Genomic DNA, 72,089 nt, shown 5'->3' with positions numbered 1-72,089 from the left:
TAAAATACGTTGATTTCAAATATTCTTGACATGTGCTTATTTTAAAACTAAAACACACCGGCCGCATATTTTATCCTCGACGGTCATTGGGGGGCAGGTTGTGACCTTCTGCTCTATAGTCTATTCGATTACACTATTTTATCTCTATTTTGGGGGCTGTGTTTTTTTCATTGTCTTCGTCCCTTCCAGGTAGTTGGTTTGCTTTAAAATGTTGCAAGCGGATATTTTTTCATATATTCTTTACATTGCTGCTATATTGGTCTCGGTGTATACAAACTGCACTGTAGTGTTACTCTTGATAAACAAATCACATTTAATTAACTGTAAATTAACGCAGCCATCGTAATTGGGATGAGGTGATATTCTCTTCTTGTGGCTCCCAGAGAGCCGCCCCTTGCCCCCTGAAGGACCCGAGGACACGATTTGGGAAACCTTGGTTTAGGGCAGTGGTCCGCAACCTTTTTCAAGTGACGGACCGGTAAAGCCCGACTAGAAGTTTGCCGGACCACCTTTATACAAACGGACTAAGCCCATGCAATAAACTATATGCATTAGGAAATCGATGTTGACAATATACTAAACGAGAATATCGGTCAAAGACCGAAGACTTATCGATCGAAAGTTAGGGGATCCCTTAAAACAGCGCTCTTACTCCATAGTGACACCTTGTATCCATCACTAATTAATTAATTAATAACTCGATAATTATACGACATAATTCATCCAAAACCAATAGGCTTCTGGTAGGACATATATATAAAGAATGCACATGCGAAATCTTGAGCAGATTCAATCTCGCTTTCGTGAGATATCGCGTGCATCTAACAGACAATCAGACAAACAGACAAATACCTATCAACATACTTTCCGAATAAAATCGATAAGTAAAAACAAAAGTTATGCTATTTAATGCGATATCTGTATTTGTTTGCCGACTATTAACTGTTCCCATATTGGAGATTGACACACGTAACGTGTTTCTTACATCAAGACTACTTGGATATTTTGTTACTTATCGATTTTAATCGGTAAGTATGTTGATAGGTATTTGTCTGCCTGTATGTCTGTTAGATGCACGCAATATCTCACGAAAGCGAGATTGAATCTGCTCCAGATTTTGCACGTGTATTCATCATATCTCGGACCAGAAGCCTATTGATTTTGGGCCAATTTTGTCGTATAATTAGCGAGTTATTAATTAATTAGTGATGGGACAGGCGTCACTATGGAGTAAGAGCGCGGTTTTGGGGATCCCCTAACTTTCGATCGATAAGTCTTCGGTCTCTGACCGATATTCTCGTTTTTATAGTTATCAATATTAAAAACCAGGCCTCACAATAATAAGATTTCGGGAAAGGTAACAATGCCTGACTCTGGTCTGGGTATTGATTGGTGTTTGTTTTGCCAAAAAATATTTTTTACCCGAGGTGCTAACTTTATAATTAACCGGATTCTGAAGTATAGAATTAGCACTGACTAGGCATTACCGGTTAGCTACGAGGCAATAGTGGAGTAGTCACGTTCTTAGCGAGAATTATTTTGTTGGAGATATCTTATACGGACTGATGAGAAACATTCTTATACGGGCGTAGTGGAAACAATTGACCCAGCATTATTGCGACATACTGACATGGCAATTGTTTGTGAAGTCAGACATGCTGCTCAAATGCGTTGTGTTTGTCTAGTTTGCTGTTGGGTACTGCTTTTCAGTTGTAGGGTTTGTGGTTAGATTGTATAGGTTTTATTACGGCCTTGTCCGTTTTTGTGTCACCTTTCTGCGGACCGGCAATAATCTTTCCGCGGACCGGCGATGGGCTGCGGCCCGGTGGTTGCCGACCACTGGTTTAGAGCATCATTTTTTAAAATTATTCACCAAGATTAAATTCCAAAACTAACTCCTAAATACCAATACCGCCAACTAGCGGTCCCGTCATGTTTTTAGGGAATCTCTGAAGAAAAAAAAAACGCTGTAAAAAATTAAAAGTGCACCAACAAATTTTTTTTGTGCTGTATTGTTACTGACACCCAACTATCTTTGCTTTTAATCTTGGAGACACAAACTACTGAGACTCAAAAACTCGAGTTTTGTTGCAGGAGGCCAGAACAAGTAGTTAACTTTAGAGATCTCGAATATGCACAAGTACAAAGAAACTGCTCTCTACTTCCATTGAACCCCACATCGCTACATGAGAATGATATTCATAAAACATTTCTTCATCATGTAGAAATCGAAGGCAATGTGAGGTGGAAATCTTAACGAATCTATACATATATATGGTTGACAATATTTAAACTTTCTATCAAACACACATTGGTTCAAATCCTCGCCATCTTGATTTTGTTACCAACTATTAAAACTGGTTGACATTAATATTATTCAATTTACAATCAGATAAAATCAATCGCTGGAATTCTTTTGTTAGATTTCGCAAACACTTTACTACGATTGAATCTCGACCTTCAAACTAAAGTCTCACACACACTGGTACTTTGGTGTGGACGTGGATGTTATTCCGTACCACTATTGCCCGTACCAATTGTGCCCAAATGGTCCATGTGTCGTTTTCCAGAATAAATTAATTTTATTAGCAATATTTGATCCTTATCGAATGAAATTTGGATTCCATTAGCATGAAAGATTAAATTTTCCCCCAAAATGATTTTGTATTTCATACAAAACAGCTTAATATGTTCTTCTCACTGAGCTCATCTAATTTGGCGACGTAAAACAAATATAAAATAGACCTAACTTAAAAGTGTGGAACCGTCAATACGATTTTAAAAATGTCAGATATCTGCAGATAAGTTCTAACCAGTTTTACAACCTCGCCTCGCCAACTCGCAATACTAAACTAAAACCTGGCGGAAACAGTAGAACCAAACGAAAGATTCAGAAGACCACCGACCTCGTTAAAAAAATTGTAATTTTCAACCTGAGGATTTGATAAAATGGAAACTAATGTAATTAACTAAGCGTGGTATTTCGTTTGTTCATATTGGTGTACATTTACTACAATTTGAAATGGTATTTCTTGAGTTGGATGTTGTTTTTATAAAACTTTTATGTCATGATGTGCTGATATGTTTGTAACGGGTTTGATACAGAAAATGTTTATTTTTTATAGTTCAGGTATCCAAATGTTAGATGTTCAAATGGAATTGTCATGAATAATAGATTAATCCCGGAAAAAAAATGACACATATTGTGTGTTGACAAAATACCTATATTTATTTTTGCTTATATTATACAATAAAAGCATTTAGCATTAGTAAATGATCAATCCATCTTCCTATAAGTTGCGTTAAACACGTATATTGAAATTAATATTTATAATTTTCTTACAGTGGGATTTCATAAGGAGTGCGTATACATCGACCACAATGCCTGAATACTTATACTGATAACTAATAATGGCTACTTTTCGGATTTTTTTTTATTCGATTCAGCATCCCTTGTCAAATTCATTTGTGGTCTATCATAGCAGTTGCAATTGAAATGCAAGACAAAATATCACTCGTCGCTTGGTCTTTTTGCAATAGCCTTTTCTGTTCTTTGTTGCGTAAAATAGTTTAGAGTCAAACTATTGCTTTAGAAATCATGTAAAGCACTAATGTAATGGTTTGGATCGTGATGGAGATAATTCTTATATAAATATTTTTGAAAATATATACAAGGTTTTTCGTTAAATAGTCAAAATGTATCAGAAATACTTTTCAACATGCTAGGATGTGGGAATCATTTTGATTAAACAAACTAAAAATATAGCTAACATTCACATATAAGAAATGATTTTTTATTATTTTGGAACAAAAATTTGAATATAAAATGCTGACAGGCAAAAATTAAACCAGGTGACGTTGAACGTAAGTTAAACTATCCATAAATAATTCAGAAAATTGAAAAATCGCAACATTTATGTTGGAAACTTATTTTAATTTTGTAATAGAACTTAAATTTGAAATAATGACAATTAATATTGTAAACTGTGTGTATTTGTCGTTGAACGCAATTTATCAATTGTCATTATAAAACATCTATTTTAAATTTATTTCCCCATTGCTCCAACGTTTGTCCACTTTTGCAATAAGCAAAATACGGACACGGTCCCAATTCTAATTGACTTAAATGTTCAAATTACGTTTCAAAATTGCTGAAATTCTATTTTGTTCGCGGTTGGAGGGGAAAATTGTGTTAGACCGTTTAAATTAAACTACAGCGTAAAAAAACGTTAAGAATAGAATTGTGTCTGTCAATGTATTGAAATTTTGAAATGTTCGAATTTGTACCTGAATCATGGAGCTGATGTGTGTGTTCAATCAGATTTTGTAAAACCGTGGAACATTTAGTAGTTGAAATATTTATTTCAATTTCGTAGTTGGTAAACGGATATATACACTTTTCTTACAGCATTTTTATTGTTAATAGATTGTAGGTTATTTTATATCGATTATAGAATATACTCAATTTCACTTGAGAAAACTGTCCATATTTATTCATTTCATGGCATAGCAGATTATAGATGTTGATTCTCAATAATAGTTATTTTAGAAAATCCAGTAAATTATGAGTAGTTATCCGAATTTGGAGATGAGACGGATCAAGCTTTCAGCGATTTTCAGTCGCTTATACGAACAGAACGAAGTGTTTTTACTAGGCTTGTGTTAGAAATTAGAACTGGTGTGAAGCGGAAAATATAAATTTTGCCAGTAATTCAAATATATATATAGATATATGCATATACATATGTGATTGTGTCACTCTGAGTATATATTTATAATATTAGCAGTGCGATGAAGATCAAAACGTAGTCAACACAGATACTAAATGAATACTAAGGAATAATTAGGTTTGATTAACTAACAAGACCTCTCGCTCCAACTGAATATTATAGAATATTTAATATATTCTTATACATATACATTATACATATTCTCAATTTGAAAAACAATATGCATCCGGTTCTAATACATTATTGAGCGAAAAATATTTTAGGAAATTAGACATAACAAATTTCGTTTGCAAAACTTTTTGTTCCATTTTTTACACAATAATATTTATCTTTCTTTCGACTCAAAGAGCATTAATATTTCATAGGATGTGATTTTTGCAAAGAGCCGAGTCACAAGAATACCTTTCATGCATCGTCAATTCATTTTAAAACTGAGAATTATTTTAAATGGGAGTGAACAATATATAGAATTTGTAATACTTCCTGATTGTTGAGTATTATGTGTGACTTTATTTGTTACCCAAATATAGAGAAACAAATTTAATTATATTATCAGCTTGGAGATGACAGTGGCAGATTCATGAAATTTGGATGTTGATCAGCAGTTTGATTGTAGATCAAATGAAAGTGAAAAACCTATTTTTATTTGTGGAATTTATAGTGTGTATAATTATTATTATTACCCCTGTGATGTTTAAAACTAAAATTTTATATTTTTCATTTATTTTCATTCAAGCTTGAACTGTAACTCTGAATGAAATTTTTCATTTGCTTATGTAAAATACAGTACAAACTTTCTCTCAATTTTCTATGAGCACTATTTGTACAAAATGACTAATTTTTCTCTCAGTGGACACAAAGCGTAGCTATGGATTGTTTTGCTCGATTGTTGTCATTATTGTTGTTGTTTCTATGGAGAACAATCATTTTTGTCTGCAAATGATGAACCAATTGATTTTAATAGTATTACTTGGAGGCTTTTTTATTCGTTTGTTTTTTTCAACCTTCCCATGGTGCACGATATTTAATTTTTAATTCACCAGAAGAGTTTTCATCAAATACGAAAGATTTATTCACTCACGCGAAGATTATTGTACTGGTACCAATGAGCGACAGCCGTATATACATATTTGAGCATTATTCTCTTTTAGGTTTTTTGGACATCCGACGAATACAAGTTTTCAATTCCATATTATATACCAATATTCTAACCCCTAGATATGAGTTTTATTTTTAAACTTGTGAAACATTTTCCAAGTCGATCGACTTGAACTAAAATTGAGAGGTAGAGAGAAAGCATATGCTATAAAGGTTACAGCCAAAGTTAATAAAATATGCATATTTATTTTTGGACTGCAATCTAGAATGCCAAATTTAGACCGCCTAAATCTATGATAATCGTTTATCCAATCTTCAAAGTCTAACTTGGTATATATAATCGATGAAATTGTAAGCTTGCGTTTTAAATTCTTAGATTTAGCGCCTCCAAAGCGCTTAGTTGAGTCTCGTAAGATTCCTCAATTAATTATTCATTGCCGTGTCATTGGACTAAAATCTTGGGACGAACCGTAAATATGGATTAAGGGTAACATGATTGTAGCTCTCACTCGGATTATACAAGTGATAATATATTGTTCAGAATCATTTTTCGTTTTTATGAGCAATGTAAATCAAAACCAAGGACAATTTTAAATTTATATAAAACGATTATCCAAAAAGAGTAATTTGCTTAGTGGTCGGAAGATTCCAAATTCGTTTCACAGACAATGTCTCAACAGTGGATTTGGAATTTTTCCATGTTTCAGCTCAAATATAACTTCAGGAATATTTTGAATTGCGATTAAATTTAGTTTTGGCGCAAGACTTATCGTTTTCCACTTTTACTTTTGTACCACTGTAAATACTGTTCATGAAATGTAACATTTTACGTCACACTTACGTGGCCCGCCAGACTTGATGGGCAAAATTTTTCGCCTCTTGTCAACTCTTGATTTAGAGAATTTTTGAAAGCTGAGATATGAATATAGATCTAAGTATTCACCTGTCAGAACTGTATTTGATATATTTATTAGGAGATACATATTCTCGAAAAACTGCCAAATATATGATATATATCTTAGCACAATAAGAGCAGTAATGGAAAAGTGCCGGGGCAATTGATACACGGTTCGTGAAATCGAAGCAAGTGGGGAAAATAAAATTGAGTAAAATAGAGACATGAGTGTGGAACACAAAACTGACTAGAGTCAAATCCAATAAAGCGTTGCACAACGGCTACCATTGATTAACTTTACAGCGCAATAAAAAGTCCCAAGATGGAATTGCGAATCAGTTTACAACAACCTAATTTGACCCACGGCATTGTAAACTGTTACACCTTTATTACTATTGTTTTTATTGAAAATTCAATTTCCAAACATCAATAATTTATGAGAGGTTACCGCGCGACAGTCTTCGGGATGTAAAAAACTCAAGCACATTTTGTTTCAACCAGACGGTTCAAACGATATTAGCCTTAGGAACAAGTATGTTAATTTTTGCAGGGGGATAATCTATTTATAGTTAAAGTTATCTTGCTCTAAGCCAGATGATTTTATTCAGGTGAATGATGTAATGAGAAAAAAGATTACGTTCTTGATTTGTCGTTGTGTAGTATTTGAATAAATATGGTATTGATAAATTCTTATAGATTGAGAACGTGGTGGATGAGATTCTTTCATCTTGTTGTTATGTTAAATTATAATTACTGTACTCTACATCAGGAATAATAAATTGTTCTATCTTTAGACAACCGGCACACTGTATTTTTATCATTTTGAGAAAATTAAAAAGTTTAGCAAAATTGTTTGTTGAATTGAATATTCCGACGTTACTTAAGATCAGAGAAAATTTTTCACATAAGAAATAGTAAGTTGTTCTACCTTCAGAAAACCGGCATTCTGAATTTTTCTTAACTATAAATATTTGACATATTATTGTGTCTCCGTGAATGCTCAATTATTTTAATTACCTGGAAATTTGAATAGCAACTCGTTAATGTATGACACGATCTTGCTTAGGGTTAGATTTGTTGATGTTGTTTAAATAAATATGGCATTGGTATTTTAATACAACTTTCATCGTGTCATTATATCGGTGAATATTTTACATAAGAAATATTATTTCATTTATAATCTTAAATATCTGGCTTTCCCGCTGTCCTAATATAGTTTTAAAAATAATTGAATAATTGTGTATCATCTCGTTAATGGATAAACGTTCCTGTTGAGAATAAGATTTATTAGTGTAATAGAATGGATTTCGCATTAGTAGGTTCATACAACATGGGGAGGTAGAAAACCTCACATTGTGTCATTATATTACATCTGTGAATATCGTAAAGGGGGGGAGTAAACTGTTGAACCATTAAAAAATCGGCACTCCATAGTTTTGAAAAATCACGTATATTTGACATATGTCATTACAGACCTAATCAACTTTCATTAATGTGGCTTTGAACTCAAGTAATCTCGAAATTACTCTAATTAAAGTAGCGAAACGGATTTATCTTATAGGGCAAAAATTGATTTGGTATTTAAAATATTTTCCAAGAGTTTGGCATGGGATATTCAAGTATAGACGGGGCTTAGTTTCTGGATTTAAACCCAGTATTATCTGGTTCATATTTTGTCTTCATTTTCGAAACCTACAATAGAGTTATAGTGAGACGTATGGTTTTATATTTAATTGATTTTCTGTTGAAATGAAACTGACTTTGAGAGATTGAAATTTCCTTGTCACAAAATAAGGTATTTTAATCAGTTGAAAATAAAAATGTTTTGATTTTGTCAATCCTTTGACAATACCAAGTACAGCAGTAAATATTTATAATTTAACCCAAATAGATACAATTCAAAAGTGTCCAAAATGTTAAAATAAATTACATGATATATTTTGATATTATGGCATTATATTTAAAAAAAATGGTATTCATAGTTACCAATTTTCTGGTTATTGTATTTTTTAAGTAATTTGATTCTATATAAAATCTTGTGACTGACAAAACAATGCACTGATAAACGTGTAGGCAACAGTGAATTATGCTAAAATTCAATCTTAAATCGGTATCACGGCTGATTTTGGGTCGTTGTCGTTATACTATTCTAATTTGTTTTGCGTTGTATTCAATATCAGTGCTTTAAGATATTTCTATGGTCAGGTAACTGATTATGATTATATATTATTAGGTTTATATTCATGTTCTAACATTTTTGGTAACCTGAATAGTAAACACTGGTATGTAGATATTTGATTCTCCTGACCAATTTCTGTTTTTTTTTCGCGGATTTTAATTTGAAACCCAAACTCATAATAAAGTTGGTATGACTTGCAGATTCAATATCGCATTGAAATATTGAGTTCAAATTCAAACACTAAAGAGAACACATCAATTATACGTAAATATATACGAATAGTTCCAAAATCACAAATAAACACTCTAAATTCTGCCTATAGGCGTTTATTTACAGTTCCGCATCTTATTAATTATTCATTACCACAGCTTCAAATATATTTAGTTTTCACTTCTGACACAGCGGGGTGTCATAAAGTAAATTAAACTTGTTTTCTAGCTAATCCCAAGAGTTTGTTGGTAATATGTTGGTGTTGATCATCTTGCTAAAAGTATTTATATTTTTCATTCAAAAATCTGACCATGACAATAGAACCTGGCGATTACGACATTTTATATTTATTTCCAGACACTCCGCTGAGTGTCCACATATGCCACGAAAAAAAATCGAAACTCGGTTACGAACTCCTGTTTTGAAATATATCAGTTAATATAAATGCATCGTCGTCATGCCCCAACTGGAGGGTTTCCTGCTGCGGTGGACACATTAACACAAATGAATTGACTTTTATATTCATAATATATTTCATTAATTAGACACCTATATAAGATGAAAATTTCATATGGTTCGTTGAGTTCTGTTATAAAAATTATTTTCACCAACGTCGACTCTCAGGTCGGGGCTGGTGGCGAGTAGCTATCATTTTGATACGCATATTGCGTAAAATGCTTGTATATAATAAATATTATATTGAAAAAGGATTCGGAAAAAGTTAGTTGAATTATATATACCAAAACTGCCAGCATATATATCTATCAATGTATTGCTTTTATTCATAACATGAGGTTTTTTGTGTCTATTAATCCTTATTGAAATCTTTGCCGCAAACACAAATATACCGAACGCGGCATTTAGACATACCAATTTCTAAATTAAATTTATGAAGGAGATGGTAGGCGTATAATAATGGTGGTATACATTCTAGGAAGTGGACGGCGACTTCATGACTATTACAGTTGAACATGCTTCAGAATTGTTATGTCAGCTTTTACAAACTTAATTTTCTGTTTACTTTTGCTGGTGACTAGATTTCTCTGTTATTGTAATATTAAATCAAAAATGAAAGAACTGTTAAAGCGAAAAATTCAACTCAAGATCTACGTAAAATACAATCAAGGACCTATGGTTGGGGTTACACCGCCTATAAAGTGCTTATTTGCACTTTTAATGCGTTGAACTGATCCTAACTCCTTTAATTATTTATGAAATGTCAGAATAATTCAAGGGTATTCAATTATTATTATCTATAAATCTTAAAATGGAGTCCGGGGACGTGCTTGAGACCGTCTGTTTTTCTTCCTTGGGATTTTCTCTTATTGCGTGTTCTCTAATTTTTCTATTTTCTCGAAGTAATCTTTTAACGAGTCCCGATCTTTTAAACAAATTTTACAAAAGGGTGAGTAACGGGTAACTATTATCGCGCACTAATTAAACAGCTGAGTTAAAAAAAAGAATCACAGAACGGAATTTTTAAGTTTCATCTTTACGAGATGTAGATGAAAATCCTTGCTAGGCAAGACTACAACTTTTTTGACCTTCACACTCTTCGATTTTAGGACAGCAGATTTCTCATTAACGAACTTGCTATTTTGGTTAATAAAAAATTCTTTGTGATATAAATAGTTTGAAGAGCTTGGAGATTAGTTAAAGCGATATCACCTTTCCAACCTTTATTAAAAAATGTCATTCACTCAGTTGTTTTATTTTTCCCTTGATTAAAAAAAAATTAAATATTGGAGTTTCTGCGATAAATATAGAAAAGACAGGAGTTCCTAAGAACGGATTGCTTCGTCATCGAGTCCATAAACTCGTCCTACTCTTGTGGTATTCCTACAACGTGTGAAAAATAGTCATCAATAGTGAATAATCCGAATTCAACATATCGAGCTCCCATAGGACATTTGGAAGCGCTAATGTGTCCTTTTAACTGTTGCACATCATCGATCAATAAACGATTAAGTCGAAGGAAATTCTAAAAATGAGTTTTTTAGTTCAGTTTTCCAACTGGTGACTATATATTTGCGGAAATAAATTGTTTTGCATACACTACATGGGTATAAATACCGAGTAATACGAAAGATGAGTAAATATATTACATAAAACAAGAAAATGGATGGAATGGTTTCTCATTTGTAGAAAACCTCCCAAGAGATATGTAAGTAGGGTTTAGAAATTTAAATCTTGAATTACGAGTATTTGATAATGATATGACGCAAGTAATGTAAAAGAGATTAATCGATTTGCAAGCATTATGAAACACTTATTATTACGGGAACCTCGACAGAAAATTGCCGTAGCAATTGATTGTTTAATGCTGTAATAGGTATTAATTTGCCCTTCTATTGGAAGGGACAAAGCGATTCAGTTTATTGTTTAGAGAATTATGTTTATATCGACTGTCAAGCGCAATTTTGTATAGTGCAGATTTTAAAATGATATTTATCAAAATAACGGTTACAGTATTTGCAGTGTAATAGAAGGCAAAATCAGAAGCATCCGTATTTTTAATATTTATAAATTTAGAACATTTTATAAAAAAAAAATCGATTCAGTTCAAGTTTTTGTTAAGAGGTCTGTTGTTTATATCAAGTGTTCATGACAACTTGCAAAATCGTGTAATTGTGTTTTATGAATGATATTTATTACGTGAAAATTAAAGTAATTCCAGTCTAATTGCTGGAGGTTAAATCAGTGCCATCAGCTGTAATATTTGTAGCGGTATAAGTATTTTCAATACCTCAAATTCAGGAATTGGGAAATGTGAAAACTTCCTTACGGAATGAATATCATTTAATGTATTTCAAACGAGGTAGGCATAATCAAACAAGTTACAACAAAGCAGACCGATGAGATAATTATTCCAGATCTATGGGAATTATAAGAAATAGTTCGATTAGCATGTAATTGTAATTAAATAATCTGAATAAAAAGTTCTCCGCCATACGGTTATGATAGTGCGATTCGCATATAGATTAATGGGTGTAACATAATAAAATGTGAAGTGTCGTTACTAGAGAAATTGCTGATCTCACTTATCATGAGGCTAACAATAAAAATTTCAGAAAAAGGCTTTGCTTGGGTAAAAATTTATAAGCCCCATTCATTCATTCATTTACATGGGTATGAGCAAAATTGTGTATTTAGTGTTATCTATAGAAATACTTTTGTAAGATATTTGAAACTTTTCCGTGATTGTTTATTAAGATACTCTTTTTCATAGTTTTCTATATGAATGATATAGTAACTGATATAAGAACTATCTGTTCTTAAATTTCTTGCACTTGAATAAAGTGATAACTAACAAAATCTTACTTTGAACAGTGTCATAATGGATCATAGTGCTTTAATGGTGAAAATATTCACGGCTCTTGCGGTCAATCAGATATTTTGTCACGGAAATGTCTTCTGCCCAGATAGATGCATATGTGGGAATGTTGGAAATTTACTTACCGGGAATGATAAACAATTTAGCCAGAACGAAGCACCATCAATTAAAACGGATGATGTGAAAAAATCAGCCTTGGATATTTTACGAAAATACCACTGGGATTATTATCTACATTCCGCGGGATTTTCCATCATTTGTCCTTCGCATAATTTCACATCTATACCAAAGGTACTATATTATAAACCGAATGTAAGTTATAATTAAGGAAATCATTGGGTCGTTTCAAATTCGATAATTTATAAACAGTGTCAGATGAAGTGTTTTAATCATTAATTTTTGAAATATACACTTTTACTAATTTACTTTTCCCTATATAATGTTTACTGAGCTTCGTTCCAGAAATACGTTGACCCCACTTGCACCCGCGATTATATATGATCCGGAAAAAAGGGGATCAGGAATCGATTAATCATTACTTAGATAAAATAATACAAGCTACTATTGATGACGTGCATTACATTTCTTATTTTATTTTGGAATTTGTCAAACAGTTATGTGTTAGACTTATATAAAGCGTGTCATGCTAACGCAGCTCTCGTATAGTGACATAGATATATTTTAGGATTTGAGAAAACCTCTTGTTAGTGAGTTAGATACGAAGGAAACCCGTTATTAAAATTTGAAATTCCATCTCTGGTTAGATGTATTATCACCTAGTGATATGTGGTAATTTCTATACAACTACATTTGATGTATTTTTCAACTAAAAATAGAAATATGTGCGAGTACTAAACATAACGTGACGTCTCTGCGCATCATCCCGAAAGATCGTTAAATATATAATAAAATTTCGTATGCGAAATATGATCAAATTGCTATTGTCTGTTTGTATTTAGAATGCTGAACGTATGTCCGGATCAAATCATCATACGACGTCAGTTCTTGTGTTACGTCACGGACTTTTGAAAGGCATTAAGCGTCATGATCTGCCAACTAACCTTCAAGTCGCAGATTTCTCTAACAATCAAATTACGCACATAGACAACAATGTACTGAATGGATTGTTACATCTCCAGGTATATTGAATTTATAGTTTAAATAGCATGAATGAAAAAAACTCTAATGTTACTGTACGTAATTTTCTTGAGTTGTTCATTATAAAATTGAGAATCCAAATTAATATCAAAATAATGAAATAAGATATACATACATTAGTAATATATATTTGAGATACGGGACTTTGACGGCAGCGTATCAACATTGGTACACACTTTATACTTTGTCGTATCACTCAAGACATCCTACAGTTCAGTTTCACTGAAATATTTGTTTTTTGATTTAATTTTCACATTATAATTCAACGATGGAAAAAAAAAAACAGATAAAACAATTGAAAATAAATTGTTTTTCATATTTTATTATTTTGCAAAAGAATACCTTCAACGTTTTAATGCACCTGTTATTTTTAAAATCAATATATTTATTTTAAGATAAGTTATAATTTTGCTTATATAGGTTCTGAATCTTCAGCACAACTCATTGAGTCGATTTTCTTTGTATGCGGGAATATTACCTTTACCTCGATTGCGTTTGAAGCATCCTGTGATCTTAGTGAAGGAAAATCCAATCCAATGTTCATGTGATCTTTCCTACATAGTGACACAGCATTTGGGCAGAGAAAACTCCTCGTGCTTGAATATGAAAAACAAGGTAAAAATGAAAGAATAAATTTTTCAATTGATGTCATACTGACTCTTTATTTTGTACATAATTTTATAATCACCAACTTTCTTATATAGTTGCCACACGATTTGAATGTTGATTTCTGTACTTTTGTGTGAATTTAATGATTCAGAATTGTTGGCATTATAGTCCAAAATCCCATGTTCTCGGAGTGCATGCACTATTACATCAGGAACACTCTGTAAAATAAAAAAGTTGAGGTCAACAACAGAATTCAAATGAACAAAGTTTAAAATAATATTTATTAAAGCAACAGTTTCTTGATGGGAAAGAGTTTGCAATTAGATAATTTAAATTTTCAGAAGTTGACAACTCCATAAATAATTATAAATTTCAGCACGAGCAAACAGTCGGTAATTGTACTAGCTTTAATTAACCTACGCTGGATTTATCTAATATCACGCCCATTCTTCGGTCAATTGAAAAAAAAGAATAAATAGGAGAGAAGGTCACTCGTTTTCACCGTGACACTCAATGGCCGAGATTAATAATCTGACGATTGCACGGAAAATGTTAATCAAATTAACTAATTAATAAATTATATGAAATTACATTACAACCTTTTTTGGGGGATTAATTTGTTTTTATTTCCTTTTCAATGATCATCATGCTTTAAAATGCTATTTAAAATACAGAAAGCTCAGATGCTCAATTTTTGAAAATGTAAAGCGTCAAGTAATCTAGTAACGCTGTTTTAATTCTGTAATTGGCCATTTCCCAATTGAATCGATCAATAGTATACTTCATAAATTTTCATGCTTTACAATATTCTACCTATTTATTGCCCATCATGTCGTAGGTTAAGGTTGTAATATTTAGGAAACGAACGTTTTCGTGTTCCAAAGACGAATTTAATTTTAAATGTTCGTCATACTATCTTTAGAGTCAAGACGAAGAAGAATCCAATGCAACCAGTACTCAGGATCAATATTCAAGTAAGCATTTGAATTATACGACAAAGTGATAAATATTTAATCGAAAAATGGTAAAACTCGAAAAAGGATGCTCCTGAAGTAAGCGCACCAAGATGTCGCATAACATGAACCCTGACCTGGTACACAACCTAAGTTCAGGTGGTGCGCCATCCTGGTGCGCATACTTCAGGAGGTTCGAAAAAGAATTACAAATACTTGAGAAATTATTTAATCGCGATTATAGATAGGAAAACTTCAGATTTGATTAGATTACGTTTTGACCTTAACGCATAATTTCATTGCCATCAACAGTTTCGCTATATATATATTTCTTTGTGTTTCATCTTTAGTAGAAACAAAAGCTGAACAACAACACTTTCAATCAGGTTTTGTAAGTACCAATCGCTAAACATTTTCATTCATTGTCTTTAGATGTTCAGATAACAACGGTTCCTCTACTTTTTCTACGTCACATTGCAATAGAGATGGTCTCGTTCTGCATGAATCCTAAGGTAGAAAAGATAGTTGTCTATATAGTACAAATGAATGTAACTTTTTCAAAAGTCACGATTCAACGTTTTATTATAATCATATTGCTGCTTATCTCTTGTGCGATTGATTGTGTTTCAGTGCAACTAACTATTTATCTTTCCTAATTAAGTATATCGCTGGTAGGCTTTCTGTTTGTAAAACACAGTTTCACTGCAGCCCGATGCTATACACAATCGAAAGTACAATGTTCAATATTAGAACATAGTTGCCTCATAATGGTATCATTGTGACTTTGCCTCAACACAGTTGTCGTCATGGTTACTTAGATTGTTGTTGCGCGGAGTCATTTTTTGTTATTTTTTTGCTATTGAAACGCGCGACTGCAGGGTATACCAGGTGGGCATGGCTTGACGTATTTATTTATTTTCAAATTCCTTATTTAGTTCGACTTCATGATATATTATTTTCTTGTTAGACTTTCTCATGCGTGCCGCTAATGCCGCTTGTGCTTTTTGATTATAAATTGTAATTTGAATATCAAGTGTGCTTTGGGTATGGTTAGAAAATAAACTACTGATTACTGATTTGAGCCAGTCGGTGCGCAGGCATTTAGTGAGAATGATGTATAAAGAGTGAATGCTAGCTAGATTTTCTGAGTGATTAAAGAGTCTTGCCACAGACTAACACAACTACTATGTACACTAATGCAATTATATTTGATAAAAATATAATTGTTTATCGTGCGGCAAGACTCTCGCAATCACTAAGAATACTTTTTGTAAGCAAAATTTGTATATTCAAGTTTTATCTGTTCTCTTTCAGGTTTCATTTTCCCAGTTTTTTACATCACAAGAAGCCGAACTTCAAAGTTTCATGGAAGACTATGAAACAAGAGAGATACCTCCTCAAGTGAATAGACGACGAGATTTGTATCGAGATTATTTTTATTTTATCAAAAACAAAGATGACGTCGAGAAGAAGGAAGCTGATCTAAACAAGTAAACATATTTTATTTAAATTATGTTCAAAAGCCATACTACGGACAAGTGTTGAGTTATGAAGTTTGAGAAATTGAAACATACTGTCATTCCTCTAATCAAATATACATATATAAATTCAGACTCCATATATCTTCGCTCATAGCTAGATGGGTTTGTGGTCTGTAATACTACATATGTTTGATTTGATATTTTAAGCCTTAATGCACATTCCATTTTACGACAAAAATTATAAATTTTTTGTAAAATGGATTTTTTATCATAGTGTCGAACTGAATTTCACTATTTTCATCATATATCCCTTCGCTGATACCTCTTATTTAGGGATACAAAAAAGAAAAACACCTTGTTTCATTTAGCTCGCCAGTTATAAGATTCTTTCGTCGTTACTGTTTCTACTAATAGTTTAGGACTCACAATCTCGCCTTGAACATTTCTGAATAGCAAAAATCGAATATAACCCAAACCGCACAATGCTACTCTGATTGGATGTTGCTGAAACTTTACACTAGTCTATTAAATTATAAAATAAAGTTGACATTAAGTGTTGTTTATTTTTTTTTACCAGGACTGCGAGGGCAAAGAAATATCGGTCCTGGACAATTGATTATCCATTACTGATTACTATGTTTGGTTGGTTCCTCATGGTCTTTGTCGGACTCTCAAAATTCATCAAAAGTAACTCACTGGATTATGAAATGCATAAAGATTATTTATTGAAACTAGACGAGCAAGAGAACGAAGTTGTGGGATCGATACGAACACCGAAGAGCAAATTATTACGGGAAATGACGATAGATAGTGGGAGATGATACAATACAGAGAATTCGTTTATTGAGCAAATGTCTCGAAGCCACAAGCGAAAGTTTTAATTAATCAGAACTGATTCACAACAAAAGCAAACTTTCTGCAGTGAAATGAACACAAGACAAGCATTTGTGTGTTGATCTTAGACTTAAGTCTATAAAAATCTACTGTTCAAAGATTCGTTTCATATGTATTGAATTCGAAAATTTCTATTTATCTTTGTAAAACTAGTAATTTGTTATATTCTGCAAGTTTCAAAAATGTATAAGTAAACTGGCAGCAATTTTGATTTTGCATGTCAGTGACATCAAAATATTCAATTTTTAATTAAATATGCTTTTTGAATGCGTTCATTTTGAATAAAAATTGAAAATAAAAAGCCATATTCACAAAATTTTGTCAATTGTTTTATTTTAATATATTTAAATTTACCATAAAAATATTTATTTTATTTGTTGTAAGACATGAGTCACATTGGTTTATGAGTTTGAACAGTGTATCTATATATCTATCGTTTTGAATATATTTTTAAATTCTCAATATTGTTGTACACAGCTTCTATATGCAATGAAAATAAATCAAACTTCTACATTTTTAATATTTTAAATAAAACTAATTATCTTATCCGAGCAGTGATGAATTTGCGCAGATAACTTTACTTGCCAGTCACGTATATATCACGTATATCATCTATTTAGGAATATTCAAGTATAATTTCTTATTTTGAAAATTTCCATTATTTTAAGTTGAGCTGCGCCATTTTTGAGTGTCCACAGTGTAGTCAGCTGGCTTAAATTGGATCTCTACTAAGATCTCTATTAAGCTAAGAAACTGCAATTTTCCTGTCGATGCTTTAATCTCGAAAACGTTATCCAATTATTCTTAATAATATTGACATTTCGGACGAATGTAGTTAAATCTTCTATCTATGTTCCAGACTAGACAGGACTAACTATAAATTTTGCAATGTTTGGCAAAAGTAATTTCATTTATTCATGTTATTGACTAAATAGTGATATTACAAATGCAAGTGCCAAATACTTCTCCTCTCATAAAATATTCAAAAAGGAAATGTCACATTTCTATCTACTGTGTATTACTCATATTTTGTTTACAAGATCGTAGACAGGATTGCTAAGATGATTATCCAAAAGCAAGGAAATCATGAAATATTTAAGGCTATTTGAAGAAAAAATCGGAAAATAGTCAGAAAAAATTGAATTACGCCATAGTCTAATCTGGCATTAGCAATGATTGAATGTAACGTTTATTAAGCCTATTCTATATTTGGTTTATATTAGACATACAGTGTACATACGGCTTGTTTTGCTAAATTGCTGGGATCTTATGTACAAAGCCCCTGCAACTATTGCAAAAATGTGAGATTTGAGAAAAACACCCCCACCACGTTTTAAAATGAGAAATTAGTAATTATTCAGTTGGGGTTACGATTAGCATTAGGAATGATATGAAAATTTGATTTCTAAGCGCAATCTACATTTCTGACCAAATCTGAATAATCCTAACCATAAATGAATAATTACTAACTTTCTTATTTCGACCGTTGCGTGGGTGTATTTTGGCGGGTCTTTGTACAAATATCCACTTGTTGTTGTCGATGTTCTGAGTGGATGATTTTGTTCGAGAAATATCGCTTTTTTAGACATAATGGCCCAATCCATTTGACTTTTAAAAAAAAATATATTATTTTATTAAAGATAGAATAAGTTGCTAAAGGACTACTTCATTTTTTTAATTTCGTTAACAAAAATCCTGATGTTCCACTCGGAGGTATACAAAGTTAATTCAAACTTACTTCAACCTATTATACCGTTTAATTGCATGCATCCGCATAGATGCACAAGTGAAATGAGGGCATCAACTTTTAACCTAACTGATCGCGATGAAATAGTTATCTTCTATATCTCACTTTTTCAAAAAGATAGAATTTTTTACTAAAGATAGGAGAAGTTTTTAAAAGACTACTCTTATTTCAGTTTTTTCAATTTCGTTAACAAAAATCCTGATGTTTCATTCAAAAGAATACAAAGGTAATTCAAACTTACCTCAACTTATTATACAATTTAATTGTATGCATCCCTATACATGCACAAGTGAAATGAGGGCATCAACTTTTAATCTAATTGCTCGCAACAAAAAACTGAAATAAACTGTTATCATTCAACTAGAGTCAAACTGCACTATTGACGTATAATATATCGAACCGGTTCACGTGATCAGTTGCCTATTTTTCAAAAATAATTATTAGTTATCTTCTATATCTCACTTTTTTAAAAAATAGAATTTTTTACTAAAGATAGAAGTTTTTAAAAGACTACTTTTATTTCAGTATTTTAATTTCGTTAACAAAAATCCTGATGTTTCACTCGAAGGTATACAAAGTTAATTCAAACTTACCTCAACTTATTATACAATTTAATTGTATGCATCCGCATACATGCCCAAGTGAAATGAGGGCATCAAATTTTACCCTAACTGCTCGCAACAAAAAACTGAAATAAACTGTTATCGTTCAACTAAAGTCAAACTGCACTATTGGCGTATAATATATCAAAGCGGTTCACGTGATCATTTGCTTATTTTCAAAAATAATCGAAAGTTATCGTTTATATCACAATCATAAATTAGTTATGAGTGTTGTTAAGATCCAGCGCAGCCATTTAGAATAAAAGATCGGGTAAATTCCCGAAACCGATGACGAGTGACAATGGAATGAAAAGAAAGTCTGACCGTCAAAATATATAAATAAAAAAAAAATATATAAAAATAAAAATCTGAAAATGAAAACCTAAAACTATAGGCGTTACAGATTTAAACTGATTATGACTACCTACATCCACGTAAAGATGCGGTTGTGAGTAATTCGACGTCACAAAATAGAAAATATAAAGAGAAAACATTCGGACAAACTTTTTCGATTGTAACATAGTAATATAACATAATAAAATAACACATAATAAAATAACATATAATATATTTATAAATTTATAAAAAGATACATAATTTGCTCTTATCGGTCGGCTCGACTCAGTTGACAAAAAGTACGGTATATCATTGGAAACATATCTCGAAGCCGTGCATTTCGCGTGACACTTTCTACCAATTGAGTGGAAAAGCAAATCTTTTGTCAACGTAGACCAAGAGTATAAAAAAAATCTCGAGGCTTTTCATGGTTATCTTCACCGCTCTCAAAATGAAGATTCTCTTTCAATCATTTATCGTGAAAATAATTCTAGCTTTCAGCACAGCAATACTTTTCAAAGGTCAGTTAAATTTTTAGGATTATGATGATTTTCTGCTTATATCTGACAAAATTTTAAAATATCTAAATTGGTACGCCCGAAGTATGTGAATCAAGATGGCGGACACCTGAACGTAGTATGTGTACCAGGTTAGTGATAGGCCATAATTTCAGGCATAAATACTACGGGAGTGACTTGGCTAGTCCTCGAACTCGTTATAGAACTAAGAAAGAGAAAATTGGAATAAAATTATAGTCGAACCCTAACCTGGTACAAATATTACGTCCAGGGTCCGTCATCTTGGTTTACATACTTAGGGAGCACCCTTAAGTTAGCTTATGATTGACTGGGAATTAACAACATAAGTGTTTGAATTATAGCTGAAAGAGCATAAATTTAATTACTACATTTTAAAATTAATGATATTATTATATAAAGTTAGGCAAACGTTCATTTATTTAATTATTTTGTATTATTCATTAAATTTGAGATTTGCTTTTATGAATGGCAAATTATATTTACAAAATATAATAGGCTCGTAATCTAGCTTTTAGTGTGCAATAAACAAATTGTTATTCACAAATATCAAGAACTATCAGCTTCAAAATCATTTTGTCACTTTTTGGATTATGTTTGGTATTCGTTAATTAATAACTTTCGCATGTCACGTTTGCAATGCAGTGTAATAGAGTTCATTTTCCTATCACATTTCTGCGTTCAGAATAGTATAACATAGGTTGGTATAAGGTCGTTGGGTCATGGCATCTATTTACTCGAGTGACTGATGCACTAAAAAATACCGCTTCATAAAAAATGTCACTTTATTTATCATCGAATTAATATTTTTGATCAGTAGTGTATCAGCTGTGGCCGATCTTGTGTGCAAGACATATACCCGAAATTTCGAGCAAAAGTTTAGGATCACTTCCCTTATAAGAAAACCTTGGCTACCATTCCTGAAACCCGGCAATTTATATCTTGAGTTTATATCTTGCGTAACCGCCCATACACTTCACTTTCACATTTCATACAGTACTCTTGAAATGCTATTTCATCATGACTATTTTCAATTAGACTGAAACGAGTTCAAATGAGGTCACGAGAGGTCCAAATGTCATGAAAATAGGGTCTCAGATGAACATGAGAGACCAACAACAGCCCCTTCTCTATGAATACAAAATTGGCAACCTGTTCTGTATTTGAGTAGATATTACCCAAAAATTGTAATCGAAGCAAAAATGCAAACAAATAAATAAAAAGAGACGGATAAATAATTGAATTTTTCCGGTTATGAAACTTTGAAAAGAACGGTTCTATCGCGTAATGTAAAAAATGCATTGAAACTCTTTTCTGCATCAGCAAGGCAAAAAAGCGAGCAACTTAAGTTTGTGTAACTTAAAATCAAAAACATTGCGTTTATCACGAAATCAACCAGTACCGAATGCGTTCTGGCATTCGTACTTACCACTCGAGATGCTACTATGACAATCGCAGAATGAACAGCAGAGCTTTCATGAGTTGCGACAATGGCATCGTTTCAACCAACACACCTTGAATGTTCATGAGATAGATAGGTATTCGAGAATCGGATTGCTGCATCTAACTGGAACCAAAAAATCTCCATAAAGTTCAAAGCCAAACTCTATGGGGTCAAGAGTAACCTGAGATGACGTTAGGGACACCATCTCATGTGTCTTACGCTGTGCTGATGTGCATTCTAATGGCATGACTTATATAAGGTAGGGTTCTCATCAATTCTTGCTTCGAATGATGATATTTGGAGCTTTGGAGCTTGTCCATTGTTTTCAAGCTGTCTTCTATCTTCCGAATTTGTTCGATAGGCTTCTGCATTGTCTATAACTTTTTTCTCAGCACATGAAAGTCTCTAAAATATTGATTCGATTAGCGGAGTGTTTCTCATGGGGTATGCATCTCATGTCAGTTTCCTCCACGGCACTGTGGTCGGATAACGACACTGTGGCATCAGACGCCTTTGACCAACAAGTAATGGAAAGGCCGTCAGCAAGTTCGTAGAAAAGGCTCACAATGACTTGCAACGAATATGAAAACGATTTTTTTTTAAATGGCATCTTTGTTAATCAGACATCCAAGCATTTCTATAGATGCCACAGTCGCTCTTCTTTGACGCTTAGAATTTTTCAACGATCTTTCTTGTACGAGGCAAATTCTAAGTCAATTATTATAGCACCCTTCGTTGAGGAGGCATTAAATCTAAAAAAAAAAATGAATTTGAAAAATGCCTAAATCTTTTAAATTTTTTAATTAGAAGTTTGCGAATGTTTGTCATAACGTCAATGATGTAGTAGGTCGTCGGATCACTTGGGTCATTTGGAACCGAATAGTTCGCGGACGATGGCACTTTTGATTGGTTTAGTCATAAATCCTTTTGAGACAAACAGAGAAGCATCTTCTTTCCTAATTGCTGCCTTGCCCTCAATTTCTGTACACCTTTTTTGGAGTAAATGTTTTCAGGTTAGTACGATGAATAGTTTCAGAAAGTCAAACTGTTTTATTTATGAATCTTTCAGTTCAAAGTTTTTTGTATAAAATATCAGCATTTTTTTACATTGAGAAATTGTTCTCTGACGTTGATGGGCATAACGTCGTTACTGAGGAGAGGATGTTGTGCAGCCTTTTCTCTTTAGAGGGCATTTCAAACAGATTTTTGTTTTTCTGTACGACATTCTGGATAGATTTCGTGCTAGTTCCCTCATATGAAGGGCCTGCCTTACTAAATTCTCTCTTCACCTCTAGTTCATATGAGGACTTTTACTCTAAAAGTCGAAGACTGTTAAGAACATTTCCATATTTAGCTGTCCTTCCATCTTGCTTGAAAAATGCTTTCCATCCCAGAAACACTTCTTTCAACATCCGCATCCCTCTCAACGATCGGACATAAATTAAAATCCTTTCAAGTTGAGATTTCATCGTGTATGTTTTGTAGCACGAGTTACTCAGATGATATAAAAATTTACTCTGACAGACAACTTTCAGTCGCTTGCTTTCAACGCCTTCCTCAATTAATGGTGCATCCCAAATCAACTTACGTTCCTTTTCGGTTCCTACCGTTTTCTCAGTAGAAGTCTCGTGGCAGATTATACATTTTGAATCGCCCACATTCTACTAGAACGGTCTGGTCAACGACTTCAGTCGACACGTGCACGGGGCCATGTTTTCCGCGACATTGGACAGACTGCGTCCGAAGCCTAGCCTACTAAGGTCAGCTACCAAGAGCACAACAATAGGTGTGTGACATGTTAATCTGTGGCCTTTTGTTCTTTTTCACCCAAATAATATGATAGTGACAGAAAGAGGGTAAAGACATTTCATTCATGCATAGCAATTGTTAAAGATAATACAGATGGTATACACCTTGATCTGATCCATGGTGTCATTTTGTTATCTATCAAAGAGGTAATACGATTTTCCCTTCAGATTTTTGTGACCTTTTGACCTCTGGTGACCTCAGTTAAACTCGTATTACTCAAATAAATACATGGTATGAAATATCATGCCAAGGCTAATAATTTGTGCAATGTGCAAGATTGTTGAAATGAAAAACTAGATGTATGGTCGTTTACGCAATGAATAAATTCTAATTTCTCGCTGATTGCCGGGTTTCAGAAATGATAACCAAGGTTTTCTAATAGGGGAAGTGACCCTCTTCAAAACTCTTGCCCTAAATTTCGGGTAAAAACTTTGCTCACGAGATCGGCTACAGTGGATGCATTACAGTGGAAGGAGTTCGTGATGAATAGTTCATTATGAAATGAACTTTATTTTACTATCCAGCGCATGAATACTCGCAGTATTTCGCATACAGGTGTCGAACCTATATTATAACCTCGCGTGAAAATTTTAAAGAAATTGGTGCAGTAATTAAAGAGGAAGGCGATTTTTTAATAACAACAGGAAGTAAAGAATGACTAACAATATAACAGCAACAAAATGACAAAACGATTCATAGGTCCACACTAGGTCCAGTAAGTAGCCTAAGTCTTGTTTCCCACGGAATTCTGGAGAAATTCTAGATTATTGTTCAAAATGAAACACAAGTGTAGCGTGATAAATAACGTTGTTGCTATGATATTGCACAAATAAAATCAGATTTCGATATTTTAATTCGTGTATCTTTTATTTGCAGAACGGTCAAATATTGATGTCATCTGGTAAAACAATATCTCTTCCATCAGAATTATGGTATCCCACTAATCCATTGGAAGGTGAAACCCCTGAAACATATGTCCACATTCTCCTTCGTGTCAACAAAAATCGGAATAGCGAATTTCAGGGAATGTTTAATCAACAACAAACTAAGCAATGGCGAGGCGTCATTTGTGAGACATGAGATTGTATAAATACTGAAAATGAACTTTTTCCAATTCATTGTAAAATAAATTTCACTACTGGCTGACCTAGTAGAGATCAGTAACAGTAGCAATCGTGTCGTTAGTTATATTATCCAGTATGCTCCACAGCTTTTTATTTTAGGTTTTTTCTTTCAAATTTTCTAGGTGGTAAGTATTTTGCTATTAGCGATAAAACTATTTGTAATCAAGTGGTTACCTATCCATTTTTCTTCTATGCTTATGTGCCGGTGGGTATTATTCATATAGTGCAAGGATGCAGTAGTTGAATAATGTATATCCGAAAAAAGAAAATTCGAGAAGTATTCACACCTTATAGGGTGGTCTAGTCTAGACTCTAGGGAAATCAATGATTTATTCCCATCAATATTTGCGTAATTACATTTACAAAAATTTAGCAAACTAGGTTTCAACAAGCGAACCTGTAACTATGATAGAAATACAAGTCAAAAATCTGTGATTCAAACACCGTGTTTATCAGCTCAAACCGATGTAATGAAATTTAAGACGGAATATATCAGAAAGATAAGAATCATGTGTTTATGGTTGCTTGTCTGTAGGTCGTATTAGAAGAAATATGAGAGTGCACTGCATAAAAAAACATTTTATATTTCAGCAGCACTCGGATTAACATATGTTAAGTGCAGTATGTTAGGTGATGTTTACGTAGAATTTAACCCATTTTTTGCATATGCTTAGTTATTTTTTAATTTTGTTCCAAGTAGGGTTCTAAACATTTTTTGTTGGTGTTCAAAGAAAGATATATGAAAAACAAAACAATTTGCAAATGATTCTTCGTTGATGCCTCGTACGTTTCCAAAAATTGAGCACAATTTTTGAAATGAAGTTTGAATATTTTCTCGGGCAAGAATAAATTTTCAGTATACCGACAAAATCAGTAAGATAGTCAATGAATATCTTAAAACTATGACAAGAATAATGTATACGTTGGTCTACTCGAATTACCGAATAAAAGTCATTATTTATAGATGACTAATAATGAAACATCATAATTTACAAGTAAAATATAAGTTTCAATATATTTTCAATTTATTTAATAGAATCTGCGTATTCTCATATAATAGATCGCGTAGATTCCTCATTTCGTTTCCTTCAGAATACTTTTATTTAATGTGATTACTTTTATCATCATTGAATATTTTCACCTTGTGTTGTGTAGAAACATATAAATAGAATTGTCTAATGTTCAATAAAATCTTTAACACTATGTGGGGGCATTTTGAATTTTCTTGTCTATTTTCTGAAAGGATAATGTAGGATTCTCATATTGATTCTTGGTGTAAGGTAAGCCGAACGCAGCGTAATACTACTCCATGTCGAGTATGGGGTAAGCTATCCACCAGATAGTGAAAGCATTCAGCTTTATTTGTATCAATATACATTTTTACATAATTGTTTCAAATCTAATAGATTTCTATACAAATCTAGAAATAAATATCTGTATTTTTAAAAACTATTTATTTTGTTTATATGTTATAAACTTCTTTTTTTTACTTATTATCCCTTCTATATTAGTTGATTTTGATTTGTTCGATCAAATTTCGAAGATTTTGCTCTGGTATTTTCAATGAGTAATAGCGCGGTTACTACGCAAATTTTTGATATATCGAGTAGTTATCATACCCCCGCTTCACCAGCCTAGATGAACTAAATAAATGAAAAGCAATTTTTTATCTTTCGTGTAATGGGAAAATGAAATGAAATGATATAAATGAAAAACACTATGAGGGAGATATTCTCCAAATATAAATTAGGCAAGTACATCCTGGTATCATATTTGCAGGATGCTAAAACGATTTATTTTACAATTATCAAAACTTGAAAGATTGTTACATTTTTGAATATTTAACTAGAGTTTTCACTCAAACGAATTGTAATAAAATGATTAATAGGAAGTATGTGAGTGTTAGCTTCTTGAGAATTAGAAACTCATTATCTAGTATATATATATATTAAAATAATTGCTCTGATCAAAAGTAATTACTTTTGGGAATATATTCCAATACCGCTTTGCTATTACCTTATTACTACCCATTTAACGTGTATTAGTGCATAGGTTCCCAAAGTGCTCCGTACGAGGAAACCCAGGGGCTCCGCCAGCTATTCAATTACTTTACAAAATACTGACTTGGCTTATTTTGTATCTGTTCTAATAATGATAACAGTTTTGATCAAATTTGACAACAATATAGCCTCGAAATATGGAAAAAAGACGGAATTAAAAAATGACAATATTTATAAGCTGTAGCGCAGTCAGGATTTTTAAGAGGAGGGGGGGGGGGTGTAATCGGAAATTTCCGCGCAACATTCTTTGCGATTAAATAAAAACGGATAACGAGATTTCTGTTGCGTAAAATATTCAATCCATGACCGATGCAAGCATTTAAAGTGTCTTGTCGTAATAATTATGTGATTGTGCTCATCGTTACTCACGTTTGATTCGAGATTACTATTAGAATTACTAAAATAAAAGAATACTATTCTAAAATAACATAAAATCCGTGATAAACTGCCAAATATAAATAAGGTCGTATTTTTGCGATCTTGGGTTTTATCAAACTAGATTTGTTCTTTCGCACTCGAGATTATTTTTAAGCAAGATATCGCCGTTTAAAAAATCATAGGGTCTGGGCAAAATACGATTGATTGAAATTTATTTTATTGCATGCGGCTCCGCCAGTAGTTTCAGAATGAAAAAAGGCACTTCGCGCGCACAATTGACTGTGTTTCGATTTCGCAGTTACCGGTACTATGATGAATAACCAAAGAAAAACTAACATACCACCAAATTGTGCAATTTACGATGCCTATAAAAGCGTTTTTAATCTGACTTTAGTCTGCTGAAACCTAAATTACAGTGTGATATTCAATTTTAAGTTTTAATATTTTATAATGCCCTTTTTCAAACAGGAAATTTGAGCTGCGGATTTACCTCTTTATTACTTATTATTTTTATCATTTCGTCGCCGATGACCATAATATGGTAACATGTTTTTCACATTGAACTCATAATTCCCCACGAGAACAAAAAAGCTATTTTCGTCGTCATTGTGGAACAATACATATATATGCCCAGGGAAATTTTTGATTCAGGGAGAATACACACCGGCGTAAAGATGATAAAAAACACGCCATGCTGACGAAAGCAATTGGCAATTGTAACAAAATGCAATGGCGCACTTTATTAGCGGCTTTATAAGTCTTCCAAAAATGTCAAAAAAGAAAAGATTCGACCCCTAATTTATTAATATATTTGTCAAGAGTCCAATTTACAGCTTTAATATACATAATTTATCTTAGAAATTTAGATTTATTTATAACTTGTATTAACCATATTAAAAAGGTTTAGCATTTAAATAATGTAAAGTACTTTTAACTTACTCAATAATATTAATAGGAATGTAACAATCTTAACATTTCTTTTGGGGCTCCGTGAATAATATCCAACCTTTTCAAGTGCTCCGCAACACCAAAAGTTTCAGAACCCCTGGATTAGAACACTGAAATCAAAGAAGATATTACACAAAAAATATTCTAATTAGAATCTAAATGTATGTACAAACCGGGCAAGTATATTATCTAACGTTCTAAATTTTTTCGATATTAAACAAAATTTTTTTACTATAATTTCAACTTTAGTTGCAAACAGAGTGTTTTTACTTTCATAGCATTTTCACGAATTTCATGAACTCAACTACAAAATGTATGTGACTGTATAATGGCTAAATATCCAAATGGTTTTGTATACACTTTCAATTCTTAAATATTTTAATTAACTAGTCCAAATAATAACGTGTTGAAAATTGCAAAAATAGTGACAGAACAACAAAGAAGTATTTAAACGCTCTAGTCTTGAATGTTGCGTTGCATTCGATCCATTTCAAAGATTAAAGGCTTTTGTTATTGTTTTCAAATGGTGAATGGCAAAGGATGAAAGAAGCGTTATACTTTTCATATTTGGCAAATGACTCCGGCTTGTTTGTTGTCTGATTTGTCGAGATAATAGTCTATGTATCCGACTCTGTTGCTTGCAGGATTTGATTCTGAACTAAAAAGAATCGCCGTTCTTCCTGTTGATGCGTTTGGATATCCTGTGTGCCAATACACGTGCGGTGCCAAAGTCCCATCAGAAAGTGTAACTTGTCGAGTCTTGAAAAAAAAACGGAAAAAGTTTTATAGAACGCGTCTTCCTTCCGCAATGGTTTAGACCAATTCCGATCATTGTAGATGTAGACAAATCATTAAAATGTGTAACTAACGCTATTTTAAATAGAAACAAAAAATGATGGAAAAAAACAGAAAATATTTTAGTGTTTTCGTTTGTAAAATACATATGAAAGTTTGTATGTACATACATATAATGTGACTCCTCTAAAGTTTACGCACAGTAATCGAATACTTGTTCAGTATCGCCAAAGTTATAATAATTAGAAGGAAATAAGACCTTTTCATTGCACAAAGGTTGAATGAAAGCTACGACAATTCAGGACTCAAAATTATCAACAAATAATTCCGCCATTCTCATATCATTTTTTCTTATATTATTGCGATGTAACAAATTTTGCCATCGAAGCCTGCTTCAATACAAACCTTGGTATTAAAATTCATTCCTGTCCAAAAGTGTTCACTATCACTTGCAAGAGTTGCCAAATATACTCTGATTTTCTCAAAATGAACTCCGTCGAGAACGTCAGCAGCTATTCCACCGACAGCCTGGCATAATGCACGTCCTTCTACAGCAGTCATTGGAGATTTAATGGCCCAATAGCAGTTACCATTATGTTTCATTGGACAAAGACCTAAAAAGAAAATAATTTTTTATTTTTAGCAATAACATATCCAATTTTTAAATATCTTCGTAATATTTTATGAAATGTTAAATACATTGCAGACAGCTGATGAATATCACCTACAATTTTTTCTTTGAATCAGATGTCAAATACGTGGAGCAATTAAAAGGGAAAACATATTTCAGCTCTTATTTTTTCCGCACGCTAGATGTCGCAAATGAACTATCCAAAACTTTAGAATATTCATCGATATTTTTATTCATTGTATATCCCTTGTGACGTTCGCAATTTTTACTATTTCCGTAAAAATTCTGCACTGTACATGATTTTAAGTTTATAATAGAGTAAAGGGGAATTTACGACATTGAACATAGAATATCAAAGATTCCTATTTAGTAGAGCAAAAATTAAAAACAATATGGTCCCAATTAAATAATCGTTTTTTGATTGAAATTGTACTAAAGCACACAGCCAAATATTGGCTCACCTGTCTTCATTCTTTCACAGACATTCAGTTCACTTCTTATTTTTTTGAGCTCGTTTTCTATCACTGAAATAATGAATGAAAATGTTATTAGGAGCATGTTTCAGATAGACGTCATCTTTGAATAAAGGTTAAAACAAAAATTACCAGTATTTTTAGCACAATGTTAATTTTGAATTATTCTGCGAAAACAGTTGCTGCTATCTAATTTATCGATTGCAAATATTATACTTGCGATTCCAACAGAATTAAATATTATATTAGTATTTACTCAAATAAACCAGCAATCAATACGGAAACAGCAACTTTTTGAACAACTTCCGGGTGTGCGCCGTTGAAATATAGAGTACTTATACTACTACTCAAATAAGTCACTGATGTTTGATAAGGGCTTTTTGTGATATTACAGCACATTATCAAAGCTGTATACATAAATCCCATACCTACATTTACAATAAACCCGAGTTTAACTTAATCATGTCAATCAAGCGTTAAAGGGTTTCGAAAGCATGTCAGAATTATTGCCGAAGATTCAACTAGACACATTCAAGCCCCATTTTCACCTTTTGGACCAGATGCGTACATATGCATCGTTTTTTTTTTTTCAATGGTGGTGTTGTATCTTATAGCAATACTTGGTGTTAATATGATCTTTCCCTAACTAATCGGATTCGATTTTCAGTACTTAAATACGGAAATAGTAGCGAAAAAGCATTTTTTAAATTTTTCCTGAGGCCTACTCAGCCCGATATTTCCATCAAAATTTTTCTTTATATTTTATCTATTTGGAAACACTGTTCCGAAATTAGACCATCGTGACCACATATATGAGCATTGCTATATTGGTCATAAAATTTTAATATCATCGAAAAACGTCCAAAAACTTTTTTATGAGTTTCGCGTTTTTATTTTGAATGCCCTTCCATAAAGCTTACCTGTTATTTTTTGCTGTACCAGGTCCGCTACATGGTCGTAGTCTACACTGCCGGGTTCACCCTTTATCCCTTGGGGGCCGGTCGGCCCTGCTTTTCCAACTCTTGGGGTAACGTTTTGCAAATCACGTCTCTCTTGAGATCTGCTATTTCTAATGTCACAGTATGCTTTCATTTGTTCCGCTATATACGACAATTCGAAATCTTGCTCCTGCGCTTTCAATGTGGACGCCATAAAACATACGACTAAGAAACGAAACTTCATGTTTTCGAACGTATTGATATAGAGAACCATTACAACAAATTTTTTACCAATCTATATGCTTTGCAAAATAATAATTTTTAAATTTGAATGTTAGGAAAAGAGATCGTTAGTCTTTATTCAAATACAAATCGAGGACTCTTGGACTCTCACTCGAACAGCAGGCTTAGATCAGTTACACAACATGCGTATCCGATTCACGAATCAGTGTGTGTCATTGTGGATATAAGAACGTTGATTTAGCCTAATTATATGCGAGTATCACCACTATAGTCAGATATTATAGCCAAGTGATAGCTTACAGCTTAAGTTTATTCCAGAGCAAAAAGGAAAATACGTCACGCAAATACAGCAAAACTTAAAAATTTCATTTTATCACATATTTCGTAAGCGTCAAAGAACAGGTATATTATTGAGCAGAGGTGTGCAAACTGTGAGCTAAATTCGGCATAAAGAAAAAATAGTGCGGCCCGCGGATAAGCGCCAATTTTGAATGGTGTGCGGCATGAGAAAAGAGTTTTTTATTTAGTTTAATCTGGTACGTGCAAGTAATTCCAATCTATTTGCAACGCAAAGCCTATACCTGAGTCCAATTTATCATCAATGCCAATGATGTTACAATGTCTGAACAGCTAGCTTGTGCGAAGCCAACAACGCGAAACACAAAGCTGTCACTTGCTGAGCAGCGTGATATTTACGAAAAGTGCAGAGTATACGCTAATAAATTGGTAAAAACGGGTAATTACAGGTTAGGCATGTTGGTGTTGTCTAAATTCAGTCTAGAATAAAACAGACTTAAAATGAAAGTATTTGGAAATAAATCTTGGCGATTTTTACCTAAAACATTTCTACCAAGATAACTTTCCATATATGAAAAAACTCGTGGCCTCAAATATTACACTTTTTAGCTCAACATATTCGTGCCAACATTTTTTTTTTGAAATGGGCGCCATGATTTCTCCCTATCGATTGGTTCTGACAGACGAACACTCTTCGAAAATGGACCTCGAGTATCTAGAGCTTTCAATTCATGACCAGCAGAAAATTCCTCATTGGATTTGGTTAAGGACGATGTAACAATAAATTTGAACAACAGTTTTCTTTATAAATTTATGCGTATTAACTCGTCATTTCCGCAAGGACCCATAATAATGCCACAAGATCAATAAGAAAAAAGGCTATTTTTTCGTCCCCACAACTACTAGAAAGTTTATGTTAAATAAAGGTGCGGCCCGCGGTTTCACCCCTGGCCCTTCTGTATTAAAGATTGCACACCCCTGTTATAGAGCCAAACTTTCATGTTAAATGATGCCACATCTCACAGCTAACAGCTAACTATCGCTAGACTGAATGCAACTTTTTGTACTTCAAATTACTCCCACATAATATACAAGCTTTCAAGTAGGAGTTGTAAAAGCAAGAATGAAACAGTTAGCGACTCCTTGTACAACATGACTTATTCTTATACTTCCAATATTATGCCAATAGCGACTGAACTCAGACTTGACATGACAAACGTATTCTATCGTAACACACAATATTATCTATCAATCTGCATTTTGAGTTTATTTATCGATCCACTTAATTTCCTCACTTCGTGCAAAAATAAAAGACATTCACATTACAATCAAATTTGGCCGAATAACTTATTGATTTTAACTTGACATATGATGTCATTTCGGAAGCGAAACAGATTATGTGATTGATTACAATTCATCGGCTTAGCCATGTCAGGAGTTTACAAAGTAATTTGAAAAACTGTCAAAATGTACATTTTACTGTATTTAGTCTATGGTATATTTAATGGCAAATCTATCAATTTATTGTAACAGATAAAATATTTAGGGTTCATTTACTTACGTCCACTTTTTCATTTAGATTGGAATGATATGGCAATCTATATACTATTATATTTAAAAAATGCTTGTAGAACTTTATGACCAAAAAAGTAAAATGCATCATTATCATAAGAAATATACCGTAAACCTATTGACGACAGTTTTCAAATCTCGGTTAATTTTGCTCAAAATATTTGAACAAATCACTCAAAAACATTGATTCCCCATATGTGCCTATAATATCTTATTTCCTTTCGACTCAAAAGTTTTCTGTTTTTCTGTCTTGCCTCAAGTTTTGCCTGATATGAACGGCCTTAATGGCGTTTTATAAAGAACCCATGGCATCAACAAGATGGAGATACAAATTTTGAAGTTATATGTTGCCTAAATTATATAAACTCGTCTCACAAGTGTATATTATAAACTTTGCAGTTCAACTTGTACGACAAATTTGTCTTATTACAAAATACTTGCTAACTCGGGTGCTTGATACCTTTCTGAAATTAACGTAATGAATGAAGTATAATTTCCTGAATGTGAAACCGATTTGAAAAAAATAGTATTCATTCGCCGAACAATATAGGAAATAGGATTTTAATTGATGGTTGTATGGTTTTTGCTTCAGTTTTCTGACAATAATATTGGGTTCACTTCTTCAAGATTTGGAGAGCAATTAAAAGCTCTTTTAGGTTGGCATTTTATTAAATATATATCAAGTATCAACTCTTGCAATTATCGAACTTTTACATAACACTTAATCGATATATTAGTTACATTGGGACTGAACGAGATCTGAGTGGAAACATGCAGGGTGCCAATGGAGTCCCTTTACAATAAAAATTTTATGAATCAGTTCTCAATATATCTTGACCAGATTTATCGTTTATTAAGTTAGTAATTGTTTATGTATTTTTACTTCAATTACTACGTATGTGAGGGCCAATACAATATATGGTGCCGATAAATTCCCTTTGCAATTTAAAAACAATTTAAGACGTTATGAACACCCTCTTTTTTGGACATTTTGTTGAAATTTTGTTGAAGCCATAAACCTTGAAAAGTAAATTATGCCACTGAATCATGAAACTTTGAGCCACATCATTGTAGCCACATTATAATACTACGTTTCAAAGAAATGCGTGTAGTGTATACATTTGGCGACAAACAGACTATGCAATTTGCTTGGGAATCATTTCATAGTTAGGTTAAACTAGGTCGTGAAAATGAGAGTTGTGTTATTCTATTGTTAGCGAGGGCATGACGGAGTCAAATGAAAATTCATCTTGTATTTTGTATGAAACTGAATCACTGAATCATGAAACTTTAAGCCACATTATCAACAGAAAGCATATTGAAGGCCATTGGGAGCCATATTATTTGAAGAAACCTTTTATGCGCAAATTGTCTTATCATATATCTTTTGAAAGTAGTGACTTTAATCAATTACTTAGGTCAGGTGACAAAGGGTCTGCACTGACAGCCCAGTCGCAAGGATAGGAATCAAAGAGGCAAAAAAACGTCATTTGTATTATATTTTCAAAACTTAATATGTGAAAAAAGCTTATCCTTGCTTGTAAGCATCAAGAATTAGGACAAATTGAACAAGGGTATACAAGGTATAGATATACAAGGGTATACAAAGCATAAAGATATACATAGGGAAACACAATAAAATACGTGAAAAATACAACTGTGGAACTTTAGGTCAGTTATCTGAAGCTAAAATGCTAATCATTATTGAGTAAATTAAGCTCTTTGCAATAATTCCATTAGTTTGAATCTAAATGTTAAAATTTCAGCAAACTATAAAAATTATTTCCCCTTATACGCCCTAAAAACCTCAACCATGATTTATTTACTTTGAATCTATTGAGATTTACATATTTACTACCACTATAAGTACATTTATAAGTACAGGTTCTCCTTAGTATCGAACTCATAAACAATATTTTCGGTCAAAAAACATAAAAAAAAAACATGGCAAACTTATAACCTTCAGATAGAGGATCGGGTTTGCTATTTATCACAAAATTCCAACAACCTGTTCGTGTGGACCTATACGAGCTCAGCCCACCACTGGCTATTACTGACAAGCAACTGTGAATAAATCATGAAAAGCGAGCCAGATCCGGCCCGTGGCGTCTTTTCATCCGACCCGCAATAAAACGAAATATTGACAAAATTTTCTTTCAAAAGAATTTTTCCCGAGAATCGACTTTTTTGTTTATTTCTTAACATTAGTCAATCAGCAAGATGCGGAAAATTGACGTAACAGTATTCCTTTTCGAATCCGCTTAGCCAAATTTTTAGTCGTGGTTGTAAACAATATTTCGTTCTTGCAATTTCGAATGCTATTCGTTAGTTTTTTGTTGTGTTTCAAAAATGTAGGTATGAATCAATATATCAATCAGCATTTTGCCTTCTCATGAGTTGTAGTTTAATAGAAATAATCAAATGTTAGTCTGAAAATAGCTGTGATAAAATAGGCCAAAATTCTCCGGTAAAATACCGGTATGCAACGTTTTCTGCGCAAGATGCACTCATACACTCATTGCGGGTGCTTTCGGTGAAACTGTTGCTGCGTACGTTTCTTGTGCTAAATTGAACGTGGATTTTGCGCGAATAGTACTGTAATCTCTTGCGTACTGCTCCAATTTCACCTGTCATATCAACTTTTGTGCTGTTTTAAATGCGAATATTCTCGACAGCAATGTTTTGCTGACAGCTAACCTCAAGATCGTTGTATAGATCTAGAAATCTTGTATATATATTTGTTTTGCTATGATGTTCTCGGTCTATATTCTGCGACAGATAGAATTCAATATTCAAGTCTTCAGAAATGTAGATCTTATATTGTTGAATAAATTGAATGGATTCCCACTTTTTGGTAGTTTGTTGTATTGAATTGACAACAATATTTGTCCGACCCGTTTCAACACAAATTAAGTCATAACTGGCCCGCGGTCAAAAAAGTTTGGTGACCCCTGCATTAGATCAATTGGATCTTAGCATTTCTGTCAGTAAAGTAAAAAAGTTTTAAAATCAAGTTCTGGGTAATTTATACAAAGTGCTACATTGTTTCCGCGTACAGTCCATCATCGGCTTCTGGAGCAGTATCATCATAAATATGTTCCGCGCTATCGCCATGGTGCATTGAAGAACGAGTTTGGCTTGGTTGGTCATAATTCAAACTGCAAAAACAAGGTATTTAGTTAGCTTGAATACAGACTGTATGGAAGATTTAAAGAATCCGATCTATCCGATGCATTTCTGACACAATACCCAGCCGTCACAATGATTGTGATAGTTTTTCAGTGAGATTTAGAACCTTCAGCCCACGATTTCCCTTTAACATGCATGTTTAGGTGTGAATGAGGGCGCTCAAGAAGTATGTTCACCAATATGGAGGTAACCAATTTTGCTAGCCTGCATCACATCAAGTTGTGTGAAGGGACGAAAGCCTATGAGCAGGGGGATACTCACTTGACAAACAGAGAAAATCACGAACTTGTAATTGAACTAAATTAAGGAAAATTGAAATCCTTCTGGAGTAACAATTTGTTACAAAAAAGCATGGCTGAATTTTTGTATCGCATCAAATAAATAATGTTATATATATAATGATAGTGATATCTATATATAATAGATAACATGTATTAAATAATCTCTGTGATAACAATTGTTAGTTGCCCACCCTGCACCTCCATATGGAGCATCATAGTCGTTTTCCGGTGGCTGAAAGGCTGGATTGACGTGTTCCCCATTATTTCGACCACGAGATGACGCTGGAGGATTATAACTTGTGTCTGGTCTGTATGTTCTATTTCCTGGAAGATTTGGAATTTCCGTTTTCCGTGTAGGTTGTTCATACCGAGTTCTACGTTGATTTCCGTGATTTGCGTTCGACAATGGTTCTTGAGGACGTGTCGGCATGTAGGGTGGATCGGCTTCATTGTTATGCTGTCGACTTGGAGGTGCGTTGTCTAAGTTATCAAAACTGTCGCTGCGCTGTCCTCCGGGACGATGTTCTGCTGAAAAACAAAATAGGTTCCGATTCTTTCTATTGTTTTCTGCTTCAGAAATTCTTCTGTTGGTATATACATATAAAATGTACATATTATGATTTGTGCTTCATTTTAACCAAGAATAATATAAAAAATTTTGCACATGTGATTTTACTGGGCGCAGTGAATTCAAACCAAAATAAAGTCACTTAGATATGGTTTTTAAACCAATTACATGGGTAATATTTACTTATGGTATGTTTACGTATAATCCACTCACATTGTGATTGTTGGTCCATTAATTGACAGGTTCTTGTTATTGTTAACTGTCTAGTACTCTAGTCTGTGTTTACTGTTCAGATCTGTTCACTAAAACTTGGTGCTATATTCATTGAGTTTGAATCATCATCTTTTCCAAAGGTTATAAAACTCGAAATATATGTTCTGGGACAATCTCATTTAAATGTAAGGAAACTGGTATAAACATGGTTTGTATTGTGCTTGTTTTACTGTACTTCTTTTATGAGTTATCTTTTTCATTGTTTGCCAGATAACTATGTTTGGCTGTGTCCAGCCTCTTGCTGGATTAAATGAATTTTGCAGAAATCTATTTGTTTCATTTTGGATGATAGTAAATAGACAAGGGTAATTTGGCAAGAAAATTGATTTACATTTAAAAATACAACCCACATTTTCTAACTGAAGTCTGAATCTAGCAGTTCATATCCAACTTTTCGGAGATTTAGAAATACATGAATACAAGAATTCCAACTAACAATGGCAGGATACTTAAGAATTTTAAACAACTCAAAAATAAGTAATATTTAACGTATATTGCTTCCCACCTGGCGCCAGCACTGCTTAGAAAATGCTTTTTGATTAACGTTTTTGATTTATCCGAATTCCCAATTAAAATCATATCATTTCGAACATAGAATTTAACTAGAATTCCCTATTTTTTTTCAAATGTTTGATAAATTTTTCAGATGGATCCGAATAGCTAATTATAATCATATCATTTCTGACTTTCTGACTTGACTTCTGAATTTTTCTAGAATTCTGAAATTTCCCTCGAATAAACAAAATTTTGCCTAAAATCAGGCTTTACTATACTTAGAACATTGAGCGGGTCACGAATAATTTTACACAATGCTTTTGATGTAATTATTGTAATATTATATAGAATGACGGTAATGGCTCAAATTATATAGGGACAACATCATATCAGGTTAATATTCTGTGCTGAAAACAAAGTGAAACTCACGGGTGTAGTTATTCGGCGGAGCTCTGTAATCGGCTTCTTTTGGGGATGTTTTCAATTTTTTGTTGATTTTTCTGTTAAAGTAGAAATTTAATAAATTTGTCTCACTCGACTTATTGGTGGTTACAGAACGCAACTATTGATTTCCGTATTGCTTACTATGTCATCGCTAATAAAATCGACACTGAAAGTTGAGTGTCTTTTTAAATCGGCGATTCACACTTCGTTATTTTATGAAAAATGTAATAGTAAAATTGCCGAAATGTAGCAATGCAAATTTGTTTCTTTTTTAGAAAATTCATAACCACAACGACCAAGCTATTTATTGACAAAATAATACTATTACTAGCAAAACCAAGAAGATAGGTGGTTGCGATCCGGATGGTTGTTGGCGTGTTGAGAACGAAAGAGTCCAATAAAATTGCATTTTAACTATGTTAAATTTAAAGTACAAATACTCAATACCAAACCTAAATTGTACAGAATTATTTTAAAAATGATATAAAAAACATTGTGTGAAACATTCTCTTGTTACGGTGTCGCCAAAAAGGTTTCGTGTGCATAGATAGATCAGTATCCACGTAGATATATGAGACATCTTATCTCATCTTCGACACTATGTTTACACAAGGATTGTCTTGCAAAATTGTTGCTGATATTGGAATAAATTATTAGTTGAGCAATCTATTTAAAATTTTTAGAAACGAAAAAAATTCGAAGCAGTTAGAAATTATCTTTATTGTCGAAATTCTCAAGTCCTACGAAACCAGTTATTTCAACAAAAATTTTATGGTAAATAACAATGCATGGTAACACTTTTATATGCTTATATAAACAATTTATATATTCCTAATTCAATATTTTTTAGTATTGTTTTGATGTTTTAGAAAATAGACAAATAGAGACAAAAATCCATGAGTGGGCGATACCATTAAACTTACACGATAAAAAATATAAACACGCCGATTAAGACGATCAACGTAATCCCGATGATACAGACTGCTATCAAGAATTCCTGTCTGGTTGCGAAAGTTTCTTCAGGCGGTGATTCTAAAGTTGAAAAATTAAATATTGTTGCATTTTAGGCCAGTTCAACTTATATTTAAATGTATATTCAAAATTTAAAACGACTCTAATGAGGCAGAAACAAACTTCTTCAGACAAAACAATATATAGCTGCAAATTTGGAAGGTTAATTCAATGTTATTATAGAAAAAGTTAACAATTTTGCAGATAGGTGGGTTAGTTTAGAGTTATATTTTGATTTGTCTAAAGAAGTCGGACAATGATCTAGCAAAATCTAACAAATATTCTCGCTATTTCTTGGAAAGACATACATTATGTTATTCTTTTTTTCTTAATAATACTATCTCGTTCAAGCAACCTTTTAGCAACCGACGCATACAGATCCGAAGTAGAAAGTAAACAAGGAGAAAGGACTTGCAGTTCCTTGCACGATACCCTAGGCTGCAGAAACATTAGGCGGTGGTTTACCTATTATATGTAGATATCATGAAATTTATTATATAGCTGTAAGAAATTTTGTAGAATTTTGTAGACGATGCCCAATTGAACTCCCCGTTTCCAAACCTTGGATAGCATCTCTATTTTAATAACATCAAAGCTCCAGTATTGTTTCAAGCAAAGATTAATTAATAGAATAGAACATGGCTACTAAAATAGTTGACCGCGGTCCGAATCCGTATTTGATTTGGACCACATCTGATTTTTTTAATTTTGGATCGTTGTCCCAACCCTGAATATGTTAAAATTTCTTTCCATTAAATGCAAGTTTAGACAATACCAATATTGCTATCTGGATTAGCGAATTATCACTAGTCTGCCGAGGAAGTTAGCATTAATGGATGTCAAAATATAATATCTGCAAAGAACGGAACACAGAATTGAAAGTTTGAATACAATCTTTGATTAAAATATTTGATTAATTATGGAATAGAACATACAAAATGTATCAATCTTTTGTACAATTAGATGACACTGTTCCAAACAAACAAAAACAGATTCTTATCCTAAATTTTCGCGGATTTTTTAGAATTTATAGCTTATTTGCGTAAACTGCATAGACAGAGCAATGAGTAGCATCACTTGGACGTGTTATCGACGCCCAATGTAAGTAGCTAAATTGACTCGAGTACGCTGACAAATTATCCACAAATTAACACATGTTTAGCGTAGTTTAGTTTGGATAAAATGTGAAATTGAACATTTCATTAACTAGTGTATACCTTTTACTACCAAGCCTATTGATCGCATGTCTTGATATGTGTCATATTCATCTCTGTTGCTTGCTGAGCACGAGTAAATACCGCTATCTTCAGGTTGCACTCCTAAAACAAAACAAATTCTTTACATCAAATATTTGTTCAAAGATGAAAAATAGAGGTAAAGTGCGCTGTGACGCATTGTAAATGTATTTTGAAAAAGGTCGGTTTAACTTTTTACCTTCTTGCGATATTCTTTATTGCATTGTATTGCAATAGTCTAATTCGTAAAACTAATTTTGTGATAAAAAATCAGATAGTTATAAAATTTCACTGTTTCTAATTTGGGGTGTTGGATTTGCTGGTGAGTATTGACGTGATAAATTGAGTCATCTTTTATCAAGGACTCGGACTGATTTGGGTCATGTAGATAGAATAAAAAAGACTCATCGCCAGCTACACGCCAGTAACCCGAAAATGTCTCATCTTTCTGAATACCCTAGCATCTTACATTCAAATGATTTCAACTCATGATGATTTCGAATTGGACGTTTTAAGAGCTAAATTATTATTCACCCTAAGAAAAAAATTTAAAACATTCTATTATTGAAAAATATTATTCAATGGCTTTGTTGACTCAGGTATAAAACCCGAAATGAAACTGATATGTTTATATTGTGACGTCTGAATACCAAGTGGGAAATTTCAGCGGGATGAGCGATCGATATTCTTATCAGGTTTCTATTATATTTTTAAAATAAATCATATTTATATGTGAACGAGATTTTAACAGGGTGGAAATTTTAAAATTGTAAAGTTAAAATGAAAAACACTAGCTGTTTCACGATTTATCCTATTTTTCTTTGGATGATGCTATGTAATCGCCAGTTTCAGTACTCCCGAAGTTTGTGAACCAAGATGGCGGACACCGGAACGTAGTATGTGTACCAGGTTAGGGTTAGGTCATAATATTTTCCCTATTTTCCTTATTTTAGTTCTATTACGGATTCCGGGAATACCCAAGTGATTCCGTACTCCGTAGTATTTGTACCTGAAATTATGGTCTAACCCTAACCTGGTACACATACTACGTTCCGTTGTCCGCCATCTTGGTTCACATACTTTGGGAGTACCCTAGTTTCTCGGCAGAAAGGGTACAACTTTGATCTTTTCAACATTATGTGCAAAAAGTAGTATTTTTTTAAACCCCACTACATATGTATCAGTTTTCAAAGCCTGTTTGGATCAAAAGTATGTGTCACCTGTATAAATTGTCAATGTTTAGTTGAGCATAATACGATATGTTGAAGTGGAAATCTAGTCGAAAGTTAAGAATTGTGTTTTATTATAGGTTGTGCTTTGTAAAGACCGTTGCGTTAATGTAACGTAATGGGACTGAATAATTCAGACAATACAGTGATACTCAGTAATAGTTGTGAATGGCATTGGTAAATATTGACCGTGGGTACATTTGAACCAGTAATTACTTTCTCTTTGTTACAGCAATGCACGCACAAGGATCATTGAACTGACCCTAATGTGTGTTGAACAGCGGTCAAATATTAAAAATGCCAATGCGGAATGAATTTAGACAAATATTTATCACAGTACTTTCTGTTTGGCCACTCACTTAACAAAATATATATATGGCATGAAAAAAAAAAATTTTAGGCAAAATCTTGAATATTGAATAATTTTGCTTAAACGAACGCTTATATCGATACTCGAAGCTTCTAAAAATCTCCCACTTTGAATTCTTAGAAGACAAAAAAGTTTCACAGGAAGACAGTGAATACCCTCATTTTAACGCTCACCATATAACTCATAGTGTAATAAATTGGGCAAATAATGACAAACTGGAAAGATTCAGGCCTTCCAATTGATAGTATCTTTCAAACTAACAGTTCAGCTGTTAAAAAACCTTGTTCAAAGTGAAAATCATATGAAATTTCCATCTTCTGTAGTAAGTTATAATTTTTTTTAATCGTATTCAGTAACAGTTTACAATCTACATAAGTATACACGTTACTTACCTTATACTTTCACCAATGAAAAGGAAACTCAGATTATGTAGTTACTAAAGTTGTTTTACACTCTTACACAAGGCTTACTCACGTGTGCCGAGATATATGGTGTCTATAAAGTCTTAACATTTCTAAAAATTGGATATGGAATTTATCGATACCATATATTGTTTTGGTTCTCACCGATGTGTTAAATACAGTGAAAATACTTAAACAATTACTGATTAGAAAACAACAAATCTGGGTAAGATATATTGAGGACTGACTTCATAACACAATTGAAATTGTAAATGAGCTTTAGGGACACCCTGTGTAACGCTGTGTGAGAAAATACAAATTTTTGAAGAACGGGAATCTTTCTGGTTCGGCATTGCCTACACTATTTATAGCACTTTGAGTTAGGTGGTAACCTGCGATGCCAACACAATCAAGCCGAACGCTTTAGCCGCCGGGTTTTTGTATCCAAGACAATTATTCTTATTTTTAAAGACAAAGTGGCACGGTAATTTTCAATGAAATTCAAGTACAAAGACTTGCATTCATTAGACTTGCATAAGAATTAGTGGTTGTTTTTTGTTCTGTATAACTTAGTATAGTAACCAACCTGTTTCAGGGCGAAAGTGTAGGGTACTGCTTGATTCATTTTGAATTTGATATATTCGATCTCCTATATTTAGAGTCGAAACTTCGACGCCCGAGAGCAGCCACGTAACCTGGAGAATATAAAATTAAAACAAGTTTGAAAACCAATTATTTTTCCATTAAAGGGAGCCATAATTTTTACTCGTGGATAGCAAAGCAAGTAAATTTTGTAGAGCAGATAAAAAAAGCTGATATATTTAACTGAGCGTTCGATAAAAAATCATTTAACACTGTGAAATCAATAAAGTGTGGTATAGCATACTGTAGGGAAAAAAATTCAATAAATTAGCTTATTTAATCAAATTTAATTTATTTGGTCACTATGATAGAAACAAAACACCGAACAACAACAACCGGCCAAACAAAATACAGAGGACCTGGAGGACGGGCATAACATAATTGAAAAGTTGAAAACGCACAAGTACGTGTCCGTCCACCAAAAACAGTCAAAACACAATATAATAAAAACACGATATATTACATTTTTAATACTCTGAATTATTGATTTGAACAATATGAACATTATAGAATTATACCCTCGAATTTGTGCCCTCCGCCGTATGATGTGTAGCTAGTATTCGATGCTCAATAACACTAAAAGACGAAATAATATCTTACGTTTGGGGTGGGCAATCCACTTGCTTCACAAATCCATGAAAAATTCTGCTGTCCTGGTTCAATTTCATTTAGTGTGTTTTCGTTCAACTGAACATTTAACGAGTTGTATACTCTGGTAATTTTCACTGGGTCTGGGAGAAATATAAGAATATTCATCGTTTTCTGGCAATGTACCATTTCATTTATCATAATAATTAACAAGAATATCAAAATTGCAGGATAAAAATTTTGAGTTAAGATCCTGCAAATTTTAATTAGAATATCATTAGTAATTGGTTCGATAGTAGTTATTCAATAGATTAAAGTCATAATAAACTACTTTTCCAGATATCATTCAAGCTATTAATCCTATCTCGAAGCCCTCTTACATACTTTGTAACAATGTCTGATGAGCTTGTAACGAAGATAAACTCATTAATATTTATATTTACATTTTGTTCTCAAAGAAATTGCATTTGATCAGATTTTGTTATTAATGCGTGAGTAAACCAATCAAAGTGTTTTAACTAGCATTTGAAAAATATACAAATCCTAATATAGTTCTATGTAACCATTTGATTTGTGCATGATGATTTGTATCAAAATGATTTTACAAAATGATTTTTATAATAACATGATACTTTCAAGTCTCCCAATTAGGAGCACCAGTATTTGAAATTTGCACTGATGAATCGATATAACATTTTTCACTAAATGTCTTGTATAAGACACAAAAAAGTACCATAAATCTTTAAAACAACCGTTTCTTCGCTTTCCGAATAAAGTGACACAGCCCTGAATGTGTATTTTCCAGCTGATTGCAGGTTAACCGGGACTGAGTGAATATACTTTGGACCATAATCTGAATCTACGCCAGATGCGTTCAGGTTGTATGTTGTTTCATTGAATGTGACTAAAATAATGAAAATAGGAAAGTTGATAATATAAAAATCTGCGGACGCTTAAGGATACTTATTCACCAATATATTTATGTTTCATATAGCACACTATGACTAAATTCGACTTATAAAGGTTTTGTATTTTTTTGAATTTGCGTAATGACAATTGGACTTCTGATGGAACATTGAAGTCACCATTGACGTGCAAAAAATTCTGCAAATCCAAGAAGTTCTCAGAAATAAAAAGTATTTGTTAATAGGCAACCGCTACACTGTTTCTCTGTTAATATAAATGTCAATAAAACACAAATTAGGCTGAAGTACGAATATATTAAAAATCATAAAATTTAAACATTTAGTACGATAATGTGGAACTGAAAGTACTAATTTCATAAAAAGTAGGTAATAAACTTTTATCAGATCGCAGCCTTACGTCCAAATAAGGAAAAGTAAATATTTGGTATTTGGTTTATATATTTTACTATTGCGGTTTGAATCACATATACTGTCTCGTTCAAGTATCCTTGCATTAGCTGCTCAACACGGAAGCAATGCAGAACACAAACAGAGAAAGATTCGATGTTCATGACACAATTGCAAGCTTAATACACGTTCAAACTAATAGCCAAATCTTACCCGTTACATTGACATCAACCTGATCAACATTGATATAAGATATCAGAGTAACAGAGTCAGCTCTTCTTATGGTTTCATGAACAACAGGAGGAACGCTGATGGCTAAGTTCCCTTTCAAGTAAAGTTTGCAGTGATTAACGTATGTCTAAAATGTTCATTGAAAAGACTTTTTAACCATTTACATTTTTCACGGCTTATACGTACATTTCGTGCCGATAAATGTGGTAAGAACTCGCAGAATGTATATATATAAACAACTTTTTGTAGATTATAAATCATACCATTAAAACCTCAATAAGCATGGTGACATGTTTTAAGCCATTTTATGAATGACCCGAACATTACAACTTATACTGAAAATTAACAGTTTAAAAGACGTTTTCGAGAGATTGCACAGCTTTTTTAAATAGAGAATTGCCCAATTATGCACAAAAGCCAAAATGAGGTAATATAAAATCCCTTACAGTACCGGCAGACTAACCACAATATCACTGAGACGCGATCGAGGAACCGCCACACGGTACACAATTCTTAATTTTGATGACGTCATCACACAAAACTTGTGAAAGTGTAAAACAAATTATGCAATATTTTTGAAAATAAATAGAATGAGCTTCTAGCGACAATAACAACCTTTTACTACTGAAAATTTCAAAGAAGTTGGTCCAGTAGTTAAAGTGTGAACTGTTTTCCACAGCAACAACAACACCAACAAGCAAAAGAAAAATGGCGAGAAGAATTATAACAACAATATAATAAAAAAACGATCTATTATAAGTCCAATTTGCGTCCAATAATAGTTCAGCGAAACTATCTATAGACAGAACCATTTATGTTAAATAGCAGAATTTTACCAAGATCGCACTCAGCCCAGGAGTTACTTCCAGATGTTTTAACACATCCATCCACCTTGCTAAATGTACAGTAAATTACAGTGGAGCAACGGCCGATCATAGAACAGTTTTTGCCATAGTTGGGTTCTGAACATTCTGAAAGAATTTTGAGATAGATAAATTTACACTAGGAAAGTAGTACGGCATGCATCTGATATCTATGGATTGACATTATTCGCAACGAAATATGTAAGTGTATAAAAAACAGACTATCATAAAATAAACAAATTTACTTGGCCGTGTCGATTAGAAATATTTCCTGACAACCTTTGTAATGACATCTGTCATAGGTATAAATTAATATACCACCAGCGAATCGGCTATTGTTGGCAACTCGTCTACTAATATATATATGTATATATTCATTTAGTTCAGGCCTTATGTCACACTTTAGAATTATGAGAAAATTTACTTTATCAATATTGACCGTCATCGACAAATTTTGACAAAGCATTGGTTGTGAAGCAGAATAGGATGGAACATTTCTAAAAATTGGCCCGCAGCCCACATGGGGGCCACAGAGCGGTTATCTAAGACTACGAGCAAACGCTTTTAATGGGTGCCAGCTGACCCTCAATAATATGAAGTAAATTGATTGATTTTTTAAATAATCTTTTCACTATTGCATCTGTTTTTTGTTCATTATCAAATACTGCGTATAAAATAATTGAGGAAAGCGCTTTGAAAGATAAAACAAGTATTTCCATATGTGAGCAAGTGTTGACTGTATTTGAAAGGCGTCATGAAAGTTTGGTAACTACTAATATATGAGTACATCACTATTGACATAGGATGTGTGCACGATTGATGTGCACTAGGGACAAAAGTGTCGAAATAGTATGCAAATGCTCTATTTATTACCTGTACAAAGCTCGGCTTCCTCTTCCCATATATGGGTACTGTTGCATGTAACATTTTCATTTGAACCTTGGTAGCCAACACGGCATGTTTTATTGTAAACACAATCTGCGGTCACATTGGGGAAGCAAGAACTTTCAGGTGGAGTGTAAGTTGCATTTCCATCAAACAAACAGTTCTGTCCTAAAATACAGTGAATATTTTGGATTAGCAATTGCCAGAATGCTGTAATTTACATTACAATGAAACTACTATTATATGTTTGACTCAGACTATCAGACTATCCTCAATGTCACAGCGAAAATCTTCATTTTAAAGTTATAAGTTGGTGACCAGATTGGCTTACATGACAATATCCCGAAAGGCGGAAATTACACCATTCTTATAGGCCCATAAATGTATGTTTTTGTCCAGGGTATTGTTTGAATCAGACATTTGAATTTTTTTGAGGACAATGGAGCAATACTTAAATATATAAAGGGAAGCTGATACTAAGTAGTGTCAAATCTTTTAGAGCACCGATAGTCGCCCAGACGTCGAATGACAACCAGGTCGCCACGCAATATTTAATTTATGAAATAATTTTGATGACGTCATCACACAACACTTTAAAAGAAAACACGAATCCTGTGAAGCCCACAGTTAGTTATGAAATAAATAAATGTAATAGTTTTCTAACGACAACATTTTACCCACTCAAAATTCCAAAGCAATAGTAAAAGAGAATGGGATTTTATTTCAAAAAAAAAAATAACAACAACAAGAATACAAAGGCGATTACTAAAACAACAACAGCATTCTGAAAAACGATCCATAGGCCTACTTTGTGTTCAAAAACAATGTTACAAGCATCCGAGATACACAAGATACGTTATAGAACTAGCGGATTTTTCATTCAATTCAATTTTCTTTTCATGACATGTAAAAGCAGCCATGGTTCTCTTCATTCAAAGTTAATGAACCAGGTTATTTTTATCGTCCCATTGGATGTGAAATTTTCAAGTTATTGTGATAAAAGCAATTAATTAAACATTGGTAATTGGTAATATTCACCAGAGTTTTCCCACGACAAATATATTTCACCTGTCATATATCTCTTTAAGCATATGTTTTCATACGCCTTTCGCTTCGAATAAGACTTATACAAGCAGCGACCAATCTAATGATATATAAGGAGCTACCATTATTTACAGATACTGAAAAAGTCGCATTATGTTTATTTCAATTTATAATTTTCCGTTTCTCTACAACATAATATTTTGTTTGAAATAGGGTTGTTACCTTATTTAAACGATTGTAAGTTAACGTGAAAAATTATATTTCTTGGAAATAATGCGATAAATCCTTACCGTTTACTCCATTTCTTAGAAGAATAATTGAAAACATAGAAAGAACACATATCATATAAAATGAAGTTCCCATAACGATGATATTGCAATGTACTTGAATGTTTGTTAGACGTTGTATGAATCGATTATTGTATGCTACATAACTATATTAATTAATTTTGTATCTAAATGAAAACATGAAAACAGTCATCTAATTTAAAGCCACGTGTGACTGCTTTAAATTTTCACGTCTGACCATCATTAATAGATGCTATTTCGAAGTATTATTCGAGTCAGGCTATAGATTTCAGTATTCAATCTATTTGTTGAATATACGATTTTTTCAGAAAGTCCCCGAACTCATAATAGAACAATAATCTGATAATGTAAAACTCTGAACAAAATTTTGTCCTAACCCTAAGCTGGTACACATACTACATTAGTATCCTTTTCTGTAGCTTGGTATTTTGCTTTATTTTTTATATAAATTGTAAAAATATAAAATTTTGCTAAGATAATTGAATTTTTCCTGATGGGGCTGCGGCCAATAGCTTGATGGGCCATGGCCCATGTGGCCCGATTAAATGGGTCGTGGCCCCGGCCCATTGGCCGTAGAGGAGTCACCACCCTTGTAGATTTTTTTACACGAGAGATAATCAGACAAATAATCTCGGTTGATGGCGTCTTTATTGTTTCATTCTAAATTGCTCTTTGCCTTTCTATATTTAGGTGCTACGTACTAACTAAGCTATGTTTTCTGAGTTCTATCTTTGACACGTAATAATTTTCTCAATTTATTTCCGAAAAACCCTGAGACATCACCATATGGATATAAATAAGGTCTGGGTAAATATTTTTCTGGTTCAAGTTTGCACTTGCTTTCAAATCTGCTGGGTATGATGTTAAATGTACCAAGTTAAATTTTATATAGTGTGATTAATTTTTGTACAGAACGAAATGCATTCAATGCGGACTGACATTTAAAATAATAATATACTTCGTTTTCCAATTGTTTTACGACTGAATTTGTATCTAGGAATTTAATTGTAAGTATTGTTTTATTGGATTGGGGTAAATTCCATAAAACAAGTTGTTTTCTTGATAAAATGGCAAATGGCCTTCCCCACAAAAGGTATAACGACAAGATATGAGGGGCTCAGGAAATCGCTGTTACACACATAAAGATAAATGAGTGCCACTAAATTTTGAGGTCTACCGCCATATATGTGGTCTACCAAGGTGTAGTCTGAGGACCTACGTTTCTCTTGGGACCTGCCCTATATGAGGGAAACAGGTCAAGACACAAATAGGTAATGTCCATTGAGAATGAAAGCTAAGCAGTAGTGCTCATGCTGTAGTACTCGCTTGAGATAGCTTTCAAGCTATTGTATGTGGTATACCTCAAACTATACTAACTAATACCTTTAGATAGACCTCACTTCATAGCGTGGCTGACCTCATTCCACAGTAGCACTGTTAAATAAATAGTTTTCGGCTTTCCATAAAAGCTACGTTTCGGGCCTGGAAGCCAATGCTTGTAACGTCTCATTTTCTATTTTTATTTCAATACGCAACGTTCAATGGAACCACATATTCTCCATCTAGACCAAAACAGTTGCCAATTGAAATTGATTCCGTCGCAGATATAACTAACCGGGTTATGATCAAGTTTAAGACACCAAATTATTGAATAAGAAGAAATTCTAATTAATCAACTAAAATACATCTCCAGATAGCAAAATACTATTTTATCAGCCAGTAATATCTAACACGTCTGACTGTCTTCCAAAACAATACACAATTCTCCGTCTAGTTTAATAACCGTTCGTACTGAATGACGCATCGCTCAATAAAACTGCTTTCACTATTTTGTTTATTTTTCGTTGTATCCTTCGTAATCGATAATAAAAAAAATAGGAAGTTAACTGGCATTTCATCCAACAATCAATCAACTCCCTATATCCATTATTGCTAGTATGACTTCCAAGAAGATTGGTATAAAGCTAATCCGCGGTAATTGAATACATTTTTTGTTGCGCATATTTATTTCAAGGCAACAAATGCCACACTCGCTTATAAATGGTCAACTAGTTGTCTAGTAGTCTGAAGCCATATATGGTAAATATTGCCAACACATCAAAATTCTCCCACGTTAGGCCTTAGCGTAAAATTGAATTTGATTCCTGAACTAAAAAGCCATTCCAATATACCACGAAAGGTTTTAGCTTTTTGGTATGTTTGCTAAAATCACGCTATATCGAATTCGTCAGACACAAGTTGTTTGTATTTTGGACTTTATCACCGATGCTGAGCTAGTCAGCAAATATTTGAGTTTTGGTATTCAGGATATAACCAGCCATGGCCCATCATGCTATTTTCAAATAATGACACGATTATATATAATTATGGGTAACAAAATAATTTTGGTCAGGGATCAATCCAATCATATCGTAAGTATTTGGAGTATTTATATTTAGTTCGTAATAATTATATCCGTTGTGTGTTATATCTTTCCGGAAATTTTGCAATAATAGTAAGGTAACTAAATACTTTTTGTTTAGAATGATATTTTATTGTCTCTTTAGTAGGTAAACCGTACTAGAGTTTTCTTTTTTCATTAACGCGTGGTTTAATGATTGAAATACCCCTTCGTTGAGGTTGGAAATAGCGAGCTTTCAGACTATTTACAACACTTCAATAGAGGCATTGATCATAATGGTCAGTTACGGCCTCTGGTTTCTACAAATCCGTCTGATAAACGGCTGAACTTTGTCAGTCAGTCAGTAGCCTAGTTTGTTTTTTCGCATGCCGAAAGTACACATTGTACAAATACAAATATGAAAGATAAAAAAATGCATTTCATTGTGGAAGGAAACGATAAATCAGTGATGGTTATCGAACAGCGTCGTCTATGAAGGAGTCTAACATTAAATCGTACTGAGAAAAAAAGTTGAACATAGCATTTGTATGAATAACACAATCTCTTTCCACGAAATAGTAAGTTTATTTTGAGAACTCTAATACTTGAGTATTTTTGATCTGTTATTATTTTTTCAACTGACAATTGATCTTTACTATTTGCAGCCATATTTTGTTTTATTTGAAGAAGTTAGACTATGATCTAATGAAAGCTCATAAATATACTTACTATTTCATGGAAAGAGTTTATGTTATTCCCTGTTTATCTTTATAATACTATTTCGTTCAGGCATCCTTGTGGCAACGAACGGACAAATATGGATCCGAGGTAAAAAAGAAAACAAGTAGAAAGCACTTGCAGTTCAGTACACAATACCCTAGTACACCCCATAACATTTGTGTTGGCTGTTTTTGAGACTCATATATGAAGGAAACAAGAAACTATTTTTCAATTTTGGGTTTCAACTTGAATATTTTATCTATTTCACAAAACAATAAACGGGGTGGGTGAGTTACAATAAATTCTATCCGCATTATTCACTGTTTTAGACATAACAGCTGGTTTTCTTTTATTTGGTAGATGGTGCGTAGGATAATTAATTAGCTAGCACTAGCACTCGCTCGTGAAACTTCAAAAAACTAACATTAGTGTTTTAAAATGTAAAAATACCTAAATCTTTCGGTACAAAACTTCTTATCACTAATCATAGATTATGATCAAAATTGTAAAATACTATTCAGTGGATTTCAAAAATCGTTCAATATTCAAAATTCAAAAATCAATTCAATAGTTTATTGAATATTCGAGTATATTTGTTTAGCGTAATTTCAATAAGAAGAAACGAAACTTCTCCATGGCTCTATTGCTGTGGGTTATCAAGCGGTGGAACGCGCCCCACAAGGGGAGTAGACAATTTATTGAGGGGGCATGAAGCTAATTTAAAATAAAAATATTTGTTTATTAGATTTGATCTTGCCCGCTTTATTTTAAATATTTACATTTCCTTATTGTTTAAGTTTTTTATTATGTACACGTAATCTCAACGTTTTTTGTAACAAAACAGACTTTCGCATTACTATATGTTTGTTATTTGTAGCTTATTGTAAGCTATTGTAAATTTTGAGAACCACTTCTAGTGTAATTATAGCCAACAAAACAGGATTTACAATTAGGCATAAGACTGTTTGTCCGACTATAACCAATCCAATTGTCTTCCCACACTACCCTAACTTTTAAGAGCATTACCGGAGCAAACAAGCATGATCATGTGAGCATCACGCTAAACAGAGTATGATTTCATTGTAACATTTCAGAGTAATTCGTAAACTGACACTAGTACGTGATACGTTTCAAATCCACTTTTATAGCGTAAAGAATGTGTCTAAAATCTGACGCAGGCAAACTACGGCCCGCGGGCCAAATACGGATCGTTGGGTGATTCAATCTGGCCCGACTGGTGATGCCTTAAATTTCTGCATTTACCCAATTCTAAATGTAGTACATAGATGTTGTTATTCAGATATTTATGGTGCAATAGGCTTGTTAGATTATGATCGTAGTCTGTGTAAGTTGTATTTTAGGTTTACACAGACTTTCATGTTATAAGGGCGTTACAAAACTTTACGTTTTCTTACTCACTCTATTCGACGGCGTGCTTCTTACACCCCTTTTGTTCGCGCGGGCAGCTTCGAGTTTCAATTTAGTGCTGACAAAGTTTTGTTAACGTCCCGATATTGCTCACTTAATATTCTTTTTTTGTTTTCTGGTCCAAATAGTAAACATTGCACATATTGGCGCAATTTATAGGAAAGTCAACAATATAAATGAAAACGATTATTTATTGTAGATTTGCTTAATGGGACACATTCTTCTCCAGAATGACGTTTTGGTATATTTTATGTTATATTAATATTAATACGTTATATGTTTTTCTTTATACGTTTGCACGCGATCTTGCATATATCAATACATTATACACTTTGGGTGTTTTCATTAAAATGAGTTGTTGACAAGTTAACCAGCTTGTTTGATTTGATTACATTTGTCTTCCTAAATGACATTTTCGACAACAACAATGAATTCCAACTTAAAAATATTGTTCAAGTGTGTATGTTTTTTACACGAAGAACAATGTACATACAGCCTTGAAGAAAGATTAAACTTTTAAATTTCCAGATAATAAACCTTACAGCACTGTCCCGCGACATATACATTATGATGAACCGCCATTCTATTCTGCCTCCCGTTAAATAATAATTTACACTCTTCATGCTAATGTTATATGAGATATCAACTTGTAAGCAACTATAATAGAAAAACAATAATCAGACATACGGACATGACGATTGTATGATCATCTTGAATATGTTTTTATCAATTGAGTATAGAGATTGTGAATATTTATATTAATTATAATAAAGTAAGATAGATGTAAAACTAGTTTTGTGGGAAAACAATCATTAATTTGGTGATAGGCTATTTCAGTGAAACTACGAGAAATAAATGTACTTGATGGCAATGGAACAGGTGTTTTCTAGAAAACCACTGCGCCAATGTTAGATCGAACAATCACAGCAGCGCAACCTTGCGCACCTTGATTCACTTTTCCTGGTCCCGGTAGGAAGGAGAACGTGTTTGTCATGCTTGAATGAACTTCGTCTTGACCTGTTTTCATCATGTCGATTTTGTAGGTTATTTCTTTCCCCGCAAGTAAATTGCCAATGGTGAATCTAGCCTTAACCACCGAGTCGGAAAACCATAGCTCGTTGACTGGAATTAACTTGAATTGAGGTTGAACTGGTGAGTCAGGAATTTTCAATGAGACTCTGATACCGTCATCGCTCCTGATAAAACATGTTTTAGTCAGACTTTTTTTAAATATCGTCATAGTATTGGCGTGTGATTATTGTCTCACTTCATCAGTCAGTTAATCATTCGCAAATTCGTGTCGCTCTATAGTTTTTGTTTATAAAACTCAGTATCGTGAGACTTCAATGAAATAATTTGCCCCGTAATAAAGCAGTGCAAGGTAAAAATTTATGGTATGGATTCTTACCTCATGATAAAAGTCTCGGTTGACTTTGTCAGGTTGAAATACTGTAATGCCATTTCCTTCTGAACTTCCAACTTAGCTTCTCTGAGATTGTCGCAGAAGCCCCAAATCATTTCATATTCATTCTCATCACTGATTTGTCGAGTAAAACTCATGTGAGCAATGCTCTTCTGAACGCCCAAGCCAAGCAAATAAAGCAGAAAACGAAATCTAAAACGAAAAGCAATGTCATAATAAAAATAAGAAAACAGTTTAAAAATATAGAATAAAAAGAACAATTCAAATTGAAAATATATATTTATAGATTTATGAATGATGGAACTAATGCTTCTACGCTGATATTTAATAACCAAAAATGACAAATACTAATTGTGAAGTGAAAAGGGATTCATTAATGATTAGAGATAAACGTTGCTAACTTACGGTGAAAAATGCATCACGGAAAATGAAAACTCCCCCCTTTGTCCAAGTGTAGTTTCTTCATGTAAATCCCAAGAATGTCCAGTTTCTGCCTGCGAGACAATCAAAATTTGAATTGATAAGTGATATAACGTGATGTATCATGTAATTTTTCAATCGTATTTTCAAAGTAGATTTAAGCCCTGTTTTTAACAATTGCTCAGGCCTACAACTCATTTTTCAATTATCACGTGAAGGAATACAGGGTGGCCCAAAAGTAGGTACACAGTTATTTTATTTATTTTTTATTACCTTCCAAGCAGCTAGAAAACTAATGTAAAATTCACACTAGATTTATTATCTAAAAAAATAGGCAATTTTTGTGGTACCTAACAAGTAACATAAAGTGAACTGCAAGTAGCTTCAAAGCATATAAAATAGTTTAATAACTGTATACCTCCTTTTTGGGCCACCCTGTGTATTTATTGGAGTTGTTTCTTATTATATCGTTCAATTGAACATGATATTTTTAATATACTTACTCTTACTTGAGGTGGATCACATCCTTGAATCTTGTGATAGCATGAAGTTACAGTAATTACAACCGGTTTGAGAAAAGTTATTCCAGAAGGACTGAGAACGATTTCTGTTCCAAACAACAGCCATTCGTTCTTTTATTCTTTCGGTAGGTAATGAAAGATATATATATTTAAACAAGTGTCTGGAGATCACAAATTTGTTATTAATTCAAATATTATGTTAAATCTTGCTGTTACAGAATATGAAATCTCTAGACAGTTTTTATCCCAATTCTCTAATTTCACCCAAGGTGTATTATATATGCTATTTTATGTGAAAGTGGTGAATCTTCCAGGGCCTTGACAAACTAACGGCTATATTGTATTTCATTAAAATACTAGTCGAATCCAAATTTAAACCCTAAATAGAATATCTTAAATTGAAGTCAAGGTTATTCATCTCGGCTCCACGATTCTAAAGCTAAATCAAAAGAATTTGTTGATTTGTTTATGGATAGACTCAATTTATTGGGGCACATTTTTTTTCAATTTTTGTGGCTCTAGATTCACTACATTCGGATATATGCCACTCGGAGTAATCAACTACCAGCCTCCTGTATTTCTATAAAATAATCCCTCCCATTTATTTATTGCAATTTTTATATCTTATGCAAATTACCTAATTTTTCTTTTATAAACTCATTGGGCATAGTTTGAAGAATAAAACTTATCTATATAATCTGGAAAAATCTCACAAATTGTATTGCTTAAAACTCGCAATCCACAAAACCGACAATTCATTCAGTTGTTGTTCCTGAATGTGGCATAAACATAATATATATAATTGTATTTAGGTTATTTCAACTCTCTAATTTAGTGTGCAATCTGAAACTTATAAAAAATTCCACACAACATAGTGAAAACTTCACTCAATGTTCTTCTTTGGACGTTAAACCTGAAATTAGAGGTTTTAAAAGACTTATCAAGAAATACTGAAATGACCAAGACTTCAACAATAAAAACAACCAACCTGTTCCCATTTTACGAACTTCACTTCTAATTTTATTTCCACTTCTCGCGTCAATGCATCTTCTGGTATTACGACTTCACAGACGCATAGTTCAAGTCTCCCACCGCGAGAATCTATTTTGCTCTCGAAAGAATATCTTCGCTTCACTAGGGGCGGGCTTGTTTTACAAAAATAAATTTTACCCTAACTATCGTTGAATTTAATATTTTGTTTGCTTGGGCTGCTTGCCAAAATCTTCGTTTAGAGCGAAAGTATGGTTCACCTACTATTATTAAATTTGAATTTTATACTGTTTGAATTCCACACTTTAACGGCATTCCTTCTATCACTACATATTCGTGCCATAAAATATTATACGACTTATGTGGTGTTATCTGACTGTTAAATTGAAATGTGCGAATCTTACAAGTAATAATACATACTTTCTAGAACTTTTTTCAATGCGACAAAGCGATTGGATTAATGTTATTACTGATTTGTACAACTACATTTTAAATGTAAGTTATCAAAAATACTCACGACATTGGTGTTGATATGCTGACATTCTCTGATTGATTTTTAAATGTTGATAATTCTAAAAACAAAATAAAAAATTGAACCTATATGTGCATTAATTTTCAGTTTTTATTGTGCAATCGATATTTATTGAAATCACAATTTAAATTTCCAATTTTGCAATATTTAACATGCACTGGCACTGTGAATCAAAAATATTTCATCGAGAAACTTTTTCAGAGACTAAATTTGCCTTCCACTATAACTGTACTCAGTATCATTAGATTAACTTTTGTTTGAATTAATATGTGTGGGGAAAAGTTGATTTTGACAAAATAATAAAAATGAACTCACTTTGAGGGATTGAAATTTTGTGTTGGTCTATTGGATAGATAATCCAACTCTCGTTATAAGCGACTGATTTGTCACTTGGCGACTCACAGACAGGACTTGATTTGCCTGAATCGATCATCTTATCTCGTGTTTTATTGAATCCAAACTCTTCATATTTAGCACCATCATATTCAACTGCTCCTTTCACGGGTTTTCCAGAAAACCATTTCTATAAATATAAGTTACAATCATGAAATGCGAAACACGATTATCCAGTGTTATTTTTTTCTGCCCCACTGTGCCCACATTGTAGAATGAAACTTTTATTCAATTTTCGTCGTCAGTAACTCATGAAGCGTATAACATTTATAATGTTACATCGGCCTAGAAATATTTCTATTGTCCCAATAATACAGCGTTTTTTTTTATAACGATTGATGTTTGTTTAATGTCTTTAATAACGAGTGCCTTAATGACATTCCAATGAAAAGCGATTGAAATTAAAGAAAAACGATTTACTTGAGTCATCATTAGTTCTTTATCTTCTTGTTCATCCATATCTATCATTCGATTAAAATATATTCAAATCGTTAACTCAATAACCAAGTAAATGTTGGTATTTCTGGACAAGATAAGATGAAGTATATTGTCTCTTTTTTTAACATTGACTCATATTCACCATTATGCAAAACTATTTTGGCACGTATGAAGCAAATATATAAATCATCATATAGTTCTTGGCATATCGAAATTTACAACTATGAACTCTCTGTTATTGATTTACTCCATATAGCCCCGAAATACGTTAAACTTTAATATGCGTAGTTCTGGTAATTCTCCATTGACTTGACAAATATTTGTTGCTATATCCATAGAGAAAAATTTTTGTACATTATATATGTATTGTTGTTATTGCGCACCGATTATGATACGAATATGTTCTGCCAAGTTTGATCCATGCGTAAAATAAAACTAACTACAGAAATTAAATTTCCTCCTATTAGAAAAAATTGTTCGACTTACGATATTTGCTGTTCGCGAAGACGTTTTATCGTAACACCCATATTGTTTTCAACTCGGACTTTACTATCAAAACCTTTTCAGGGGATATTACATATAGTTTTATTTTATCTGTTGTTTCTGTTCAATTCGCGTTGATGTGACGCGACAATGTTCCGGCCGATGCGGGATACTAAATGCGGGATATATAACTGTAACAGAAAATCAAAGAAGTCAAAGCACGACTACGGATTGATATTGGTAATTCATCTTAAAATATATCAATTGGATTCGTAAATTATTTGAGGAAAAGTGATCTAAATTACTCACGCAACTTCATATCACTATTGGACTGATACCCTCCCTGCCTCATATTTATAACGCATATTTTCTCAAAACTGAATAATATTCTTCTGGACCTGTTACCTATACATTCTAGTAATAAACATTCACAGCTTCTTTCATTGAAACTGCTTTTAACGTGATAGGAATAAATATACGTATTGTAGCTATCTTGCCCACCTAATACGATATTGGTACAGTTCTTCCAAGTTTTATTCAGGGGGGTAAAAAATTTGCTACCGAAATTACTTAAATTAACTTTTACGATATTTGCTGTTCGCGAATTCGTTTCATCATAACACTCACGTTGCCTGCAATTCAAACTTTATCACCGAAGATATTCCAGCAAGCAAATATTTGATTCTTGTTTATACACGTGATAACTTTTGATTTGCCAATCGATGCTACAATTTTATACAATCCTAAATAATAATAAAAAATTTCTAAATAGGAATTGATTCGATGAGTTGGAAAACTTTTATTTTTATTAGATATTTTTCAACTTATCTTACCCCATTTTATGACGAAGTGATGCATGGTATTTTATTTCTGATAGTTTGATGATCTTTATTGATCTATTGATTATTTATGTGGCAATTCAGTCTTAATTTTTCGTCCCGTTCATATTCAAATTATTGGCTAATCTGTTGTTACTGTTCGATCTCAAGTCAAGCAATTCGTGTTAATGTAACGTGGTCTCGTTTCAGCCGACGAAAAATACCCGATGCACTGTAACGGGAAATAAAAGAATTCAATGTATGACTACTATGACGTAATTTGATTACTCAAGAGATATTAGCAATTCATTTAAAATATATCAATTGGATTTGTTAATGATTTGAGGAAAAATAATCTAAACTAGAGCTGCGTGCAGCTTTAACAGGCTTCCCGCGTAAAAAAAACTGAAGACGCGTTTTGCTCACTGGAGCGTGAAAGCGTGGTCAGTCATGCATAAAATTTGCAATTTATGATGGGGGACTTATTATCCGCATGTGATGTAAATTTCAAGTCTCTAAGTAGTGTCGTTCTCGAGAAGAAGATGAAAATGTAAAATCCTATATTGCTCACTGGAGCGTATCGCCGAGGTCACTCATGCGTATTCTTGACATAGCGTATCCGGAACATGTCCATTAATCATTGTTATGAATTTCAACCCAATAGCATGTATCAATTTTGAGAAATCGCAAAAAAACTGAAAACGCGTTTTGCTCACTGGAGCGTGAAAGCGTGGTCAGTCATGCATAAAATTTGCAATTTATCATGGGGGACTTATTATCTGCATGTGATGTAAATTTCAAGTCTCTGAGTAGTGTCGTTCTCTAGAAGAAGATGAAAATGTAAAATCCTATATTGCTCACTGGAGCGTATCGTCGAAGTCACTCATGCGTATCCTTGACATATCGCATCCGGAACATGTCCATCAATCATTGTTATGAATTTCAACCCAATAGCATGTATCAATTTTGAGAAATCGCAAAAAAACTGAAAACGCGTTTTGCTCACTGGAGCGTGAAAGCGTGGTCAGTCATGCATAAAATTTGCATTTTATTGCTAGCTGAGAACTTCTGCACATTTGAGGTGAATTTCAAGTTTGTAGGACCAATTTGAAAAAAAAATAATAAAAATAAATATTAATAAATAAATAATAATAAATAAATAATAATAAATAAATAATAATAATAATAAAACACAGGAATACAATAGGTTCCCTGCTGACAAGCAGCGGGAAGCCTAATTAATCAGTAAACTGCATATCACTATTGGACTGATGCCTGCCTTTTATTGAACACATATTTCTTCGAAAATTCAATTAACAGTTTTTGTATTGAGTTATTACCTTCTCAATCACCTAATAAAAATTCATAGTTTCTTTCAATAAAACTGCTTTTGACGTAGTAAATATATGTATTGTTGCTATATTGCCAACCAAATATGATATGGAGACGGTTCTGCCAAGTTTGTTCCAGGGGTGTAACAAATTGCGACAGAAAGTAAAATTTCCGCCCATTATAAAAATGTTTAACTTTTACGATATTTGCTGTTCGTGAAGGACGTTTTGTTGTAACACTCAGGTTGCTTACAATTCGGAAATTATTACCGAAGATATTTCAGGGAATATTAAATATAATTTTTTGATCCGTTGTTTCTGTTCAATTGCAAGTCAAGCAATTTGCCTTGATGGGACGCAGCCTCATCTAAGCCAATGCAGAAGAACAGATTCGCTATAAAGGGAAGTCAAGGATTTTAACACATGACTACTGAGTGATAATAGCAATTCACCTTAAAACATGTCAATTGGATGTGTTAATGATTTGAAGGGAAAGTAATCTAAATTAATTACTAAACTGCAGATCACTATTAAAATGACTCCTAGCTTTGCAAAACTATATTCATATCGTAGTTTATTGGCGATAGTAGCAACAAATATAATTATTATATAAATACAGTTTGACCAAATTAAAATAATTAGCTAATGATTTTGCCAAAAATTGGCAATCGGAACGCAAACTTCCATTGAGAAAATGTAGACTTGCTGTTTTATATACATTTATCATAACATATATTATTTTGTCTTGTAGTTGCCTACTATCTGTACTTGTTATTAACTACAACCAATCCTTCTACATATATATATATATTTTCATATTACAAACATATACGCTAATATCTTACGTTATTAACCGCAACCAAGCATTGATATATTCAAACAAATGATATGACATTATAAAATATATTGTAAGTCTCTTCCTTTTCTTTTTGTTAAACATTGACTCATATTTACTATTATGCAAAACTGTTATGACACGTATGAAGCAAATAATCAGGTACTCCGGAAGTATATATACCAGGTTAGGGTTAGACCATCATTTTATTCCGATTTTCCATATTTTAGTTTTATTACGAATTAGAGGGATATCCAAGTGACTCCCGTAGTATTTGCACCTTGAATTATAGCCTAACCCTAACCTGGTACACATCCCACGTTCCGGTGTTCGCCATCTTGGTTCACATACTTCGGGATTACCAATAATCAGATCATCATATTGTTCTTGCAAATTACAACTGTGAACTGTCCGTCCTTTAGTTACTTCATATAGCTTCAAAATACGTTAAACATTTCTTTGCGTTAGGCATGTTAATTCTTCATTGAATTGACAAAAATTTACTGCCTCATCCAATAAAATTGTTTTTTTACATTCTAAATATATGTATTGTTACTATATTTACGATATGAATATGTTGTGTCATGTTGGATTCATGGGTAAAATAAAACTATAAAAATTTAAATTTCCACCCTATTCTGAAAAGTGTTCGACTTTCACGATATTTACTGTTCGCGAAGACGTTTGATCGTAACACTCTGGGTATTTGCAATTCGGACGTTATTACCAAAACCATTCCAGGGAAAATTAAATGTAATTTTTTTAATCTGATGTTCTTGTTCGATTACAATTCAAGCAATTCGCATTGAAGTGACGCGGTTTTGTGTCCGGCCAATGCGGAATACAAGATGTGCTGTAACAGAAAATCAAAGAGTTCAACGCATGACTACGGATTGATATTACCAATTCATCTTAAAATATATTGAATGAAATGTTTATGATTTGAGAAAAAATAATCTAAATCAATTTGTGAACTGCGTATCACTATCAAACTGATACCTGCCCTAAATTTATAACACTTATTTTCTCAAAATTGAATAATATTCTTCTGTACCTGATACCTATACATTCTAGTAATAAAAATTCATAGTTTCTCCAATTGAAAATGCTTTAGATATTGTTGCTATGATGCCCACTAAATAAGATAGGAATACAGTTCTGCCACGTTAAATCGAGGAGTGCAAATATTAGCTACCGAAATAAAGGTTTCTTCCCATTATAAAAAAATTATTCAATTTAGTACAATGAAATTACATATAAAGTATATTAGTAAATCATAAATACATATTCATCGCCCCATAACACCCGCGGTACAGCTCCTGGGTCAGTTGTTGGGATTACACCACTCGTTAAAATAGCCGACTTTTTCAACGGTTATGTATTGGTTTTCCTGTTGAATAAAACATTTAATCCATGATCCATATAAATATTTGAAATGGTTGCTTTATCCACACTATAGTGCTGCGGGAACAAGGAATATACGAGATTTGCGATGTCTAAGAAAGTGTTTTTGAACTGTCGCGTTCCATTCCATAACAAAACCCGTTGGTGTTTTCTGTTTTAGTATTTTATAATGCCGCTTTTTCTATCAAGAAATTTTTGGTTGCGAATTCACTTCTTCATTCTATCTTTAGCATCTCGTTGCTGATATGATTATATAATAAAAACTAACTCGTTTTCCCCACAGGTGCCATGGTTCCATGCGAGAACGCAAAAAGTAATTATCATGTCTTCGCGGCACAAAATATATGTTGAGAGAAATTCCGATTTAGGGTGATAAACACCGAAATAAAGATTTTTACGGCTTGAATAACACGTCACGCGGGCAAAAACAATCGGAGATTTGAACAAAATGCAATTGCAAACGTCATTAGGGACTTTATTTTTCAGCGCTCAAGGGCCGGAAAAAATCCACATGCATAATTACTATTAACAATTGAACGGCTTTTTTATGCTACAAATCTACATAAATTCATTTGCACTTCACAATTGCGTAATCTGTATTTTTGACCTGGTGGTTATCCAAAGTTATTGGTAGTGATTTTTAGAGACGTTAGGCAAGCCAAGAAGTATGTAATTGTTGTGTATTTTTAACACACAGTAATTATTTTTGCATTGCTCAATAGTGAAGTAAACAATTGAAATGTTACGTGTCGTAAACATACATGCAGAAAATACCTTAAAGCGCAAAGAGCATACGTTTATTGCGTGTTTAATTTTACGTAAAACTTGAGTAGACTTCACCAGGTATTGCAAACTGAGCGAAAAAAGAGAATGTATGATGACCAGTATTTGTGTATGGCTTTATTCATACGACAGTGAAATGCGAAATTGTACCCCGATGCGTTTTATGCCAAAGCAATCTGAGCAATGATGCTGTGAGACTAACACTCTTACAGCGCCATCTTATTATAAAGCAACCTGCCCATTACAAAAGCATTTTTCCAAAGCAAAAAGGGGGCGGGGGCGCAAACTTCATAAAAATTTCAAAGGGGGGCGCGGCTCAAATAGTTTAAGAACCACTGGGTTACACACAAACTAAATAAGGGATTTTAGAGCTTATCGCCGCAGGGAAAGTCGGCGTGACCTTGACATCTTGCGGTGGTTAACGAATACAACATAAACAGTTCAGAAACGACGGAAAGAGTAATTGGGTTTAACTGCAGTTAGTGTATGGTCGGTTATGCGGAAATATCTTCCAACATTCAGTGTGGACATCTGCCAATCTAGATCGCACCCACGTGACGCGAACAAAAACTGATTTCAAAATTTAACGTTAGTTACTTTATTTCACTTATTGTGCTATGGAAAAAATATCAAATGAGTGATGATGACTATCGGTATCAATTTCAATTGCGTTAGGAAGAATGAAGAAACTATAATAGGCCGCGAGCCGAGGCCCTGAAAAACGCCTAGAAAGTGAGTTTCGTAGCGCACATCAGGTAACTACCTGAAAATGATTTTAAAATGTTCCTCAAAAATTTAGTAACAAATATTGCCTTGTTCCCACTTCCAAAAGTTGCACGTTTTACGGAAAAGACGCTTCTACTACAAGAAATATGTGTTACGATCTGTCCTATATTCTCTACATTTTCGACAATGAACAATGACTTCTGCATGACGTAATAGTTGAATCGAATCAGCTTTCAGCGAGCGGATGAATAATAGTTATTACTGCTCGAACTTGCGTTGAGTTGGGCAGCCTTTCCAAAGCCCTGTTTAGTTATTATTAGTTAAGTTATGCTAAGACGTTGTTGAAAAATGTATAAGTAAGTTATTAAACACTTGTAGATCCTTATCACGGATATGGGCCGTGAGACGAAGCCTTGAAAACGCCCAGAAAATGAGTTTCGTAGCGCACATGTGGTAACTAAATAAATTCTTCAGTTATGTGTGAAAATGAACATACTAAACGCATTACAGCTTGTTCCACAATCCTGATGCAAAATTGAATATGAGAGGTTCCCGGAAATTCAATAACCATAAGTTTACAACACATACATAAGAACTATGCAATTCGAGAGCCCTACAGTACACTAACACAAATGTATTCCTGTAATGTTTTGCCTGACCAAAATCGGACTTCCTCAGTCAAACATAATTTATTAGGTAGATTACGAAAAATATGGCATACATGTAACCAACAACAAAAAATACTTTGTGTGACAGGAGTCGCGAGTGACCTCGAAAGCAGCAACACCAACAGCGCTGATTCACATTAGCAAATAAATTTTATGTAATAACCACAAGCAGTTTACAACAAGAACAGCACAAAAAGCTACATCCATTTTATAGAAGCTATCAAACGTATTTATTTTTAAGCAATGAAGTCACAAATTAACATCGTGAGCACGAAAACACAAATAAATCAATTATTTCTCACTTAGAAATTTACCGGAAAAGTCAAGAAAATTAAATGAATGTACAATATGTAGATAACATAGTGAACAGAAATATTACAATTAGTCTTTTTTTAGTTTATGTGGTTATCTATTTGAACAAAGGCAATATTATTTCTAGAAACAGGACTACGACACTAACAAATGTCCGAAAAACAAAACAAATAAATGATACTTAAATAAACTGCAATATCTAATTCACTTTCTTCTGAATTGTTTTCGAAATCCACTATCTCGAAAATCGACTTTTCCTCTATAAGTGTACTGTGATTTTTGCAGTCAATACAAAAACAAAAATCTGTGCAATTTAAGTTAATTTTGGCACACTTGCATAAATTATTTTGACTATTTTTCTTACTATACTATTCTTACTAGACTATATCTACACTAAATTTTGATATATCACAGTCTGAAATGCCCTATGACAGTATGAGTATGGACTATAACTATAGACTATATTTTGAAACATCAACTGTCTGTCTACAACTTGATTTCTCACCTCTCAATCGTTTCCAATGCTACTTTCTTTCCACTCCGGCATAACTTATCATTGCTTCCCAGGTTCTGGTCGACTCTATGAATTTAGATTTAGACCAACCGACATACCTGGGTTACCCTGGCCGCCAATTCCCAGCATCCAATTCTGCAAGAAGATAAATCGTAAACCTAATTCTGTCACTAACGTAACACGATGTCATATGAAGCGTGAATGTCATGAGATCTTCGAGATGGGATTTTGGTTTATTATTATACAAACTAATGTTCCTGATCTGAACTTAATTTTTTGTATGTTCCCACGATTCCCAATTTTTTTTATTTCAGAATCTTACTTCGGAAAACAAAAACACTATGTATTCAACGGTATTGTTTGCCGTTTGAACTTTGATTTCGTTTATTTATTATATGTTCTCCATATTGGAATTTTTTTAAATTTTGATATTTTTTGCATTACAACGATAAAGTCTTGCTCTAGATAATAATCGTTAAGATATGTTTCAAACTTGCCGTAAATGACTACCGAAAATCGCATATTTCACCCTAAAAATGAATTTTGCTAATTTATTATATGTTCCCCAAATTGGAATTTTTTTGAATTACGATATTTTTGGCATTACATCAAGAAAGTCTTTCTCTAGGAAAAAATCGTTAAAGTATGTTTCAAACTTGGCGTAAATGACTACCGAAAATTGCATATTTCACCTAAAAAATGGTTTTTGCTAATTTATTATATGTTCCCCGAATTGGAATTCTTTTAACTTTCGATATTTTTTGAATCATATCAATAAAGGCTTTCTCTAGGAAAATAATCGTTAAAGTATGTTGCAAACTTGCCGTAAATGACTACCGAAAATCGCATATTTCACCTTAAAAATGGTTTTTGCTAATTTATTATATGTTCCCCAAATCGGAATTCTTTTAAATTTTGATATTTTCTGCATTACATCAATAAAGTCTTGCTCTGGAAAAATAATCGTTAAAGTATGTTTCAAACTTGCCGTAAATGACTACCGAAAATCGCATATTTCACCTTAAAAATGGTTTTTGCTAATTTATTATATGTTCCCCGAATTGGAATTCTTTTAAATTTTGATATTTATTGCATTACATCAGTAACGTCTTGCTCTAGAAAAATAATCGTTAAAGTATGTTTCAAACTTGCCGTAAACGACTACCGAAAATCGCATACTTCACCCTAAAAATGGTTTTTGCTAATTTAATATATGTTCCCAAAATTGGAATTTTTTAAAAATTTTGATATTTTTTGCACTACATCAATAAAGTCTTTCTCTAGAAAAATAATTGTTAAAGTATGTTTCAAACCTGCCGAAATGACTACCGAAAATCACATATTTCACCGTAAAAATGTTTTTTGCTAATTTATTCCATGTTCCCCGAATTGGAATTTTTTTAAATTTTGATATATTTTGCATTACATCAATAACGTCTTGCTCTAGAAAAATAATCGTTAAAGTATGTTTCAAACTTGCCGTTAACGACTACCGAAAATTGCATATTTCACCCTAAAAATGGTTTCTGCTAATTTATTATATGTTCCTCAAATTGGAATTTTCTTGAAATTTGATATTTCTTGCATTACATCAATATAGTCTTGCTCTAGAAAAATATTCGTTAAAGTATGTTTCAAACTCGCCGTAAATGACTACTACCAAAAATTGCATATTTCACCTTAAAAATGGTTTTTGCTAATTTATTATGTTCCCCAAATTCGAAATTTTCCAAATTTTGATGTTTTTTGCATTACATCAATAAAGTCTTGCTCTAGAAAAATATTCGTTAAAGTATGTTTCAAACTTGCCGTAAATGACTACTGAAAATCGCATATTTCACTCTAAAATCGCAGACCTAAGGATTTTTCTAACGTTGATATATTGAAAATATTCTTGGGTGGTATCAGTGCAATAAAACGGAGTCGGTATTGCAAGAACAAATTTGTATAATTAATAACATCGAAAAGTACGAATCAAAACTAAATATAGTCGGGCAGTTTGGAACACTTTTTTTTACCGTGGATTGCCGTGATTTACGTAGTAATGTTCTTATTTTGTCGATGCAACCGCAGGTTACATTAAAAAGACAATTAAATTAATAAAGCAAGACATTATAAATAGACTCGGATTAGTCGCCAATTGAATACTTTGGGCAACTGCAAAATCATTACCCGACAACATAACATAACAGAAAATCATCCGTCAAAAAAGTGGGCTTTTTTCACAAGTAGCCAGCCTGCGTGATGGCGGCGACAGTTTCATGAAAATTCCGGATTTCTTTGAATTTACACCCCCACTCTTTTGGTAATTCCGACAGCGCCCTTAAACCTATTACAACTTAGGTCTTACCGAACCTACCTTTATGATATTTTGTGCCGGGTTGATATGAAAAATTCTAGTTAATAATGCTTCAGATAAGTATTTCGATAAATTTTGTACAAAGCCTCCACCATAAAAACACCACCGCCTCCGCTAAAAAATAGAAATAATCCAGTTACGGTTTTAGGGTGATCGCTAGGAATGCAGTATGCATCGGAACTTCAAATTCTCAAATTATTTCGAATGCGCAACTGGATAAATAAATTTGTTATTTCACAACGTGTTTTTCTAAAATTTCACTTTTTTGCATTAGTGGCAAGAGATCCGTATTTCGCCCAGCCTCCGGATACAGAAATTATAAACATAATATAAGTTATCCACCATATGACGAGGGATTTGTACAAAAGATCCGTATTTCGCAGATGTAGAAATTTATCTATTCATCCCTATGTGTTTGCCGACAAGTCAGCGTAACTAGGCTAAGACAATGATTTCACACTTGAGGTAATAATTAAATAGTATCGTTATCGGTATATCGGCTTTTTTCAAATATCGTTATCGGCGTTTCAAGATGGTATCAGAAAGGTATCGATGTCGGCGACATAAGTGGTATCAGTACATTTCTACTGAGTTCGACTACGCTTAGTCAATATTGTAATCCAGGCCTGCACAAAATACGGCCCGCGAGCCACATGCGGCCCGCTAGATACTTCTGTGCGGCCCGCGGGTGATTTTGAAACAAATCTTTGTTATTGTTATTTTTGTTACATTGTTATTTATGCAAGCGCTCCGCTACTCCGATCATAATAGAAATTGTGAGATTTATGTTTTGCACTAGTTTCAATAAATATCGAACTTGGTGTAAAATTGGTGTGCCCTTCGCGACCCTTAAAATTCGTCGCTCGACCACTCGCCCCCTAGCCCAACCAAGTTTGAGAAACCCTGATTTAGATATCTCGGTATTCAACTTGAATCACGCTCAAAACAATATCGGTATACAATCTCACACCCATTAGTGAATATCAGCAACCTATTTATAATCCCACTATTTTTTACTAGCAGTTTATGAAACTGAAGTTCCTTTATCAAATTTAGAACTTAAAAAACAATTTTTTCATTTATGAATGCTGCAGAAATTCTCGCACAAAAGATTTTGCTATTTACTGTAAAACTTCAAAAATTTGGAGCAGATTGTAATTTAACAGTCGAAAAAGTACAACAGAGGAAGATCTATCGCTACTAAACGGATTGTTTGTCCAGCCTGCAATGGAAATATCTAAAAATGTTAGATATGACTGAATATCTATATGTGGGACTATTTTAGAAAACTGAACCTGAGTAAAATATTTTCCTGCAGTCAGTTTATACTGCAACACGCAATACCTAATTCTAATAAAAAAAAAATGAAAATGAAGGGTGGGTTTTCAAGCTAGATGAACCACTAAATACTCAAGAAAATGAGATTCTTCATATTTTTAGGTTTTCCAGTAATGTAAGTGTTTCATCAAATTTAACTGTTTCTCAATATTATTTTGATTTGAAGTTCATCTTGTGAAATATGTATGGGGCAAAGTTTGCAGCCCGCCGGGCCTTCAGATTTATGCTTGCGGCCCTCGTGGTAATTTGAGTTGTGCAGGCCAATGTAATCTTAATATGAACCACCATTGTGACGTCACAACCATCGACGACACGCAGTCCTTGTTCCAATTCTTGTCCACGTTTCCTTTCGATTAAGGTGCAGAAGTGCTTCATCGAATCGGTATACATATGAGCACAGCAGGAAAGCGAGGATTTTCCAAGCGTAAAGATATTAATTGTCAGACGGTCGCTCAGGAAATCGGCATTTTTGGCGATTTTTGCACTAGAATTGAAAAAGTTGTATAAATCTCTTCGAACGCTTTACCTCCAGACATCTGAGTGCGAATGAATTGAATCGGTTGAAAACGAAACTAAAATACTATTGGAAAAATATTTTGGATAATCAAACCGGTCATAAAGATTCACCAGACCCAATCACAAATAACAACATAGATTGCGGTAATTTCACCTTTACTCTGCCGAATTTTGATTTCTTCGACGAATGGATCGAACTCGATAGAACAGAAGTAAAGGATGTAGAATGCTCGGCTGATATGGAACTTTCGAAGATTAGGACCCCCGAAAGTAGTCTTACTTTAATATCGCAATTTTCTCTATCAAAATCAACATGGAGCCTCCTAATGAATTCTGTGGATGGGCGGTCTTTTAGGGATATCAATTGGGCCGACGAAATTCGTGATTGCCTGCGCGAGAGCAATCCTTACTGTTGTTTTGCGTTCAAGCGACACAGAGTCAACACAGGCGCAAAACCGAATGTAGCTCTATTTAATTGTGATGGATACTGCAGATTTCCATATTGTAAATGCGAGGTGCACGTCAGTCTCACCCACATAAACTGGGATAAAGTTCTTTTTAACGTTACATATTCGGGAAACGTAATAAGAAGCATAAGAAGGGCCATATTCTGTCACAATATCTTAAAAGCACGAGGCGTAGGGAGTTCCAGCGCGATTTAAAATATTGTACCGCCATGCGGAAATATTTACAATGCTTGAAGAAAACTGATGGCAAAGTTTTTTAGTCGGGAAATAGAGATGCAGCTCCTTCCAAAAGTGTGTTAAAAATGCGAGGAATGAAGCAAACAAAATTAAAACACCAAGCCCAGATGTCTGGAATTCTCTAATGGCATTACAAGAAAATCAGCAATTAGGGAAAATGGTAAAACTATTCGGGGCACTTTACAACAAATTTTGGCTTCTTCACCAGGAATCATGTTATGGTCAGAGCAGTTGATGAAAATATTCCATATTGACACAGAGAAGACATAGTCTACATCGACGCCACGGGTTCCATTTTAACATCAAATGGCGGTCCTTACTATTTATACGAAATAGTTGTAAGACATCCTATCAGAGGAAAGCCTCCCATTGCTGTTGGGTCATATTTGACAAACAAGCACAATGTGGCATCGATTTCCAACTTCATTGCTCAATTCAGAGCAGACGAAATAAAGTTGTTTCCTTCAAAAGACTCACCGAAACAAATTATTTGCGACGGCAGTATTGTATTGATTCGTTCGATGTTAATGCATTTTATGGAAGAAACACTGGAAAGCTACACAAAACGGTGTTTTGACATAGTTACTGGGCATGCAAACGCTTCAATGATGACAGCTGGTATTATTCACCTCTGCTCAAGTCACATTATGAAAAATCTCACCATCTTGTGTCATGATCTCGGCAAATACATACCAGATGGCCTACATATATTTGGGTTGGCGGTGATGGCGGGCAATATGGAATTCCTCACCGAACTTATTCATCACGTGACAATATTGTTTGGCACCAAAAGCTCAGATGAGGCTTCTGTTAGTTGGGAATGGCTGAACAAACAGATAGCGCAAAAAAACTCCGCAATCATGGACGAATCTGGGACGTTGACGGAAATGGACGACATTGAAATAAATATGACCGGTTCAGGCAATAATTCGTATATAGAATATTTTCAGACTACAATGAATCTGGCCAAAAAAAATATATTAAACTCAGACACAGTGGTTCCAACAAATAAATATTATTGCCCGAAAATTGTTCAAAAGTTCATGAAACAATAGGTACCAAAAATTGCACTATGGTCGGGACTCATGCTTGGCGATTTAGGCCGACACGGAACAAGCGATCATTACATGAAATTTTCAAGTGGATACAAAAAAAATTCTCAACTAAAAACTCAAAATATTATAGAAAACAACCGCACGCAGGGAGTCA

The 72,089-nt window shown here is 33.2% G+C and overlaps 4 protein-coding genes across 8 annotated transcripts; 1 reads left to right on the top strand and 3 right to left on the bottom strand.

Annotated features, from left to right (window-relative positions):
- Positions 1-12,446: 12,446 nt before the first annotated feature.
- Positions 12,447-18,494, top strand: LOC120329770 (uncharacterized). 3 transcript variants are annotated; one of them, XM_039396548.2, is made up of 7 exons: positions 12,447-12,737; positions 13,406-13,585; positions 14,025-14,219; positions 15,136-15,187; positions 15,599-15,678; positions 16,481-16,656; positions 17,225-18,494. In XM_039396548.2, exons 1-7 carry the CDS (start codon positions 12,450-12,452, stop codon positions 17,466-17,468), a joined length of 1,215 nt encoding a protein of 404 aa, XP_039252482.2. In that variant the 5' UTR covers positions 12,447-12,449; the 3' UTR covers positions 17,469-18,494. The 3 variants fall into 3 exon arrangements, with proteins under 3 accessions (XP_039252482.2, XP_039252481.2, XP_077974799.1); XM_039396547.2 differs by having other exon boundaries at positions 12,447-12,758; XM_078118673.1 differs by lacking the exon at positions 12,447-12,737 and adding an exon at positions 13,106-13,235.
- Positions 18,495-26,840: 8,346 nt separating this feature from the next.
- LOC120330148 (uncharacterized) lies at positions 26,841-31,656 on the bottom strand. Of its 2 annotated transcripts, XM_078118734.1 has the most exons (5): positions 31,345-31,656; positions 30,413-30,475; positions 29,726-29,934; positions 29,084-29,284; positions 26,841-28,635 (listed from the first exon to the last, which is right to left on the bottom strand). In XM_078118734.1, exons 1-4 carry the CDS (start codon positions 31,634-31,636, stop codon positions 29,087-29,089), a joined length of 762 nt encoding a protein of 253 aa, XP_077974860.1. In that variant the 5' UTR covers positions 31,637-31,656; the 3' UTR covers positions 26,841-28,635; positions 29,084-29,086. The 2 variants fall into 2 exon arrangements, with proteins under 2 accessions (XP_077974860.1, XP_039252928.2); XM_039396994.2 differs by having other exon boundaries at positions 26,841-29,284.
- A 3,300-nt stretch (positions 31,657-34,956) lies between these two features.
- On the bottom strand, positions 34,957-48,996 carry LOC120329833 (uncharacterized). Of its 2 annotated transcripts, none has more exons than XM_039396619.2 (12): positions 48,827-48,996; positions 47,481-47,660; positions 46,581-46,715; positions 45,727-45,837; positions 44,934-45,104; positions 44,213-44,343; positions 43,557-43,665; positions 40,953-41,054; positions 39,648-39,756; positions 38,710-38,780; positions 37,136-37,472; positions 34,957-36,632 (listed from the first exon to the last, which is right to left on the bottom strand). In XM_039396619.2, the coding sequence occupies exons 1-12, from the start codon at positions 48,897-48,899 to the stop codon at positions 36,512-36,514; spliced, it is 1,650 nt and encodes a 549-aa protein (XP_039252553.2). In that variant the 5' UTR covers positions 48,900-48,996; the 3' UTR covers positions 34,957-36,511. The 2 variants fall into 2 exon arrangements, with proteins under 2 accessions (XP_039252553.2, XP_039252554.2); XM_039396620.2 differs by having other exon boundaries at positions 37,136-37,469.
- Positions 48,997-54,258: 5,262 nt separating this feature from the next.
- LOC120329811 (uncharacterized) lies at positions 54,259-55,264 on the bottom strand. The gene is made up of 3 exons (XM_078118365.1): positions 55,201-55,264; positions 54,781-54,987; positions 54,259-54,568 (listed from the first exon to the last, which is right to left on the bottom strand). Exons 1-3 carry the CDS (start codon positions 55,212-55,214, stop codon positions 54,259-54,261), a joined length of 531 nt encoding a protein of 176 aa, XP_077974491.1. The 5' UTR covers positions 55,215-55,264.
- Positions 55,265-72,089: the final 16,825 nt, after the last annotated feature.

The sequence above is a fragment of the Styela clava genome, chromosome 12 (assembly GCF_964204865.1).
Source record: "Styela clava chromosome 12, kaStyClav1.hap1.2, whole genome shotgun sequence".
NCBI classification, from domain to species: Eukaryota; Metazoa; Chordata; class Ascidiacea; order Stolidobranchia; family Styelidae; genus Styela; species Styela clava.
Note: the sequence above shows the minus strand (reverse complement) of the source record. Positions and strands in the feature narration are given on the sequence as shown.

Coding starts and splice junctions, on each gene's coding strand:
- LOC120329833 (XM_039396619.2), bottom strand. CDS start 48,899: ATGGGAACTTCATTTTATATGATATGTGTTCTTTCTATGTTTTCAATT. Junction 47,661..48,826: donor TCTAAGAAATGGAGTAAACG/GTAAGGATTTAT, acceptor ACTGTATTTTAG/GACAGAACTGTTTGTTTGAT. Junction 45,838..46,580: donor CTGGGCTGAGTGCGATCTTG/GTAAAATTCTGC, acceptor TTTACTTGAAAG/GGAACTTAGCCATCAGCGTT.
- LOC120330148 (XM_039396994.2), bottom strand. CDS start 31,636: ATGGTTCTCTATATCAATACGTTCGAAAACATGAAGTTTCGTTTCTTA. Junction 30,476..31,344: donor GGTACAGCAAAAAATAACAG/GTAAGCTTTATG, acceptor TCATTATTTCAG/TGATAGAAAACGAGCTCAAA. Junction 29,935..30,412: donor CTGTGAAAGAATGAAGACAG/GTGAGCCAATAT, acceptor TTTTCTTTTTAG/GTCTTTGTCCAATGAAACAT.
- LOC120329770 (XM_039396547.2), top strand. CDS start 12,450: ATGGATCATAGTGCTTTAATGGTGAAAATATTCACGGCTCTTGCGGTC. Junction 12,759..13,405: donor TACTATATTATAAACCGAAT/GTAAGTTATAAT, acceptor GTTTGTATTTAG/AATGCTGAACGTATGTCCGG. Junction 15,679..16,480: donor CGTTCTGCATGAATCCTAAG/GTAGAAAAGATA, acceptor GTTCTCTTTCAG/GTTTCATTTTCCCAGTTTTT.
- LOC120329811 (XM_078118365.1), bottom strand. Junction 54,569..54,780: donor ACCGAGACTTTTATCATGAG/GTAAGAATCCAT, acceptor ATGTTTTATCAG/GAGCGATGACGGTATCAGAG.